General features: G+C 35.3%; 2 protein-coding genes across 2 annotated transcripts; both read left to right on the top strand.

Moving 5' to 3' along the window:
* Positions 1-31,458: 31,458 nt before the first annotated feature.
* On the top strand, positions 31,459-43,248 carry LOC140818685 (transcription factor bHLH35-like). Its single transcript, XM_073178726.1, has 5 exons — positions 31,459-31,621; positions 31,719-31,878; positions 32,489-32,713; positions 33,129-33,299; positions 43,029-43,248. Exons 1-5 carry the CDS (start codon positions 31,548-31,550, stop codon positions 43,116-43,118), a joined length of 720 nt encoding a protein of 239 aa, XP_073034827.1. The 5' UTR covers positions 31,459-31,547; the 3' UTR covers positions 43,119-43,248.
* Positions 43,249-53,377: 10,129 nt separating this feature from the next.
* LOC140817832 (uncharacterized) lies at positions 53,378-53,848 on the top strand. The gene has a single exon (XM_073177624.1). The coding sequence runs from the start codon at positions 53,378-53,380 to the stop codon at positions 53,846-53,848; it is 471 nt and encodes a 156-aa protein (XP_073033725.1).
* Positions 53,849-72,089: the final 18,241 nt, after the last annotated feature.

The following is a 72,089-nucleotide window of genomic DNA, read 5'->3' as shown; positions in this document are numbered from 1 at the left end:
CGGATCGTCCGAACGCTTCGGTGCTACCGAACCATCTTCGGTCCGTCCGATCATGACCACGGTCAAAAATTACACATTAATCCGTTAATTACCCAATTTGGAATTCGGGCTACTACAGTTAGCCAGCCTCCTAGACAGCAGGCCAGAGTATTTGCTTTGACAGGGGAGCAGGCTCAGGACGCACCTGACGATGTTGTTGCAGGTAACTGTTTTATCTCTGGTTATCCTGCATATGTATTGATAGATACTGGTGCATCGCATACATTCATATTTGAGTGATTTGCATTGATGCATTCTTTGTCTGTTGAGTCATTGTCTGCGGTAGTGTCTGTCTCTTCTCCGTTAGGAATAGGTTTGATATCAATGAAGTCTGTTAGATCTTGTATACCGCAGTATGATGGACATGAAATTGAATTAGACTGTATTGTGCTTGGGTTGTCTGATTTTGACTGTATTATCGGCATCGATATGTTAATCAAGTACAGAGTCACTGTTGATTGTTTACACAAGATTGTGAGATTCAGACCTGAAATGGCTGAGGATTGGAAATTTTATGGTAAGGGTTCTCGATCCAGAATTCCTTTGATATCTGCTATGAATATGACCCGGTTATTACAGAAAGGAGCGGATGGATTTCTTGTTTATTCAGTTGATCAACTGAAATCGAGTCCATCTTTGGCGGACTTGCCAGTGGTGTGTGAGTTTGCTGATGTCTTCCCAGATGAGATTCCTGGATTGCCTCCGATTTGAGAGATATACTTCAGTATTGAGTTGATGCCAGGTACAGTTCCGATTTCAAGGGCTCCGTACAGAATGGCACCGATTGAGTTGAAAGAACAGTTGGATGATTTATTGGCCAAGGGGTATATAAGACCGAGTGTGTCTCCTTGGGGTGCTCCAGTACTGTTTGTGAGAAAGAAAGACGGTTCGATGAGACTCTGTATCGACTACCGGCAACTAAACAAAGCAACGGTAAAGAGTAAATATCCCTTGCCTTGCATTGATGATTTGTTTGATCAGTTGCAGGGTTCTTCAGTATATTCCAAGATCGATCTGAGATATGGATATCATCAGCTGAGAGTCGGGGATTCTGATATCTCAAAGACAGCATTCAGAACCAGGTATGGACATTATGAGTTTATTGTCATGCCGTTCGGTTTGACTAATGCTCCAGCTGTGTTTATGGGTTTGATGAACCGCATATTCCAAAGGTATCTTGATGATTTTGTTATTATATTCATTGATGATATCTTGATTTATTCGAAGAATATGATTGATCATGCCGAGCATTTGAGAACTGTATTGAAAATTTTGAGGGCTGAGAAACTGTATGCTAAACTGTCGAAATATGAGTTTTGGTTGAGACAGGTTGCATTTCTGGGGCATATTATATCCGGAGACGGTATATCGGTGGATCCCTGTAAGGTTGAGGCAGTGATTTCTTGGCCGAGACCGACATCAGTGCCCGAGATTCGCAGTTTATGGGTTTGGTAGGATATTATCGTCGATTTATTAAAGATTTCTCGAGTATTGCCAAACCTATTACTCAGTTGACTCAGAAAAATGCTCCGTTTATTTTGTCAGAAGACTGTGAGTCCAGTTTTCTGGAATTGAAGAAGAGATTGACCAGTGCTCCGGTGTTGACTATTCCATCAGGTACTGGTGATTTTGTAGTTTATTGTAGAACACGTAAATTAAACTACGTATAAGCCATGCATAATTCTAGTATTTTAAATTAAAATGATTTTATTGCATGAGTATTTAAATGTTTTTCTTTAAAGTTAATTATTTTATGCAGTAGTTTATTTTTTATCTTTTCAGTTAATTCAGTGAGGCCGGTCTGGAGTTGGAGTTTTGAGATAGAATTTAAGATTTAGAAATCATTCCCAGAGTTTATTTTAACTAGCTAGTAAGTTAATTTAAGTTAAAAAGGAGGTTTAAGGAATTATTTAAGTAACTTGAGGGAGTAGGAAATAAGTTCATTTAGGTTCCATAATTAAGGTGTTAATTCACTAAATTATTTTAGGGATATGTAAGGCTCTAAAGGTTTAAAATTTACTAACTAAACAATATTTCCCCTCCAATTATTTGTTTAATATTCGGCCCCCTTAGATGATTAAACAATTCTTTGCAAACTCACCTTTGACCCTTTCCTTGTTATTCCTTAGTATGATAATCTTTTCACCCTTAGTTAATTAATATTAGATCAATATCCTATCCTTGTTTAGCATGTAGGATTCGGTCACTCTAGTATCTCTCCAACAATCATTTTTTATATCAAACAAATTCAAATTTCAAAAGGGAGCAAGACTTGGTCATGCCATTTGAACCCCTTTATTATTGGAACTCCCCTCACTCTCCTAACCATCATTTCCCCTCCCCCATCACCGAAAAATTGAGAGCATTTCAGAGAAAAACGTGATCCTCATAGCTTGAGTAAGTGAGAAAAATAATTGAGTAGAAGGAAGATCAAGAAGATCACTCCGCCTCCTCCGCGCCGCATCGTCGTTTCGTTCGTTTTCTTTTCAAAACGAACCAAGGCATGTTTATATTTTTGTTGACTCTTCAATCAAGCCATATTAGTATTTTAAAACATCATACTCATGATTTATTTAAGCTCAAAATCCGAAATCCTTCCATACTATTTTCGAAAAAATGATGTGCAGATTTTCGGTCCTTCATTTCAAGCTTCACGGGTTGGTTTGTTTTCGTTGTTTCAGGTATTGGTTCGATACCAGGCTTCCAAGGCTGCTCCTACGCATGTACTAGGACATGTTAGGAACACATTTGTCCATTGGTTCAGTCCCATACACGCTGGAAACTCGCATGTGACAGCAACACCCCAAATGTGTCCCTTTGTGTTCGATTTCTGTCATGTTGCTGTCAAGGGGGGAGTGTCTAATCTTGGCTGCCCCAGGGGACTATAGCCATGATGAGAACACCTCCCTAGCATGTCTAAGACGTGACCAAGTCTCTCTTTTGAGGCTTGGTCCATGGTGAATCGGTTTTCAAATAAAAAAGAAACAAGAACAAATTTTCAGCCCCTTCCCCTTATTTCAAGTGTAGTTCGATTTTGTGTAGTGATGTGGATCTTTGTTGGCCTCTGGCCCTTAGCCATGGTTCACACCCTACCTCATTTACATCACTTGCCATTTTTATGCTCAAACATTTTTATCAGTTGTTGGATTAGTTTACTTGTTATTTTGTGAGCAATAATTTCTTCCGCTGCTATTTTTAAACATTAAACTTGATTTATCAGTTTATTTTGTGGATGAGGTATTTTAATTATTTTAAAAAGAAAATCTTAATTTTTCCCCAAATTTTCAAACACGAATTTTCGGGCCATTATAGTTGGTATCAGAGCAATGGTTCTGTAACGGGTTATACTACTACTGACCACGAGAAGCTCATGAAGTCACGCCTTCGGTCTGTAAGTTTACATTTGTGCATTTTATTTAAAGCATGAATTATTTAATAGCATGTTTTCATGAATTATTTTACGTCCAGATTTTTATTGTTCAGTATTTAAATTTAAATAAATTATGGAATTATGCATGTTGGTTACGTATGGGTTATGTATGGAACAGTATGCCCCCTAGACGCATTCTCGAGCGCACTAGAAATGATGAGCCTCGCCAAGAGGACAAGGAGGAGCAGAGGCAGGAGAGAGATTTACCACCTCCACCTCCACCGGACATGAATGCCCAGATGCTAGCTGGGATGACTCAGTTCTTTGCACAGTTTGTGGGGAACCATGATGTGGCGACCAGGCCGACAGGGCCCGAGGCTGTCTATGAGAAATTCATGAAGATGCATCCTAAGGAGTTTTCAGGGACGACGGACCCCATGATTGCCGAGGGCTGGATCAAGTCCCTCGAGGTTATCTTCGAGTTCATGGAGCTTGGAGATGCAGACAGAGTCCGATGTGCCACCTACTTATTCGGAGGAGATGCCCGCTTATGGTGGGAAGGAGCGTCAGTAGCCCTGAACTTGGCTACCCTGAGCTGGACACGCTTCACGGAGGTATTCTACTCCAAATATTTCACTGAGGAAGTGCGCACCAGGTTGACCACTGAGTTCATCAGCCTGAGATAGGGAGATCTGACTGTTACGGAGTTTATCCGTAAGTGTGAGAGGGGTTGTCATTTTGTGCCCCTGATCGCGAATGATGCTAAAGCCAAGTTGATGCATTTCTTTGTGGGTCTACGGCCGATCTTGCGCCGTGATGTTAGGGTGTCTGACCCTACTACTTATGAGGTCGCTGTCTCCAAAGCTCTAGCTGCAGAGCAGGATCAGCGTGATATCGAGAGAGACCGCCAGGGCAAGCGCCAGTCCAGGTACCACACCGCCCTCCTCCTCAGCAGCATCAGCAGCAGAACAAGAGGCCTTTTCACGGGCCGCCTAGAAACAGAGGTCAGCAGCAGCAGCAACAGCGGGGGCGCCCAGCCCCGAGGACTTTTGAGCACCCATTTTGCCCTAAGTGCTCACGCCGCCATCCTGGAGCATGTATGTTTGGTTCAGAGAAGTGTTATAAGTGTGGTAGTCCAGACCCCTTACTTCTGCAGTGCCCTCAGAGGAATCTGCCTACCCAAGGCAGAGTTTTTGCCCTGCATGCGACAGAGACAAACCCGGAGACCATGCTTATGACAGGTACCTTACAGCTTTCAGTTTATATTTTAATTTTAATGTTTTGGGAATTGGGATTGAGATTTTGAACTTAGAATTTCTATAAGATTGCATGCTCTACTCAGTATTATTTTCGGGAATTTAAGTTAGAAGAACTTTGGCCTTTGCATGTCTATAAGTTAGTTCTTGTGATTATTGGCTTCAGCTTAGTATTCCAACCTCTCAGGGAGAATTTTTTTATCTGGTTCTGCTACAAAAGCCTTGATAGATTCAGGAGCTACTCACTCATTTATTTTGGAGGTCTTTGCTAATTTCCTCAAGGTCAAAACCGTTGGGCTAGATTTAGCCTATTCAGTAGTATTGTCTTCTGGTGAGGAGATGGCAGCTACCAATGTGATCTGATACATAGACCTTGAGCTCCATGGCAACCTCGTTTATGCAGATATGATCGTGTTTCCGATGCCAGAGTTTGACATCATCCTAGGGATGGACTGCCTATTGCGGAAGAGAGTTTTGATTGACTTCCAGCGGAGATCTGTTCTAGTCCGACCGCCTGGAATGACGCAGTTCTTATTCGAGCCGGACAGGTACTTTCCCTTACCGCGCATTATTCCTTATGTCAAGGCAAGGAAGCTCATGCATAGAGGGTGTCGGGTATTTTTAGCAACTTTTATATCTGTCCCCGAGGCACCCAGTCAGTCAGCCGCAGATGTTCCGATTGTTAGAGACTTCTTAGACGTTTTCCCTGAGGACGTTTCTGGTATGCCACCCGAGAGAGAGGTGGAGTTTTCTATCGAGCTTATGCCAGGTACGGTTCCGATCTCAAAAGCACCGTACCGACTAGCACCGACAGAGATGGCAGAGCTTAAGAAGAAGATTCAGGAACTTCTTGACAAGGAGTTCATTCGCCTGAGTTTTTCACCATGGGGCGCGCCAGTCTTATTTGTGAAGAAGAAGAAGAAGAAGAAGGATGTCTCTATGAGGCTTTGTATTGACTACCAGGAGTTGAAAAGGATTACAGTGAAGAACAAGCACCCACTTCCGAGGATCGAGGATTTGTTTGACCAGTTGCAGGGAGCTTCGATATTTTCCAAGATTGATCTGCGTTCCGGTTATCACCAGTTGAGGGTGAGAGATGCTGATGTTTCCAAGACTGCCTTCAGGACTCGTTATGGCCACTATGAGTTCCTTGTGATGCCGTTCGGTCTGACGAATGCGCCAGCGATCTTCATGGATATCATGAATCGCGTATATCAGCCGTATCTTGACCAGTTTTTGATAGTATTCATAGACAAAATTCTCGTCTACTCCAAGAATCAGGAGGATCACAGCAGACATCTGACCACAGTGTTGTAGACCTTGCAGAATCACAAGTTATTCGCAAAGTTCAGTAAGTAGGAATTCTGGTTAGAGAAAGTGGATCTTAGGCCACATCGTTTTTAGCAGTGGTATTGAGGTAGACCCAGCGAAAATTGTAGCAATCAGAGATTGGGTTGTGCCGAAGAATGCATCAGAAATCCGCAGTTTCTTGGGCTAGCAGGATATTATCGGAAGTTCATTAAGGGATTCTCCTCTATTGCCGTTCCACTCACATCATTGACCAAGAAGAATGCTGAATTTGTGTGGAGCGAGGAGTGTCAGAAGAGCTTCGATACTTTGAAGCAAGCTCTTATCTCAGCACCAGTTTTGGCCATGCCGTCAGGACCCAGAGATTTTGTTTTGTATACCGATGCTTCGAAGCTCGGTCTCAGCGCAGTATTGATGCAGCATGGGAAGGTGATAGCGTATGCTTCTAGACAGTTGAAAACTCATGAGAAGAATTACCCTACCCATGATCTAGATTTGGCCGCCGTAGTTTTTGCCTTGAAGATTTGGAGGCAGTATTTGTGTGGAGAGAAGTGCCAGATCTTTACCGACCACAAGAGCCTCAAGTATTTCTTTATGCAGAAGGAGCTGAACATGCGTCAGAGGCGTTGGTTGGAGCTTGTGAAGGATTATTACTGTCACATTAGCTACCAACCGGGTAAAGCTAATGTAGTTGCGGAAGCATTGAGCAGAAATGGCGCAATGATGGGTCATTTGACGATTCAGAGACCTCTTCAGCTTGAGATGCAGATGTTTGATCTAGAGTCATATCCTCGAGGTAGAGTTCCCCGTCTATATACCTTGACTATTCAGTCCTCTCTTCTAGACCGTATTCGCAGTGGTCAGTCAGCAGATGAGCAGTTAGCAAAGTGGAAGCAGAGACATGAGGCCAAGGACAGTGTCTTGTATTCAGTCAGCGACGGTATTGTGAGATACTGAGACAGGATGTGGGTTCCCAACAGTGGTTCTATTCGAGCAGATATTCTATCAGAGGCCCACATGTCGTCGTACTCTATTCATCCAGGGAGTACGAAGATGTACCGAGATCTACAATCATTGTATTGGTGGCCTGGGATGAAGAAAGACATCAGACGATTTATATCCGAGTGTCTGACTTGCCATTTAGTGAAGGCGGAGCATCAGAGACCAGCAGGTTTGCTCAAGCCTCTTCCCATTCCCGAGTGGAAGTGGGAGAATGTTACCATGGACTTCGTGACCGGATTGCCGAAGTCAGTCAGAGGATCAAATTCTATCTGGGTGATTGTAGATCGTCTTACCAAATCAGCGCACTTCTTGCCTATTAAAACGACTTTCACCATGATTCAGTATGCAGAGTTGTATATCCGGGAGATAGTCCGACTTTATGGTATTCCAATTTCTATCGTATCTGACAGAGATCCCATATTCACTTCCTCATTTTGTAAGAGTTTGCATTCGACTATGGGTACGAAGTTGCTGTTTAGCACAGCTTTCCATCCTCAGATAGATGGGCAGTCAGAGCGAGTTATTCAGATCTTGGAGGATCTTCTCTGTGCTTGTGTGATGGATTTCTTTGGGAGTTGGGAGTCGAACTTGCCATTAGTAGAGTTCACCTATAACAACAGTTTCCAGTCATCTATAGGTATGGCACCGTATGAAACACTGTATGCCGCAAGTGTAGATCTCCTGTTCATTGGGATGAAGTAGGAGAGAGAGCAGAGTTGGGTCCGGAGATCATTCAGCAGGCTGCCAATGTAGTAGTCAAGATCCGTGATAGGATGAGGACTACTCAGAGTCGACAGAAGAGTTATGCCGATCAGAGGAGGAGAGATCTAGAGTTCGCCGTTGGCGACCATGTCTTTGTGAAGGTAGCACCTATGAAGGGTGTCATGCGATTTGGGAAGAAAGGGAAGCTCAGTCCGAGATTCATTGGACCATTTGAGATCCTCGACAGAGATGGGACGCTAGCTTATCGTGTGGCTCTTCCGCCGAATCTGGCCGGAGTACACAATGTGTTCCACGTCTCTATGCTGAGGAAGTATATGGCGAATCCTTCGCATTTCTTGAACTTTGAGCCGTTGCAGCTTACTCCGAACCTATCTTATGAGGAGAGACAAGTGCAGATCTTAGACAGGCGGGAGAAGAAGCTTCGGAACAAGCTGGTTAAGCGAGTCAAAGTCAAATGGATCAACCATTCAGAGGAGGAAGCTACGTGGGAGTCTGAGCCAGAGATGAGGAGTCGGTACCCCGAGTTATTCGGTGAGTTTTAATTTCGAGGACGAAGTTTCTTTTAAGGGGAGAGAGTTGTAAAACCCGTAAATTAGACTACGTATAATCCATGCATAATTCTAGTATTTTAAATTAAAATGATTTAATTGCATGAGTATTTAAATGCTTTTCTTTAAAGTTAATTATTTTATGCAGTAGTTTAATTTTTATCTTTTCAGTTAATTCAATGAGGCGGACTGGAGTTGGAGTTTTGAGATAGAATTTAAGATTTAGAAATCATTCCCAGAGTTTATTTTAGCTAGCTAGTAAGTTAATTTAAGTTAAAAAGGAGGTTTCAGGAATTATTTAAGTAACTTGAGGGAGTAGGAAATAAGTTCATTTAGGTTCCATAATTAAGGTGTTAATTCACTAAATTATTTTAGGGATAGGTAAGGCTCTAAAGGTTTAAAATTTGCTAACTAAACAATATTTCCCCTCCAATTATTTGTTTAATTTTCGGCCCCCTTAGATGATTAAACAATTTTTTGCCAACTCACCTTTGACCCTTTCCTTGTCATTCCTTAGCATGATAATCTTTTCACCCTTAATTAATTAATATTAGATTAATATCCTAGTCTTGTTTAGCATGTAGGATTCGGTCACTCTAGTATCTCTCCAACAATCATTTTTGATATCAAACAAATTCAAATTTCAAAAGGGAGCAAGACTTGGTCATGCCATTTGAACCCCTTTATTATTGGAACTCCCCTCACTCTTCCCCCATCACCGAAAAATTGAGAGCATTTCAGAGCAAAACTTGAGCCTCATAGCTTGTGTAAGTGAGAAAAATAATTGAGTAGAAGGAAGATCAAGAAGATCACTCCGCCTCCTCCGCGCCGCGTCGTCGTTTCGTTCGTTTTCTTTTCAAAACGAACCAAGGCATGTTTATTTTTTTACTGACTCTTCAATCAAGCCATATTAGTATTTTAAAACATCATACTCATGATTTATTTAAGTTCAAAACCGAAATCCTTCCATACTATTTTCAAAAAAATGAGGTGCAGATTTTCGGTCCTTCATTTCATGCTTCACGGGTTGGTTTGTTTTCATTGTTTAAGGTATCGGTTCGATTTGAGGCTTCCAAGGCTGCTCCTAGGCATGTACTAGGACATGTTAGGAACACATTTGTCCATTGGTTCAGTCCCATACACGCTGGAAACTAGCATGTGACAGCAACACCCCAAATGTGTCCCTTTGTGTTCGATTTCTGTCATGTTGCTGTCAAGGGGGGAGTGTCTGATCTTGGCTGCCCCAGGGGCCTATAGCCATGGTTATAACACCTCCCTAGCATGTCTAAGACGTGACCAAGTCGCCATTTTGAGGCTTGGTCCATGGTGAATCGGTTTTCAAATCAAAAAGAAACAAGAACAGATTTTCGGCCCCTTCCCCTTATTTCAAGTGTAGTTCGATTTTGTGTTGTGATGTGGATCTTTGTTGGCCTCTGACCCTTAGCCACGGTTCACACCCTACCTCTTGATGTCTAGATCGTGCCATGGTCAACCAAATGACCACTGGAAGGGTCCATGACAGCAAGAACCACCACAACATTCCCACGCGCATATTAGGTGCTCGGTTGGGACGTTTGTTTTGTTTCGGGCGTGGTGCGAATTGTAGCTGGCCTAGGGCCCTTAGCCATGGTTCAAATCATTCCTTAGGGTGTTGGTAACAGGTTCTGGTCGGTGGTTCAAGCCCCAATGGCCATTAGCCTCACAAACGACTCAAGGAAACCAAAGCACATCTGCTGTATTTTGTGGACAGCAACTTGTTGCTTCGGTTCAGTGGCTCGTTCGAGTTCTTGGTTGGCTTCTAGCCTATGGTCTTTGACTGGACAGTGCCTCATCGAGTTGGGAAGGTCATTTTTTTGACCGTTTGTGTTTCGGATCATTTTAAAGGTCGTATGAGGAATTACGGTATGATGTGCCAAATTGACTCTCGAAAGAGCGTTTCATGTTTTGGCCTCCATTCACCAAAATTTCGGCCCTTGTCATTTTAGGAGCATTATTTCATCATTTTAAGTGTATTTTAATCATGACTAAATGATGGTTCGGTGTTGGTTCGGGTTGGCACGGAGTCATGATTAAATACGAAGTCGTTGGGCGTAATTGTCTCGTTTTTTAATTCAATTACAAAGTTTGGTCAATAAAATCATTTGCATATTTTTCATGATAAATTTAGGTCGCAGCAAGCCTGGGAACGATCCAATCCATGTGGTAAAATAATACAGGGTATTTCATTATGATATTTAATTATATTACGTGCATAAAAATATAAAATATTCATTTTTGAATTTATGCGATATTGCTTGTGGCCATTTCACTATCATGGGATCATTGTATTATCCGGTCGCCAGTTACCGGTCAGTTCAGTTCAGTTCAGTTCAGTGCAGGAGCCACTTGCATAGACAATAATCTCAACAAAAAATTTATGACATGTTATTTTATTACTGGGCTCCAAGGAGCAAACATTTTCACTGTGATTTTCAGTTCAGTTATGCACGTATTATAATTGCTCATGATAATTTATTTTCATGTTATGCCTCATACATGATATTTTTACTCCCATGCAATTTTATTATATTATTATTTGTTATTTACGATATATGCATGCTGAGTCTTTAGGCTCACTAGACTTGATTGTTGTAGGTATTGATGATGTCGGGGCCGAGGGCGGGGACCAGTGAGCTAGCTTGGGTCGGCAGTAGTGGAACCCGAGGACCTCATTTACAGCACTTGCCATTTTTATGCTCAAACATTTTTATCAGTTGTTGGATTACTTTAATTGTTATTTTGTGAGCAATAATTTCTTCCCCTGCTATTTTTAAACATTAAACTTGATTTATCAGTTTATTTTGTGGATGAGGCATTTTAATTATATTAAAAAGAAAATTTTAATTTTTCCGCAAATTTTCAAACACGAATTTTTGGGCCATTATATTTATTGTGATGCTTCTCACCGAGGATTGGGTTGTATTCTGATGCAGCGAGGGCATGTTATTGCTTATGCTTCGAGACATTTGAAGCCACACAAGACTCACTACCCAATTCATGATCTTGAATTGGCTGCTATCGTCTTTGCATTGAAGATTTGACAACACTACCTGTACGGTGAGAAGTTTGAGATCTATTCTGATCATAAAAGCTTGAAGTATTTGTTTTCACAGTCCGAGTTGAATATGAGACAACAAAGATGGCTTGATTTGCTTAAAGACTTCGATTGTGAAATCAAATATTATCTGGGGAAATCCAATGCAGCAGCAGATGCACTGAGTCGAAAGGTATGTTCCTTATCCTTATCGACGATTGGTGTTTCGAATTTGATAGAAGATTGATGTTTGTCTGGATTAGCCTTTAAAAAAATTGTCAACCTCTGAGATTGTGTGCTATTCGAGCTGAACCAGAACTGATATTGAAAATAAAATAGGCACAGAAAGTTGATCAGAATATGCAGAATTCGATTGATATGGTCAGAGCTAGACATCAATCGGAATATCAGGTTCGTGACGGAGTTTTGTATATGAATAATCGTATTGTTGTGCCGAATGTTTCAGATTTGAGAAATCGAATACTGACAGAAGCGCACAGCAGTCGTTTTAGCATTCATCTTGGTGGCAGAAAAATGTATAATGATTTGAAGACACAGTATTGGTGGAAACAGATGAAATCCGATGTTACTGAATTTGTAGCCAAGTGTCTGAATTTCCAACAGGTGAAAGCCGAAAGAAAGAAACCGGGAGGATTGTTACAGAGTTTGTCTATTCCTGAATGGAAATGGAATCACATTTCCATGGATTTTGTGACGCAATTACCCCGTTCCTCTTGAGGTTGTGATGCGATTTGGGTTGTGATTGACAGATTGACCAAATCAGCATGCTTTATTCCATACAAGATGACGTACCGACATGACCAGATGGCTGATATTTATGTCAGAGAAGTGGTTAGATTGCATGGAGTGCCGAAGTCGATTGTTTCAGACCGTGATCCTTGGTTTACTTCGCACTTCTGGCAGAGTTTACAGCAGGCTCTAGGTACGAAGTTACATCTGAGTACCACATATCATCCCCAGACCGACGGACAGTCAGAGCAGACTATCCAGACATTGGAAGATATGTTGAGAGCTGTAGTGCTTGATTTTAGCACTAATTGGCAAGATACATTGCCTCTTTGTGAATTTTTCTACAACAACAGCTATCAGACGAGTATTGAGATGGCTTTTTTGGAGGCGTTGTACGGAAAGAAGTGTAGATCCCCTCTGTATTGGGACGATATCTCTGAGGTTCCTGAGATTAGACCTGACATGATCAGAAATATGATGGAGAAAGTGAAGCAGATTTAGAAAATAATGAAGGCATCTCAAGATAGACAGGCCAAGTATGCCAACATCAGACGACGACCATTGGTATTTGAGGCAGGAGACCGATTATTCTTGAAGATTTCACCTTTCTGAGGAGTTGTCAGATTTGGCAAGAAAGAGAAGTTGTCTCCGCGATATATTGGGCCGTATGAGATTCTTGCGAAGATAGGAGATCGTGCCTATCGACTCGTCTTGCCGCCTTCTTTATCTGGGATACATGATGTCTTTCATTTATCGTTATTATGGAAATACCTGCCTGATACTTCACATATCTTGCAACCAGATGAGGCGGAGCTTGACGAGACATTGAGCTACTTCGAAAAGCCGATTCAGATTCTTGATCGGAAGGAAAAGCAGCTCAGAACGAAGACTATTCCGCTTGTGAAAGTTCAGTGGAGTCGTCACGGTGTCGAAGAGGCTACCTGGGAGACTGAGTCAGACATGAGACAGAGATTCCCAGAGTTATTCGACTGATGTAAGTTTTCTATTCAGTGTCTGTTATACACCTTCTTATTGATATGATTGATTGCCTGTGATTTCGAGGACGAAATCGTATCTTAGAGAGGAGAAATGTAATGCCCGAGATTTACGGTGTGGTTAATCTGAAATGATTCATTGATTAATTGATGTGATTATAGATGAAACGGATTAGACCGAGATAGGCGAAAAAGATATTTGAATGATGTGTGAGGATTGAGCCTCGCGCATATGCGCGTTCATGCCGGGAACATATGCGCAGAATGGGCAGAGAATCTCGCGCATATGCGCGACATAGATCCGCGCATGTGCGTGAGGGTACCAGAGAGTTGTGAAGAAATTTGAAGGACCTCGCGCATATGCGCCGAATGAGGGCGCGCATATGCGCGAGCTACCATGTGAAGGACGTGCCGAGACATATTGTCTCGTGCATATGCACGAGACGTGCAGCATGTAGGATGAGCCACCTATCTTTAGCATGCAAATGGATATATAAATATGGTAGGAACTCTTCATTCTCCTCAGAATAGAAGCCAAAAGTTCTTCAGAGGAAAGCTTGAATTCTTGATGCTGTAATTCAACTTGTGAGAAATTCATCTGTCTGATTTTCAATTCAACTTTAGTACCGTGTTCCTATCGACGCAGGCTTCAACTGGACGTAAGTTTCTTATGTTTTTGGTATGATTTGAAATTATGGTATTGCCAGAATCAGTTAGGATTCATATATGATGTTCTTGATATATTAGACATTGTGGAATCGAAGTCAGATTGAGAAACAGAATTGTTATGGTTTTTCAGAATATATCGATTGATATTGGGCAGATTTGAATTATGGATTGATTACAGTTTGTATTGGATATTGGTTATGGATTGTAATTAGTATCTGTTGAGATTGTGTTGACGGGAATATCGAGATTATGCCATTATGCCATAGATTTTGAGTTGAATCCAAATTGATCAGATTGGTATTGATTTGAGCAGTATATTAATATGATATTATTGATATTGTCATTGTCAGATTGAGGGTTGACAGACTTTGAATTCCAGACTGGAACGACATCAGAACTGTAATAAAAGAAAGGTATAAGTCAATGTGGTACTGGGAGAACGACTCGAGTAGGATATACTTGAGTTTCCCTAAATCACATACTTATTGTTATTATTTACACTGATTTGATATGCTTGTTCTATTGATTTATAGAAAGCAGGTATTAGACGAGTATTAGACGATTGATCTTGTGACATAAGTGTCGATAGTGATAGAATCGTCACTGGCACATTGCACATTGTCACAAGATAGTGAGTTGGCGATAGTACCAAAGTCTGTGACGGATAGGTCAAGACACCGGATGTTTGGTTATATCGAAGTGGATAGAATTGAAGTTTCTTCGATTACTGATATTCGATATAGGAATGCTAACGTCTGGAAACCGAGATCCCTAGACTAGGAATGAGTCTAGTCTGAGATATGAAGTCATGAGTTGATTGACGATTTTATATTGGTTATGTTTCAGATTTTGATACATGTTACTGATATCTGTTATATGCTTTTACATTGTTTATATGATTGCATGTTTCATTGATTTACACTGGGATATATTTCTCACCGGAATTATCCGGCTGTTGTCGTGTTTGTATGTGTGCATGACAACAGGTGCGACAGGATCGAGGTCGAGGAGATGAAGAGAGATCGTGATTAGAGTGGAGACTTCGGACCTTGATTAGAGATAGGGTTTGGACACTTGAGATTTAGTTGTTAAACCTTAGTTGAATGATTGTATATAGTACAAGACTTGTACTTTAAATCTGACATGTATATTAAAATGTATTCCATTACGTTCCGCATTTAATGCTGCATTTTAAAAAAAATTAGACCATGTTTTTTGTAATTGATTAAATTGTCTTAATGATGATTAAGAACGTGATTAGCGTCCAGGTCCCCATAACTTGGGCCGATATTAGCTTTGCTAATACTAACAGTTATATGTTTCTATCGAGAAAGAAAAATTCAAAGAGTTGAATTTGGTGAATTTAGTTTGATGGAGATCAAAATGAGATCTTATAAATTTTGTGAGGAGAGTAGAATTGACTATTTTGGTGAAGAAGTTCACGAGACTGGCATCCGCATAAAATGTATAATTGGAAATTTAAGCGAGAAAAAAATATTCCAATATAAATTATTAGAGATTTTTCAACTTCCACATATCAACCCAATAAACTTTTAAACTATTTTGAGCTCAGTATGATCACTTGTATTGTGACTTCAAAACCTAATTATGAAACATGGTTAAAATATACTAACCACTCTGACTAAAGTATTTTGACTTGAAAACCTAATTTGTCGCAATAGCATATAAAATATAATTAGGGAATAAAAAATAGTTAATTGTGTCCATATTGCTTAGATTAATGATCATTGAAATATATATATATAAACATAAAATCTCTCTGATATTGACCATACATCATGATACAGGTAGTCACACATATAATAATTAAATAGATAATTGATTTTATGACAAAAATTATTCATGGTTCATTATTGAACAGTTTTTTGACAAAAAAATATATTCTTAATATATATATATATATATATATATATATATATAAATTTATGGTTTAAGGATATAAAAAAATAATCTAAGTACTGTCTTAAAAATATAGAATATTTTTCTAATTGTCAATAAACTAATGAGAAAGTCTCGTGTGAGTGGAAAAGTGGGAACGTATACGAGTCTTGCACTAAAACGGACAAGTTAAGCTCACATAGACAATTACAGACAACCTCTTTTTTGTTATAGAGTGCAATTAACATGACCACCGGCCAAAAATATCTCCCCCTCTCAGGAATCGTAATGGGTTGGATCCACTAGGATCTCATTAAAAATTCACTAATGGTTTTATTACAAAATCGAATCAATCAAATTGACCAGTCAAACACAGTATAACAAGCTGATATGTTTTTCATACTTGAATAATCAGTGACCTGCAAGAAACATAAACGGTTAGAATCAAGTTAGAGTTTAGAGGATGATTGATAACTCTTTTTAAAATTTTATCTACATATGACTACTAAATAGTGCGACTGGGTTACCTGTACAAGACTTGATTTTATCGACATCTAAGAGACAGTGAGACCAAAGATTGTGCAGAAACGGTCCAATGGTTCTTAGATGATTATATACTCAAATATATCGAGTTAACAATATATGTTATAAATGCAGTAAAAAAATGATAAAATGATTTTATGCATGTTCGGAGACTTAAAACCTTACGTCACCTTTTATTATACTTAGGAATGATTTCAGTAGAAGACTTTTGTTTACAACTCTTTGTAACAAATCACTTCAACTTTAGAACTTATTCACTACCTAAGTCGAAACTACTATTTAAATTCAAACGGCTGAGACACTCAGTCTAATAATCAATACAACACAAATAAAATAAATAGATGAATCCTTGGATTCAAATTGTCGAGCAACTCTTTGATCGTCTTAGATAGAAACAATCGAATGATTTGACAGAAACCTTTGATGATTCTTGAAAAAACTGATGAATGTTTTTGTGTGATGGCTATTGAGTAGTGCAGATTATATGAAAATTAAGAGTGCTCAGAAATTTTCTAAGAGAATGCAAGTTTGAATGCGTGTTCATGTGAATTTTTCGTGTCTTCAATTCTTCTTCGCATCCTCTATTTATAGTACCTATTAAAATTTCTGGTTCAATGATAACTTGCACTATCTCCCAACAATATGGACATGTTACTCTCAGTTGCTGCAACTATCATTTAATGCTAATTAATATTCTTCTTTCTTTTGGGACTTTAAGTTCATAGTTTTTCAAAAATTGTCGTTTTGTAGATTTTATGTCATCCGAGAGTAAGTGATATTTTTTTCCAATTTTTGTATTTTAAGATTTTTGTTTGGACAGTTGACTTTGCAATATCCTTATGGGAAACCTCAAATATGACCATTTGCAGTGCTGTTGGAAATCAAAAGTTTGAACTTTACACACTGCTCTGAATGCTTTTGACCGGTCAACTAGACTAATCAATAAATCCAACGGTTGGATGGCTCTATATGATTAAACTAGATGGATGAGGCCAGTTGAATGAGTATCTTCTAAATCTTAATAGAGACTCAGGCATGTACCTATAATAAATTCAAAAAGATAGCTTGTACTAATACAATGAATTATTGTTTGTTATCACCAAAACTAAAGGTTCTAACAATTTTTTTTTCTTTTGTGATGATTAAAATTTCTACGCCCCAAGATATCAAATGCATGTTAAACAAAATTGAATTTAATTGAGATAATGAATTTCATTGTTACAGAAAATGAAAATGTTATCTTCTTCCTCTCTAATTTTCTTGTGTGTATTATGATGGTTACCAACATAATAACATATGTGTCTGTGTGTGCGCTCGCGCTTTGGAATAGAGGCTTGAAAAGCCCATCATCGTTTTAGATTGAAGTTTACTAAGAGTTTCAGTTAGATAGTGTTAGGTTCTACTAAAGTTGGTGGTTCCAAATTGCTTGTAATTACCAAATTCTTTTAGTGCAATCCTTCTATTAAGAAGAAAAAGTGACATATGAGTATTAAAATATCTGAATATCCAGAAACAACTTTGTGTCCATTTACTTCTCAGTTTACCTAACTTAAATAATATTCAGTAAATCTCAACTGATTTTCTTGATAGTTCATTTGTTTGAACAGTCTTAGTGAGTACTTCCGCACCGTTCATATTGATTGGTTTATTGAGAACACAAATGACAAGAATAAAATTATGTTGTTGCTAAGCCAACATAAATAATTTGTTGAGAAAATTTATTCACTCATCTCTAAATTTATTTCCTATTCTAAAAAGAAGTTTTACTTTTTTTTTTTTAATTTTATGATGATATATGATCTACTAATTAACAAATTAATTTCTTAATTTAGACATCTTCTTTTAACTCTATTTATATTATCTGGTTAAAAAATAATGTTAAAATTAATTTACTTCTATTGTCATTTTGAAGAATTGTAATATATAAATGTATTAATTATGAATTTGATAAATAATATTTTCTTATAATAAAACAAAAATTGGTGGGTATATCCCTTTTAAAAGATATTATGATTAATGAAAAAGTTAATTTTTTAAATAATGAAAAATAAATAATAAGAAGATATGGAATGAAAATTAGAAATGTAAGGTTGAAACATAACTTCTTTTAAAAAAATTAAAATGAAATATAAATATTATGAAAATAAAAGTAATAACTAGTTTATAATAAATTTTATATTTTATATTTAATTAATAACAATATTAAAAATTTAAATATAATTTTTTAAATAATTATTTTATTAAAAAATTATTTTAATAATTGAAAATAATAATGAATTTACCCAAAAAAAATAAACAAACAATAAAGGGTGGTATCATTTTCAATTTTTAGCATAAAATATGAAAATTGGAGTGTAAGTAACAAAAAGTGGAATGTAAATAACACTCTCCGTGAAGAAATCATGAATATAAATATGGCATACTAATTAATAATGAGCTTAACTTTTATTATGTAGAAAACTATTAATTTTTATAATTTCAAAATGTATGTTCTTTAGAACTTTAATTTTATTCATTTAATCTTAAATTTATGTTAATTCTGTCCTTTTATTAATTTTTTAAATTAAAATTATAGTAAAAAAGGAAAAATGTTTCTTTTACGCTTATGCTCTTAGTAATCTTGTGGGGACCCGAACGCTAATCAAGTTCTTAATCATCATTGGGACTAATTAATCAATTATAAAACATGGTCTAAATTTTTTTTTTTTTAAATGCAAAGCGGAAACGTAATGTAATTTACTTCAAATTACATATGAAACATAAACATACAATCTTGTGTTATCTACAAGAATTCAACTAGGTTCAACTACATATCAGTGCTGAATCCTAAGTTGCTTCGAAGCCCGGATCTCCACGCTATCTAGTCCAGCCTCGTTCTCTTCTTGACCCTGATCCTAGCCCACCTGTTGCCATGCACACATACAAACAAGACAACAGCCGGATAACTCCGGTGAGAATATAATCCCAGTATAAATCAACGAAACATGCAATCATATAAACAAATATAAAGTATGTACGGGTAACAACAATATGTATCAAAATCTGTAACATAATCAATCACAGATTGTCGACAATTCTCATAACTCTACAATTCAGACTAGACTCAATCCAATCTAGGGATCCCGGTTTCCAGATGTGGTGTTCTTATATCGAATTCCGTAATAGAAGGAACAGTGATTCTATTTACTCGATATAACCAAATATGGTGTTCCTATATCGAATTCCGTAATAGAAGAAATTCAAATTCTATTTACTCGATATAACCAAACATCCGGTGTCCTGACCTAACCGTCATAGACTGTAGTTTTATCGCTAATATCCTATCTTGAGACATCGTGCAATGTGCCTGTGGCGATCCCGCCACTATCAGGCACTTCCGTCCCAAGATTTCTATACTATCTTGTGACATCGTGCAATGTGTCCGTGGCGATCCCGCCACTATCAGGCACTTCTGTCACAAGATTACTCGTCTGATACCTGCTATCTATAATTCAAGAAGACAAGTTCATCAGTCCAATCAATGCAAATATCAATGCAATAAAGTAAAGTATGTGATTTAGGGAAACTCAAGTCTAAACCGACTCAAGTCGATCTCCCAATACCACATTGACTTATACCTTCCGTTTGTAGTCTCGGTCTGAAGCAATCTCAGTTCTGAACTCAAGACTGTCTCTGTAAATCTGAAACGACATATCGAGAATACTAATATCAATATTCCAATCTCAATTCAACACTGAAACTGATTAATCTGGATTTAATTCAAATTATCGGCATAACGGTACAAACTCAGTATACCCGTCAATACCACATCACCAAATAACAATTCCCTCAATTCGTAATCAATACCAATACAATCTGATATCATATCTCAGTCAATTAACTTCAGAAAATCACAACAATTCCATAATCAGTCTGTTTCTTAATCTGACTTCGATTCTATGATGTCTAATATATCAAGAACAACATATATGAGTCCTATTCAATTCTGACAATATCATAATTCCAAAACATGTCAAAATGTAGTAAAACTTACGTCCAGTTGTAGCCTACGTTGATAGGAACACAGTACTGAAGTCGGATTTAAAATCGGAAGGACGGATTTCTCACAAAAGGCGTAAGGATTTTCAACACTTATACGGCAACTTCTCTCGATTCTTTTCTGATGATTTCTGAAGAATTTTCGTATGTTTGGTATATATATATATATATACCAACGTTGCATACTAAGCCAAATGTCACTTTCCCCGTCTGCATGCCTTAACCTCGCGCATATGCGCGAGACCTACTGTTGCAACATGTGAATTCCTCAGCAACTTGCGCATATGCGCGCCTCACTTTCGCGCATATGCATGAGGTTCTCTGGACTCGGCCTGCACAGCTCGCGTATATGCGCGACATCTTCCGCGCATATGCGCGAGGTCCTCTGCCTGATTGGCGCATGTGCGCGCATCCGATCGCGCATGTGCGCCAATGCTACTGTCCTCGTACATTACTTTCCACATGTTACCTCAAATCATGTCTCGGTTAATCCCCTCGTAATCATATCAAATTATAAATAAATAATTACAGATTACTAGGATTAAATTTCCGGGCATTACATTTCTCCCCCCCTAAGATATGATTTCGTCCCCTAAATCACAGATAATCCAATCATATCATTAAGAGAGAATGTAATTAAAGTCAAAGAAAAATTTACATCAGTGAAACAATGCTGGGAATTCTTGTCTCATATCAGATTCCGTCTCCCAAGTCGCTTCTTCGATACCATGACGAGTCCATTGAACTTTCACCAGAGGAATTGTCTTTGTTCTGAGCTGTTTTTCTTTACGTTCGATAATCCGAATCGGTTTCTCGACATAACTCAATGTCTCATCCAGCTCGGTCTCGTCTGGCTAAATCACGTGAGAATCATCAGGGAGATCCTTCCGCAGCATAGATACATGAAAAACATCATGTATTCCTGATAATGAAGGCGGCAAGGCAAGTCGATAGGCACGATTTCCTATCTTTTCTAGAAATTCATAAGGACCCACATATCTTGGAGACAATTTCCCTTTCTTGCCAAATCTGACAATACCTCTGAAAGGAGAAATCTTCAGGAATACTCAGTCTCCTATCTCAAATACCAACGGTCGTCGTCTGAAGTTGGCATATTTGGCTTGTCGGTCCTGAGCTGCCTTCATTTTCTTTTGAATCAGTTTCACTTTCTCGGTCATATCCCTGATCATATCAGGTCCAGTTTCAGGAATTTCAGAGATATCATCCCAATAAAGAGGGGATCTACATTTTTTTCCGTACAATGCTTCGAATGGAGCCATCTCAATACTCGTTTGATAGCTATTGTTGTACGAAAACTCACAAAGAGGCAATGCATCTTGCCAGTTAGTGCTCAAAACAAGCACTATAACTCTCAACATATCTTCCAATGTCTGAATCGTTTGTTCTGACTGTCCATCAGTCTGAGGATGATATGCGGTACTCAGATGTAGCTTTGTACCTAGAGCTTGCTGCAAACTCTGCCAGAAGTGCGAAGTAAACCGAGGATCACGGTCTGAAACAATGGACTTCGGCACTCCATGTAATCTAACAACCTCTTTGACATAGATATCGGCCATCTGATCATATCTATACGTCATTTTGTATGGAATAAAACATGCATATTTGGTCAATCGATCAATTACGACCCAAATTGCATCATTACCTCGGAAGGATCTTGGTAATTGTGTCACAAAATCGATGGAAATGTGATCTCATTTCCATTCAGGAATCAACAGACTCTGTAATAATCCTCTTGGTTTCTTTCTTTCAGCCTTCACCTGTTGGCAATTTAGACACTTGGAAACAAATTCTGCAACATCAGTCTTCATTTGTTTCCACCAATATTGTGTCTTCAAATCATTGTACATTTTCCTGCCACCAGGATGAATACTAAAACGACTGTTGTGCGCTTCTGTCAGTATTCACTGTCTTAAATCCGAAACATTCGGCACAACCAAACCAGCTAATTATATAAAATAAAGCATTACCTACCTGATATTCTGACTGACACACTGTTCTGACTATCGAAATCAAGTTCTGAACAGTCCGATCAAACTTCTGAACTGCTGTAATCTTCAAAATCAACTCTAAGTCAGCTTGAACTGTATATATCTCAACGGTTCATAACAATCGGTATCAAATACAGATTCAGAATAACAACAATATCGAATCAGATTCAAAATATCAATACGCAATACGGATTTAATAAACTTATAAGACGCAATTTCTGACATTTCTGAAGTTCTGCCATATTCAATGTCGTTTACAGCCACTGATCACGGTCTCAACTATGATATACTCAATCAGTATATTATCTTCAGATATCATAGACTCTGAATACAATCTGTTACAATCGAGATTCATATCCGAACAATTCTGTATACAACAATCTCAGTTCCCAGAATGTTCAATACAAATTTCCACTGTTCGATTCAATTCAATCATACGCTGCGAATATAACAAAATATCATAGATAAAACGAGCATAAAGTCATCAAAGCACTTCTGAAAACAGGATTAATCAACTCCTACACAGAACTGATAAACAGAACTGGAGCATTTCCCATAGATATATATACCAACGTTGCATACTAAGTCAAATGTCACTTTCCCCTTCTGCATGCCTCGCGCATATGCGCGTCTTAAACTCATGCATATGCGCGAGACCTACTGTTGCAACATGTGAATTCCTCGGCAACTTGCGCATATGCGCGCCTCACTTTCGAGCATAAGCGTGAGGTTCTCTGGACTCGGCCTGCATAGCTCGCGCATATGCGCGACATCTTCCGCGCATATGCGCGAGGTCCTCTGCCTGATTGGTGCATGTGCGCGCATCCGATCGCGCATGTGCGCCAATGCTACTGTCCTCGCACATTACTTTCCACATGTTACCTCAAATCGTGTCTCGGTTAATCCCCTCGTAATCATATGAAATTATAAATCAATAATTACAGATTACTAGGATTAAATTTTCGGGCATAAAAAATCTCGTTTAAGCTTGACATTCACATTTCAATGTGTTTTGACAAAAACCTGTGTGAGACCGTCCTCACGGGTCATATTTTGTGAGACGAATCTCTTATTTGGGTTATCTATGAAAAAATATTATTTTTTATGCTAAGAGTATTACTTTTTATTGTGAATATCGGTAGGATTGAATCGTCTCACAGATAAAGATTCGTGAGACTATCTTACAAGAGAACTACTCTAATGCTTTTAAGAACCTTGATCGAACTATTAATAAATGTAAACTTTGTAGAAAATAAATGATTTGAATATTGAAAAGTAATAGTTGAATATTGAATGTTGAAAATAAGAGTTGTAAAATTAGAAATTTGTGTGTGATGATGTAGGTAATGATGTATTTTATTTTTTTGGATTATGTGTAATGAAACTCTATAAATAGATCTCTCATTTGTGAAGAAAATCACAATTGAGTAGAGAGAAAGATATTATAAAGTGTGTAGTTTGGTAAATTTTGAGAGTTTGAGATTTGGCCTTTTTACCATAAATTTTTACTTTTTCACAACACGTTATCAGCACGAAGCTCTAAAAGTCCTCCATCCTTTTCCAAGCTCCAAACAGAAGAAAAAGGTAACAAAAGTAATAATATTTATTTTACTGTTATTTATTTATTGTGTATATATTTAATATATAATATAATATTATTATTAGAAATAATACAAATAAATTTTTCGAAAACTTGTTATAAATCCTAGGAGGATGTTAAGACGACATCCCACACTCCCGGTAAGGGATACGACAAGTATAAAAGTCTATAAGATTTTTAAATAAAATATCTTATGACACATCATTATAATAATATGATATGATATACATAATTATTTAAATATGTCTAATATTATATACACCATATTATTACCATAAAATTATACAAATACATACCTTTATTTTTTATACACCAACGGTCATAATTGGTAACAAAACGGCTAGTTTTTGCCTCATAAATATGATCTCATAAGCACATTCAATCACTCCAACTTTCTCTTCTTCTCTAAAAATTATAATTCATCAAATTTTTCGAAGAAAAAAGAAGATGGATTTCTCAAGGTTATTTTTAATTATTTTGGTTATCATACTCACGAGTCTTTTATTTATCGGAGAATATCCTCCTCGTATGTTTTCTTTATTTTTACAAATTCTTGTACTTGTTGTTTATCCATTACTTTGTATTGCAATATTCATTAACTAATAAAATGCATCGTAATTTTTTTTAGTACCACCATGTCAAATTTGACAAAGCTCGAATTTGTTACGCTCGAGATCACGGGAAAAAATTATATGCCATGGACTCTCAATGTAGACATGCATCTTGAATCATTGGGTCTAAGCAAGACCATTAAAGAAAATGGCATATCGACGTCACTAGAAAAGGCAGAAGCCATTATATTTTTGCATCGACATCTCGACGACGGATTGAAATGTGAATATTTAATTGAAAAAGATCTCATGGCTTTGTGGAAAGGATTGAAAGAAAGATTTGAACATATAAAGGAAGTTATACTTCCGACCGCCCGTGATGAATGGAATATGTTAAGATTCCAAGATTTTAAGAAATTCAGTGATTACAATTCAGTGATGTATCGAATAATCTCGCAGCTAAAATTTTGTGGACATGAGGTCACAGAATCGAAAATGCTTGAAAAAACATTTTCCACGTTTCATGCATCAAATATTACTCTACATCAACAATATAGAGTACGTGGATTTGCGAGATATTCTGAACTCATCGCCTGCCTTCTTGTGGCGGAAAAGAACAACGAGCTATTAATGAGAAATCATCAGTCCCGACCCAGTGGATCAACAGCATTTCCAGAAGTAAATGCTGTAAGTAAAAATGAACTTAAACCTGGAAACCAAAATCAAATTCAAAGACAAGGTTTTGGTCGAGGTCGAGGTCGAGGTTGTGGACGTGGAATTGTCCGTGGTCGTGGTCGTGGTCGAGGCCGTAGTTTTGAAAACAATAGAGATAGTTATTTTTATAACTCATCTCAAAAGAGCGTCCCAAACCATCCACAGAAAAGGCATCATGAGAATACAAGTGTTAATGAGAATCACTCAAAAAGATATGAAAGTTCTTGCTTCAGATGTGGTACTCCAGGACATTGGTCCAAAATTTGTCGAGCCCCTGAACACCTTTGTAAACTTTATAAAGAATCATTAAAGGGGAAAGAAAAGGAGACCAACTTCACTGAACGCAGTGACCGTTTGAGTGATTCAACTCATTTTGATGCTGGTGATTTTATGAATGATTTCTTTGGAAATGATCAATATGTTGGTGGGATAGAAATGAACAATATTGATGCTGCAGATTTTCTCAATGATTTCTCTGAAAATGAACAATATAGTGGTAGAATATAAATGTACAATAATTAATTTTTCATGTATCCATATAATGTTTTATTGTATAATTATGATACATGTTATATTTAAATATATATTGCCAGTAATTTTATTTCATTGCATATTTTTTGAAGTTCAAAAATGGAAAATGCTATGAGCAAAGCTGAAGTTTGCATACCCGATAGTGGTACAACGCACACTATCCTCCGAGATAAAAGATATTTCTTGGAACTAAAACCAACAAAAACAACGGTGAATACAATATCAGGTCATGTAGACTTGATTAAAGGATGTGGTAAAGCACAATTTTTGTTACCTAATGGTACAAAATTTTTGATCAATGATGCTTTATATTCACCACAATCGAAAAGAAATTTGTTGAGCTTTAATGATATATATTCCCATGGGTATGATACTCAAACAATGAATGAAGGGAATAAGAAATATATGTGTCTTATCACATATAAATCAGGAAAGAAATATGTGATTGAAAAACTACCAATGCTCCCTACTGGATTGCATTATACACATATAAGTCCGATTGAATCAAACATGGTAGTTGATAATTCTTCAATATTAACCAATTGGCATGATCGATTGGGACATCCTGGTTCAACAATGATGCGAAGAATTATAGAAAATACACATGGTCATCCGCTAAAAGACCAGAAGATCTTTCAGAATAATAAGTTTCAATGTAAAGCATGTTCTCTTGGAAAACTTATTATAAGACCATAACCAGCCAAAATCCAAACTGAATCACCAATGTTTCTTGAACGTATTCAGGGTGATATTTGTGGACAAATCCATCCACCATGTGAACCATTCAGATACTTTATGGTATTGATAGATGCCTCCAGCAGATGGTCACATGTATGTTTATTGTCAACTCGAAATGTTGCATTTGCAAGATTACTTGCTCAAATAATAAAACCGAGGAATCAATTTCTCGATTATACAATCAAGAAAATTAGACTTGATAATGCTGGTGAATTTACTTCCCACACTTTCAATGATTATTGTATGTCTATGGGAATCATTGTTGAGCATCCTGTTGCTCATGTACATACACAGAATGGATTGGCTGAATCATTGATTAAACGTCTGCAAATGATTGCTAGACCAATAATTATGAAAACAAAGCTCCTTATTTCTATATGGAGACATGCAATTTTACACGCTGCTTCATTAATTCGCATCAGACCAAGTGCATATCATAAATACTCCCCATTGCAGCTTGCATTTGGTAAAGAACCAGACATTTCTCATCTGAGAATTTTTGGATGTATGGTGTATGTGCCTATTGCACCACCACAACGAAAGAAAATGGGACCTCAAAGAAAGGTTGGAATTTATATCGGTTATGATAGTCCATCAATCATTCGATATCTTGAACCTCAATCAGGCGACGTGTTCACATCACGTTTTGCTGATTGTCATTTTAATGAGGAAATCTTCCCAATGTTAGGGAGAGAACAGAAACATACCGAAAAAGAAATTACATGGTATGTATCATCATTGTTACATCTGGATCCAAGAACAAAACAATGTGAAAAAGATGTACAACAAATTGTACACTTGCAAAGAATAGCAAATCAAATACCAGATGTATTTGCAGACACAAAATGGGTAACTAAATCATATATACATGCTGCAAATGTCCCTGCTCGAATTGAAATTCCAAAGAAACAAATGGAAGATACTCATGATGTCATTAAACGCCTGAAGCGTGGAAGGCCAGTCGGTTCCAAGGATAAAAATCCTCGAAAAAGAAAATTCATAGAGAAACACGATGATCACAAAATAAAGAATGATGTTTCTGAAGAAACACATGATGATCACAAAATAGAGTGGTGTTCCTGAAGAAACACATGATGATGAAAATGTTCTGTCAGAACCACAAACTGACGAGAATCATGAAATCTCTATCAATTGCATTAATACTGAAAAAATATGGAACCGAAAAGATATAGATGAAATTGATGATATATTTTCTTATAATGTGTCAATCGACATCATAAATGATAAAGAAGATCATGAACCAAAATCTTTTGGTGAATGTAAAAATCGGCAGGATTGGATAAAATGGAAAGATGCCATCCAAGTTGAATTAGATTCGCTAAATAAACGTAATGCTTTTGGACCTATAGTCCTTACACCTGAAGGTGTATAACCTGTTGGATACAAATGGGTTTTTATTCAAAAGCGAAATGAGAAAAATGAAATAGTAAGATAAAAAGCTCGACTTGTTGCACAAGGTTTTTCTCAAAGGCCTGTAATTGATTATGAAGAAACGTATTCTCCTGTGATGGATGTAATTACGTTTCGGTATTTGATTAGCTTGGCGGTATCTGAAAATTTAGAAATGCGTCTTATGGATGTTGTTACAGCTTACTTATATGAATCACTTGATAGTAATATATATATATATGAAAATCCCTGAAGGATTTAAGATGTCTGAAACACAAAGTTCAAAACCCAGGGAATGTTATTCTGTGAAATTACAAAGATCAATATATGGGTTAAAGCAATCAGGTCGAATGTGGTATAATCGACTAAGTGATCACTTGATGAAAAAGGGATATATAAATAATTCAATATGCCCTTGTGGTTTCATTAAGAAAACAACATCCGGATGTGTAAGTATATGTTGATGATTTAAACATCATTGGAACGAATAAGGAAATACAAGAAGTTGTGTCATACTTGAAGGAAGAATTTGAAATGAAGGATCTTGGAAAAACCAAGTATTGTCTAGGTTTACAAATTGAACAAAAAGAATGTGGAATGTTTGTTCACCAGACAAATTATACAGAAAAGATCCTTAAACGTTTTAATATGGATAAAGCAAATCCTTTAAGTACTCCAATGGTTGTTAGATCATTAAACATAGAAAAGGATCCATTCCGTCCATGTGAAGATGATGAAGATATTTTTGGTCCACAAGTACCATATCTAAGTGTCATCGGTGCTCTTGTGTATCTTACAAATTGTACAAGGCCTGATATATCTTTTGCCGTGAATCTGTTGGCAAGATTTAGCATATATCCAACAAAGAGACACTGGAACGGAATTAAACGTATATTCCGTTATCTACGAGGAACGACAGACTTGGGACTTTTGTATTCAAAAGATGCTAATCCAAGTATAATTGGTTATGCTGATACTGGATACTTATCTGATCCACACAAGGCACGTTCCCAAACTGGATATGTATTTACTCGTGGAGGCACTGCAATATCTTGGCGTTCACAGAAACAAACGCTCGTAACAACTTCATCAAATCATCCCGAGATTATTGCACTACATGAAGCAAGTCGTGAATGTGTGTGGTTAAAATCAATGACCCAACATATCCAAATTTCATGTGGATTATCATTCGATGAGAAGCATGTGATACTATATGAAGATAATGCTGCATGTGTTGCTCAAATGAAAGAAGGATACATAAAAAGCGGCAGAACTAAACATATTCCTCCTAAGTTCTTCGCATTCACCAAGGAGCTTGAGAAGAATAAATGTATTGATGTTCGTCACATTCAATCAAGTGAAAACTCATCAGATCTCTTCACAAAAGCACTTCCTACGTCAATATTCAGAAAACACATATATAATATTGGGATGTACAATCTACGAAATTTGTGAAGAATTGTTCATGTCAACATCAGGGGGAGTTTACGTGACTGCACTCTTTTTCCCTTACTATGGTTTTTATCCCAATGGGTTTTTCCATGTAAGGTTTTTAACGAGGCAGTACAAAACACGTAATGAAGACATCATCGTATCATGATCATCATCACAAGGGGGAGTGTTGAAAATAAATGATTTGAATATTGAAAAGTAATAATTGAATATTGAATGTTGAAAATAAGAGTTGTAAAATTAGAAATTTGTGTGTGATGATGTAGGTAATGATGTATTGTATTTTTTTGGATTATGTGTAATGAAACTCTATAAATAGATCTCTCATTTGTGAAGAAAATCACAATTGAGTAGAGAGAAAAATATTATAAAGTGTGTAGTTTGGTAAATTTTGAGAGTTTGAGATTTTGCCTTTTTACCATAAATTTTTACTTTTTCACAACAAACTTAAATAAGTAATTTTTGTAAATTAAAAATTCGTACATCCAAATTAATGAAACTGAACTTTTTAAATTAAAATTCGATTTGGTCAACAGAAAATTTTTCCCAGAGATATTTTTATACCATGTTGGCGTGTTTCCAAGGTCAAATGTCATGTGTGTGGACGAGTTGACTGCAAGTGGAGACGCATAGCTCAGAATATTCGAAACATTTTACATGAAAAGGTTACGAAATGGAATTTAGTTTTCGGGATTATAAAATTTTTAGGACTAATTTTTATCATATATATTGAATTCTTTTTTAATGATGATGAAAACCGCAGTCGCTATCATTCAGTGTGAACTAGGTAAATCTCCGAATAATGCAGTAGCTTACATACATGCTAGTGAAGTAACCGTACTAGAATAACTTTGCACGAGATGCTCATTCGAAAAAGTGTTGATAAATAGAATCAAACTTCTGATCAGCAATCAAACGTTCATGTACTTCACAAATTCTGACATCGTCTCTGAGATATATATATTCAAGTTTTTTTTAATAGCTTAGGCCATGATGTAACAATACATGTACCAGAATCTAACGGAACGTTATGAGTTTGTAAAACATAATAGTATGAAAAAAGTCCTAGATTTGAGCATACCATATATATAGTACCACATTTCACATTTGTTCAGGGATGAATGCATTCCAATATCATGAATAAAACATCTAATTTAAAATTATTTTGAAATCTCTTATTTAAAAAAACGTCCCAAAAATTTAAACCATGAATTTTGAAGGGTCAGAAACCCAAGCAACAGATCCATGCCACCATTTTATGCTAGGTCCGGCACAGAACCTTGTTTTAATTTAACAAGAACTGCCCGGCCCCCACGAGATCCTGTTAGTTATCAGATTTTTCAGAGATCTATAATTTTCTTTGCTAGGATAATGATCGAAACGTGGTGATTTGATTGTTTTATTGTTCAAAAATTTTGAGTTGCACATTGATTACCATCGACTGTTGTTTTTTGTAAAATGACAAACGATCTATCCTACAAGATTACTGCATGTTTAGAGTATGTGTGTGCTATATATTAGCTTTTGGATTACCCATGGAACCATGAATACTATAACCACATATGTAGATAATATTTGGGGATTGGCAAAAACTTGTGTGAGACGGTCTCACATGTCGTATTTTGTGATACGATATCTTATTTAGATCATCCATGAAAAAGTATTACTTTTTTATGTTAAGAGTATTACTTTTTATTGTGAATATCAGTTATTTGGATCATCAATGAAAAATTATTACTTTTTTATGCTAAGAGTATTACTTTTTATTTTGAATATCGGTAGAGTTGACTCGTCTCACAAATAAAGACTCGTGAGACCATCTCACTAGAGACCTATTCTCAGAGATTTTATGTATAATAGTCACAAATAATTTTTTTTGTAAAGATGAAATCCATATCTATACGTGTAAACCTCCGAAGTAGCATGCGAATCATTCTAGCTAGATAAACCAATATGAAGTCCCAAATAATGGACTTGTCTGGCTATGCTGATTAATGACGAGTACTTAGCCGTGTATTATTGCTCTCAATAAATAAGAGACAAAAAATTGATATTAATAGTGTTTCCACACGAATATATATATATATATATATATATATATATATATATATATATATATATATATATATATATATATATATATATATAAACACACACGTGTTTAGTTTCATTTAAAAATTGGAAAACAAAATACCCCTATAAATAACCCCACTTATATTCAAAGATTGCCACAAAATATATTCCCAACACTCCTCCAATCATCCAAGAAAGAAGCCTCACAAACTCTGCACTTTTCTCTCTTCAACTCCAAACACACACACAAATCAAAATGGAAAACTTTGATGATGAGCAATATAAACATTATTGGGAAAATATGTATCTTCAAAACGAAGAATTCGAAAGGTACGAGTATGATTTCGAACATACATGTCTTGTTTTAGTTACATCAGACGTTATTTTCCCCGAAATATTGCTGATAAAACGATCCCACTGAATGCAGTTACTTCGATGAAGTGCTTTCTATGTACTATGACTCGAGCTCGCCGGACGGAATCCACTCCTCCTTGGCTTCAAAAAACATAGCTTCGGAAAGGAATAGGAGGAAGAAGCTCAACGAAAGGCTCTACGCGCTAAGATCAGTGGTCCCTAATATAACTAAGGTAATGTTAACTTTTCATTGAAATATTATTAATGTGTAATTACTGCTCCAACTTGCAATTAATTAAACTAATTAATACATCCACTATTAATTAATTATAATTTCGAGTGAAGCATGTATAGCTGTCCAAATCTTTTATCACCAATGGTATTTTATATGTTATATTCACAGTTGAAAATACATAAATAAATAAAGAGTATATTTCTTGTGAGACGGTCTCACCAATCTTTATCTGTGAGACGGGTCAACTCTACCGATATTCACAAAAAAAAGTAATACTCTTAGCATAAAAAAAATATTTTTTTTATTGGATGACCCAAACTCACAAAATACGACCCGTGAGACCATCTCACACAAGTTTTTGTGATAAATAAATAAAGTAATTATCGGATCATAACACACTTATTACTCATTTACATACATGAAACATAAAATAAAATAGATAAAATTCACCAATAACATAAAAATTCGAAATATTTTAAACATTATATAATTGGGTATCAATGTTTATTTACATTCACATTAAATATGAAATATCACAACAATATCTTAATTTAATTACTCCCCTATAATTTAATTCAATCTTTGTGATATGTGGGGATTTGTTGTAGATGGACAAAGCATCAATTATCAAAGATGCAATTGAGTATATCCAAACACTACATGAAGAAGAAAGAATACTCCAAGCTGAGATTTCAGAGCTAGAAAATGGGAAATCATCAAATAGCCCAAGTTGTGATTTTGATCAAGAATTTTGTTCAAAGGCAAAGAGATCAAAGATAGACCAATATGACCATCGGTCAAGATTCAAATCATTTCCTCTTGAAGTTCTTGAGGTAGGTTTTATGATTTCATCTTTAGTTCTTATATATGATATCAGAGTTAATGTTACCCCTATTTTTATTGCCACAATTAAGTTGTAAGACACAATTATTGGAATCATCAAGGAGATTGATCACAATGTGATCAGGTGGAACGGTCGGGTTTTTATAAAATTTAAAATATTTGAGTTGTATCGTTATTATCATCTATAACTTTCGGTACAACAATCTATTTTTAGATTATGATTATAAATTATCAAGTTAAGAATCCACGTATTTGTGTAGTTTTCTTCATACTATATATATTTTTATTTGTGATGTGTAATTGGAGTGTGAATAAAGGTAATTTGTCCGAATTTTTGCATTTAGTGCAATATTTATTTATTTTAAACTTTGATTTAATTTTTACCAAAAAAATTGAGTGTTGCAGTTGAGGGTATCGAGCATGGGAGAAAAGACAGTTGTAGTAAGCTTGACATGCAATAAAAGAACAGACACCATTGTAAAGCTTTGTGAGATGTTCGAATCACTGAAACTCAAAATTATTACAGCCAATATCACAGCTTTTTCAGGAAGGCTATTGGAGACTGTATTCATTGAGGTACTTATACTTTTTTCCACTTTATAAGAAAAGTATATATATTTTAACTATATTCAATATTGTCTATATATTCCATAAATTAAAATTGATATTTTTTTTGTTACATTGAATGCATATTCTTTGCACATTTCATAAGGAAAAAAGTTTGATTTAACGAGGTGGATGTTTAAAAATATATCACATTTGAGTGATTGATATCTGAACGACGTACATATGTATACACATCTAAATATCAATTTCAAACCCGTATTTTCAATTTTCAAAGCTTACGCTCGACGATGAGTTAAAAAATGAGTAAATTTCAAATAAATTCTCAAATTCTAGTTTCACTAAGAGTTTATTCACTTGTTCCCTTAATATATTTAAAAATTATCAAAATCATCGTTGAATCATTTTTTCGTTACGTGGCGTTGTTATATTTATTGAGTCTGCCCAAAGGCATAGGGCTGTGCAAGGATTCCAGTGTATCACCATTTATTTGAAAGAAAATAAAGAGGTTGAATGATGTTTTCATCTTTTTCCTGCCTAAGTACTTATAGAAGCCTTGCTGGATTTAAAATCGAGAATTCAAATCTCGTGAATTATTCTACCAGTCGTGACCAACATCATCTCGTGAGTGGTGGTCCTTTCAACTACTAGTTAGTGACTTGTCTTTAAGGGTGCTTGAGTGGTCCATCTTCCACTAGTTAGTGAAATCGTTTTTTATTGGTACTCTATCCTCTAGTAATAGAGTGCTTGGATCACGTGTCTGCTTTATCTTGTCAGAAAATCTTCTGCTTTTGTATGGTCCCCAAGGAAATCGTGATTTGTGTGGTCCTTCACCACTTGTATTTGTCTCTGTATTACGCTTTCGATTAGATGTTGGCCGGAAACATTTTCTGAATTCAGGCTCCTTCTAGTTTGAGCATTCTAGGTAGATGCATTCTGACCATCTTCCAACATGGGCCATATTGGAGAATTTCTGACAAGTTTCTCTATTTTCTGGTAGCTTGTTGTTATACAGAAGATTTCTTTTCTTTTCAAATATTTATTATGTAAAACTTATAGTTTTTCTTGTCATTGTATTTAATAAAAAAGATCCATTATAGAATTCTAATAAAACTTAAATGAAAACTTGACTTTGTCCATCTTTGTGAGACAGACTCATAAAAACCCATGATTTTCTGGTGGAGATTTCCTCTTCAGTTAATGAAGCAACAGTGGTTGTTTATTCTGTTGGAAGATCTTTGATAAATTTTTCAATATTTGGATCTAGCCCCTTACCTTGATAAAATAAAAGGCTTCGCGTGAGTCTTTTCCGGCTGGTTCTAGTGCTGCACTAAAAAAATTGATGTGGTATAAACTAAGCAAGATCCCCGAATTCATACGATGCCTTGACCTTTTTTGGATATGAATTTGGTTTAATCCATACCTTGTGATATTTTTTTCTTCTATATCAACCCAGATTGTGGCTGAGTTAATGATTATTCTTTTTTGCAATTTCTCTCAGTTCTGCTGATATACCTGAAATAGAGAAACCGTATATTCATTAATTTCAACCTTAGATTTACCCTTTTCCATATGATGTCTAAGGTTGATATCTCCTTCTTCAGTCTTCGAAGTGGAGGGTTGACTTGAACACTCGATATAAGGATCTGGAGTTTCAATTTTTTGTTTTGGCTGACTCATCTGGAAATGATCTCGGCTTAACGTTTGTGCTAGAGGTACTCGAATCCCTTACTACATGTATAGAGTCATGTAATCGAAAAATCTCAATTTGAGAAACCAGTGGCTTCTCAATGCCTTGGAGGATAGACCTTCACATTACAGACAATAGTTGGGTATAAGCCTATAAATATCTTGTAATTTGATCATAGATAATTCTCTTATCGGCTTGATGTATCCTACTCGCAACTTCTGCATTTATGTCAATCTTGTTAAACTATCTTTGAAGCATTTCAAGGTGTTCTTTCAAATGTTTCTGTATTTTTATGATGTCATCGATATCACTGTTATCCATCTCTTGTTAAAAAATCTGCAAGAATATTTTCATAAGATTTAATGATAATAATATCAAAAGTATAATTTTGATATAAATCTTGATATCTTAAGAGTCTAGCCTTGTCAGGTTTAGATTCAATTCTATTCTTTAATAAAGCTTTTACCTGTGTTTTATCAACTTTAAAGTAAATTTCTTTGCGAGTAAAAATAATGATCAATTTTCAAAAGTTATTTTACTACATAAAATTATTTTTCGTTGATATGACATCTTATGATTTCTGCATCAGATAATAGACCAATACAATACCTGTATAATTGTTCTCCATCTGGTGTGAGCTTCGTAAGAACTGTTGTCCACCAATGATCACTGGCATCTACAGATAATATCATATCATCATAATCATGTAGAATAACCATTTTGGTAGCTTTTTACGAATCTCCTTTAGTTGGATAAATCCTTTTGTGTATTCTTTTGTCCATATAAATTTTGTCTCTTTTTTAAATAATTGACTAAACACTTTCTGTGTTTTGCTAGGTTTTTAATAAACATCATAAAAAAATTAACAAATCCGAAAAAACTTTGTAGATGTCTTTTCTCTCAGTTTATCTAGAAAATTATGTACTTTTTCCACTATTTGTTCTTGCAGAATTATTACGAACTCATCGATTTCTATTTCGAGGAATTCAATTTTTCTTATAGCAATGAATGTTTTCTTTCCAGATAAAATCAGTCATTCTTTCTTACAAACTTTAGAGAAAATCTCTCACTGTTTGTTATATTTTTCCATATTTTTATATGCTACAAAAACATCATAAATATCGACAAACCTGAATTTGAAATAATTCTTAAATATATTATCCATCTTTCTTTGAAATATTCAGGGTGAATTAGTCAATCATATTGGTAAGACTTCCCACAAATAATATCTTTGTGGTGCGGAGAAAGTTGTGAATTTCTTGATTTCTTCCTGCATCCGGATCTAATAGAAACAATACTTACCAAAAAATTTAAAGAATATTTTGGTGTTGTGTCTACAACTGATTAAATGTTCTCTACTAAAGATAAAATAACCATCAAATTCCATAATCTTATTAATTTATAGGTAATTAATAACTAATATGAGTTTATTTCTTTTTATATAAGCATGATTTCCTACAAGAAACATAGACTGTTATATGGTGAAATTCGCTTTGATTAAACCAATGTCCAGATATTCCTTGATTATAATTTGCATACATATTTGATCAACTATGTTTATCGAGATAAGTTTGTATCTAACAAACACATACTCTTTTTATTCCTTGATTTTAAATTTGGCTATGAGTTGATTTTTATTCCAGCATTCTAAAGGATTTTCATTTTAATTTTCTTTGATTATTTTTTTGACATCTTCTAGGGATAAATTTGAATCAAACTCTACATCCTTTTGACGTGAAACTATCTTCAGAAATTCAATTTCTTCTAGTCGGATATTTTGATCTGCTCTTAATTTGAACATTGTTTCTCCAAACTTTATGGAATCCTTTATTTTTGTGTTAAGAAGTTTTCTTTCATCAACACACTTGCTACAAAACTGGATGGAAATTTTTTCTATAAAATGCATCTCTGAGTCTCTGGACTATGAGTTTATGATCACATGATGTTGTGAACACTAATTGTTTAGCCTCATTTTCTTGTGTATAAGATTTAAATATTTGTAATAAATTATTTCCAAACAAAATGTCTGCTCCTATATCATGAAAATAAATCAGTTGTGAGGCCTGGGGCCGAAGAGGGCGGCAGGTGATCGCCGGTGCCATGAGGTTACACGTACAATGAGCGGTTCTTGGTAGGCTTCTAGGTGGAGGGAACATGAGTGAACCGATCCCACACCGTAATGAGAGGGATTCCGAGACTGTTCAATGTAATGGACTGTAGAGTTGAAGATGGCTTAAAAAGATTTGATATGGTACTACTCATATCAAGAAAGTGCATTTTCTTTTCGGTAGCTCATCACATAAGAACTCCATAGTTAAGTGTGCTTGACTTGGGACAATTTTGGGATGGGTGACCCACTGAGAAGTTTCTTAGGATGCGTGTGAGTGAGGACATAAGCACGCTAGAAAGACTCGTCTTGGTACAATGAGGACAGTCGTCGAATCTGGGGCGTTACAGTTGGTATCAGAGCCGACCTCTCTTAGTACGGTGTGGTTCGGGGACGAACCAAGCAGAAGCTGGTGGGCATGTGAGGCCCGGGGCCGAAGAGGGAGGGGGGTGATCTCCAGTGCCATGAGGTTGCACGGACAATGAGCAGCTCCTGGCAGGCTTCTAGGCGGAGGGAACATGAATGAACCGATCCCACACCGGAATGAGAGGGATTCCGAGACTGTTCAATGTAATGGAATTGAAGAGGGCTTAAAAAGATTTATTATGTACTACTCATATTAAGAAGGAACATCTTCTTTTCGGTAGCTCATCACATAAGAACTCCATAGTTAAGCGTGCTTGACTTGGGGCAATTTTTGGATGGGTGACCCCCTGGGAAGTTTCTTAGGGTACATGTGAGTGAGGATATAAGCACGCTGGAAAGACTCGTCTTGGTACAATGAGGACAGTCGTCGAATCTGGGGTGTTACATCAGTAGTGTCTTTATCTTGTACCAAGGTATTTGTCCAGCACCGCCAATTAATATCTATGTCATCTTAATCCTTTTACATAAGATTAAGATTCGATTAGAGAAATATCTTCCAATGATCTGAGGTAATTTTTCTTCTTATTATTTTGGAAAATCTCTTTTCTTTTTGTGTTGAACAGAATTCACTCTCCTAAATGAATATAAGCAGCAAAATATTCTATTTTATATTGTTCATATAACATCCCTACTAAGATGTATATCGAGAATGAGCTCGTGGTCATTAGATTTTTCACATTCTATCATCTGCCATAAATTCCATTCATTCTCTAGTCATTTCCAAGATTTGTGTTCCTAAAAACTCTAGCCCAAGAACAAATTGATCTGGTTCTTTTCTTGGTAATTCTTTGATGTGAACTTCCAATTATCTGATATTGATCTTTCCTTTGTAAGCTCTTACCATAGGTTGCTCTAAATTATATATGGTATTAAAAGGAAACTGATTTCTTTGTTTTGTAATATATCATATACTATTTCGACTTCTCTCCACTCTTTTGGACATCTAAATTTTCCTATCATTGAAAAGCTTTTTATTATCTATTGAACTTCCTGGACATGTGTTTTTCTCCACCATGACTTGTTATCCTATCAGAGAATCTTCGATATCTATGTATACTAGAATTTTTCCTTAGATCTTTTTGACCATGTTATGAGATACTGTTGTCCAGCTAAAGAAACCATATACGTCTTCATGTGTTTCGTGTCAAAACACCTCGTCTTTGATCAGATTCCGATTTTGTTGCATCATAATCTTCCTGACTTAAGACTTCTTCTTCTTCTTCTTCTTCTTCTTCTTCTTCTTATATACTCTCGTTTGAAGGAATATTTTAAAAATGGTATATTTGAATAAGATCTTGGTGATAAGCCGCTTATTCAATATATGGAGTTGGTTCGAAGTGTTTTATTCCCTTTATGTCATTTTCCGCACAGTTGGTCGAAATATGACGTCTACTTCACATGTTCAACAATTACAATCTTTAAAACTTTCATTAACTCGCGTTTGAGCTCTACTAAATATTTTCTTTGTTGATGTTCATTCTGTGCTTCGAGATGAGTTCGGCGCTTGGGATGACATTCTACTTTTTGATGATCGACTTCTCTGCCCATATTTGTAAGATCGGACTTTTTGTCTGTACCATACTATTCTTGGTTTCCAAGAACTAATTCCACTTCTAGCATAAGGATGAGATCTAAAGCTCTTCCTTTTTCTGTCTTTGTGGTTTACTTCCAATTATTGTTGGAAGGTCATTTTCTTTACAACATAAAAGAGTATGCTTATTAATACCCTTTAGTCGTTTCTAATTCTTTTGTAATATTGATCTATGACATCATTATGCCAATTTTATTTGGAGAAAAGAAATCATTCGTGCCAAAGTATCTGGATTGCCATAGACATATTTCTGAGTTAGCATTTCTCTCCAAAGACTTGACATTTTAGCGAAGAAAAGTTTCATTGCTATATTTTTTTCGACCCCTGAATTTCATCTATATTTAGTGAATAACATAATATATTCATTCAATATACATATGTCATGTAATTCAAGACCAGAGACGGATCCAGGAATAAGAGTTGGGGGGGCTTGAACTCAATATGATAAGTTATATATTATTAAAAAAAATTTACATTAGATGAATTAACATCATTCAGGAAAAGAAAACAATAGAAACAATATTTTTCCTTTCTTTGCAGCAGATTGATGTTCCATTTTGAAATAGTTCAAGTTATAATCCTAAACAAGAATAAAATAATTATTAAACAAATAAACAAGTAATAGTCAATCAACAACTCAACAACAAACAATCAAGAAACCACAAATCACGCACAGAGAAGCTATAAAAAACAAAATAAAAAATGTATAGCCGATTCTTACATGGATTGTTGTCTTGCCGATGAGCAATTCAATTTCTTCGGGAGTCCACAATTCTATTCTGTCGCTAAACGGCTTGGGACTTGGGAGAGAAATTTTGTAGAATTGAGGTGGGGCGGATCAGAGGATATGTGATGAATTTGGTCTCATCCTTGTAAATGGACGGGACTTGATTGGACTAAGACATTGATGTACGACGGTTTTTGAAACAACCGTCGCTATTAGCAACGGTTTTTCAAAAAACAGTCGCTAATAGCGACTGTTTGAATTAAAACCGTCGCCTATCCACATCGGCGACGGTTGTACTAAAACCGTCGCAAATATTAGCGACGGTTACTGAAAAACCGTCGCTAAAAAAAAGTGGGCTGGGCTACAGCCCAGTACAGCCCTAGAATAAATCCGTCTCTGTTCAAGACTATCAAGAGCTTAAATGTATTTATTTTTCTTATTTGTGTCTTGAGTGTTAAAAAAGTCTATCCCTATAAATTAAGCTTTAAATAGGGTATCCATTATTCCGCCTACACTGAGAGATTCTCTAGCTAGGACTAACTTTTTGGTTTCTATCGAATTCATGTTCCATATAATTTTAATTGATTTGATAAGACTCATTTTTAATAGTTTAATGAATCATTCTCTGTTGAGATCAATTGTTTTTGCTACGATTCTCATAGCCAATGTCCGATCACCTATGAGATCTTCTCTGTGTTTGAAGTCCAGTACATCAAGGTTAAATATAACCCCATAAGGATGTATATGTTCCAGAACAAATTTCACGCATGGTGTTTGATGCAAGGGAATTTGACTTCTCCTTGACCTGATTCTCGCTGGGTGTACTTCTTTACAAACATGGAAATAATTTCGGGTTCCTCCCATGTTTATGTCATAGGATCCCACACTTTCCCTTAGTGATTCTTATATTCTGCTGAATAATGGTTGTTCACTATCTCCACTTGTATTCATTTTTAGATTTACAACTTTGAGATTTGCAAAGGACTCTGTAAGATCTTGTAGACTAATCCTTTTTATAATTTTCATAATCTTAAATTCTTTTATGAGACAATTTTAATTAGATTGATAAATTTTTCTTCATCGATTAAAGGTTTTGATATTACTCTGGCTTTCCGTTTTGGGTGCAATGAGGGTTCAAAACCAAAGGACAATAGTAATCTTTATTCTGAGATTCTTTTACTAGAAATTGGTTATTTTTCTAGAGTTTAAATTATTGTTTGAATATCCTTTAAATTTTCAAGAATTTCTTCTTGTTTTTCAAAAATTCTTCAATTTTATGAGGTACATAGTATATCTTATTGCAATAATTATGGACCATCTCTTAAATATCTTTAAGATCTTCGGAGAGTTTAGAGAAATCTAGGACTATTTCTAGTAACATATCACTTTGAATAAGCAATTTACTTTAAGATCCCGATGAGTTCCTTTTTGTTATTAATATATAACATTGGTTAGATCTTCTTGTAAATATTCTAGATTATTGGAATAATGTTTGTAATTACTTAATCTCGAACCTAGGTTCAGATCCATATTTTTATGAAATCTCTTCATCAAACATTTAATTACAAGTTAATAATATAATTTTATGTTTAAAATAATATTACCACGGTTCTCGGGGCGTGACAAATGTTGCTTCGACTCTGATAATATTTCGGGTCTAATTATAAAATCAATGATATTTTTTATCACTTTGTCAAATTTGAAGAGTTCATACTAAGATTTTAGGTCATAGAGAATAAATCTTAAGTTGAAACTTGAAATGAATAGTTTTCATAATTTAGCATTAAAAAATAATACAAAACTATTTTTTGTATCTTATGTTAAAATTAACCATATAAAATTGGAAGTTTGAGCTGAAAAATCAACATTCAATATAAAAAAATAATAGCATTTTGAATGAATTTCTTATTACACGTGTGGACTTTATATATGCTTCGTTTATATTGCCGAAGCATATAACAACATATATTTTGTGTTGAATGAAAATCCACGACTAAATATTTTTTTCTATTTCGAGGAAGACGAAATAACCCACTATACATGGACAATCATTGATCTATGGATTTTATTAAAGATACGGGGAAATCGTTTTTTACATCAAATAAAATGGAGGGGTCCAATTAAAATATACTTTAATAAAGTCCAATTATTATTATATATATTTTAATTGGACCATATATATATATAATATCGTGGCTAAAAATATTCCACGATGTTGCAGATTTCAAATTATTAAATCTTTTATCATAATCGCTAACTTTTTATATTATGATATAATATATTATATAAATACGTGTGTGTGTGAAATCTTTTTTTTTTTTTTTTTTTTTTTTTATGTTTGTGTGAAATCTTAATCTTTGAAAAAGTGTGATATTTTGTTCTTTTATGTTCGTTCTCATGAAGAACAAAATTTATAACAGGTCTTTCGTAAGTCGGTCTTATAGATTTTTATATGTGAAACGGATCAATCATATCCATATTTATAATAAAAATAATATATTTAACATAAAATGTAATATTTTTTCGTGGGTGACCCATATAGAATATATGTTTCACAAAATTGGCTCGTGAGACCATCTCACAGGAGTTTTTGTTATTATTTTATTATTATTATTTATATATATATATATATTATTTATACCATCTAAAAATTATATATTTTTGTGAGTAAATTAATATGAATCAACTCCACGATCTAGTTTGATCTCCATTTGAGTATTTTTTTTAAAAAAATGAAAAATTCCTCCAAAAAATGGGAGAATAGGGAATTTGCAGTACAATGTACGACCAATCATATATTTATTTTTAATCTTAGAACTTCTCTATCTCATCTTGTCGTAAGTTGAGTGTAACCAAATATTAAAAAGATAAATAATAAATAATAAACAAATAAATATATAATTTATGGGAAAACCTCCTTTTCAGTGGATCCGACTCTTAATTGACGAGAAAAAAAAATTGTTTTGAATTAATGTGTAATTCAATTTTGTTTATGTTTTGCACTTTTTTGCACTTGCTCAGTTAATATTTATTGCTAGATTTTTTAGTATACATCTGACATTGATATGTTTGATTGAGTTTAATCCATCAATCGTAATGAAGTTGTTATATTAAATTTATGGTATTTTTATTATAAAATTTCTTTATTTAATATGTTTATGGAAAAAAATTAAATTTTTTATTTTATATTTATTTTTTAGGCTGATGAGGATGAAAAGGAGCTATTGAGAGCAAAGATAGAAAGTGCCATTGCCACAATGAATGATCCAGACAGCCCTATGAGCAACTAATTATACAATAAATATTGTTGATTTTAATTTTTTTAAATAGATGCTTGTTTTACTTGCGTTTTCATCTTTTTACAATTTATATCTTGACCTCCTTTTATTTTTTTAAAAATTAAATTATCTTTCGATTTTCTATGTTTTCTTTGTAATTTTCTTATGATAAACTGAAGTTATCTACAACTCCACAATTTGTTGTTATGTGATGTGTTGTGAATTTTCGTCGTGTCACAAAACATTAACCACGAAGTTTTCGAGTCTACGTTTTCATACAGAGTTAATGTTATTTCCAAATAAATTTCAAATTTCGTTGTCATCACAGTTATAATTGGAAATTCGAAAATCAGTCTTACAAAAGAAGAGTCATGTCAAAATTTCTCGACAAAATAGAAAATGTTATGAATATTAGTATTCCTCGAGTTCTAACTCCTAACAACATGAAGTCCCAACTATATCAAACATCAATCATGTTCGGAAAAAAGTAATATCATTGCCCGAGATGGTAGTTGAGTTGATAGAGCAGATGTATACTTTTTCTGGATGTTTGTGTTCGAATCATCATGCATCTTCTCAGTGGAGCATGCATAGAGCTTTCCAGCGCAGTTTATATTATATATCAGCATGGTTTGCAGGTTATTGCGTTGACATGTGGTTATCAAGAGTGCACCAAAGATGTCGGTGGTAGGTTTTCTGGTTAAGAAAAAAAAGCAATATTATTTGCATCATTTATTCGTTGCATAAAAATAGTCCAAATATAGAGTATGTGCAATATAAATTGGAATTCAATAACATTCGTTGTTGGAAAATTAGAATTATAAAGTTGCTTGGTAACATAGGAGCAAACGACATAAGATTTGCAGCACTAAATGCATCAGATCCCATTCGACAGCAGTTGCTTGGAGTCAGTTTCCACCCCTAATGGCGAAAGAGCAAATTCTTGGCTGGGGTAAAGCCTTTCTCACATAGCATGAACTCCGTAAATATTTGACTTTACACTCATATATATAAGGCTCGGAAAACCTTTGCACACCACCCGAATCGTCGGAAATATGTGAATTGAACGACTAACACAATAATGGAAGTTTCATACGAGGACTAAACAGGAAAATCAAAACCCTTAACATGACAAAATTCAATATCGAAATAATTTCAAAGGTGCTCAACGATATTAGCATCGTCAACAAACAATTTGAAATACCTCGGCTGTAGAAGTAGTCTGAGTCAAAGAGTAATAAGTCGACCCATCCTACATAGTTTAACCCAAGAGTGAGTCTCGTGTGAGACCGTGTCACGGATCCTAATCAGTGAGACGGGTCAACCCTACTAATATTCACAATAAAAAGTAATACTCTTAGGATAAAAAGTAATATTTTTTCATGGATGACCCAAATAAAAGATCCGTCTCACAAATACAACTCGTGAGACCGTCTCACACAAGTTTTTGCCTTAACCCAATTAAGAGCTGGTTTAGAGCTGTTATCATTTATTCAATTCTGCAAGTAGGTTGTCTAGATTCTCTGATACCCAAAGTTATACTGACATTTGCAATATGTAATAACAAGTCTAGAGTGAAGCAACAACAAATTATGTTCATCTTGTAAGGATACCAGTCAACATTAGGTTGAGATAATCAATGGGAAAACAAAGTTTACTAACAAATTTTTTATTTAATATTTATTTAATTCATTAAAAAAAATAGTTTAATGTTTTTCAAGAATTACTTAACAGGGGTATATTAGCTAAAACAAAAAATAATGCCATAAAATGTAGAAACTGAGTTATATATTCGAGACACTCAAAAAAGAAAAGAAAATTATATAATTGGGACAAAGATGTTATATTGCAAAGGTGAACCTGCTTTGAAAGTATTTTGTTTAATATGACTGGTAATAATTGTGTATATCAGATACAAGTTGTCTCGGATGTTGTAATATCTTGTGAAACATGCAGCGGAATAATATAACACACAAATAAATAAAATAAAGAGATATTTATGCACAAGTGAACATACTTGTGCGATGCCTCGAGGCAAAATAATCAATAGAAAAGAAATCGAGTTTACAAAAATAATACTAGTGAAGGAACAGAAAAATATATTCATTAACAAGTTAAAGAAATAAATTGCATCCTAAATCCTTAAATAAAAAAATAACAAAAACACAAAGATGCATATTTCTGTGGCCAAAATTCAGAGCTACAAAACAATTTTCTAATCAATACTTTGTATGAGTGTTGTCTTCAGATGTTTCCAACATGTCATGACAACACAGTGAAATTACTATGCTTCGTCTTTTTGAGTTCTTTTTAAAATTCTTTCATGTATTGCTTCTCTCGCTCCCGCATCTGACTCTTGTGCATCGGTTATTCTTCAATATATATATAGACTTGATCATAACCATGATAGGCTTGAATAGATTTCTACAAAATAAGAAAAATAGTATTTAATTAGTAAAAAATTCTTCCAACTAATAAATATTAAATATAAAGTTTAATAAAATCAATATTCTAGAAAGACAAAATCTTATGCAAAATATTATCAAAGAGAAAAATAATTTAGGAGATAAATTTGTGTCTTGCAAGGCAAGGCAAGTTATGTTTTCTTTCGATCTCCTTTTTTTGTCTTTCTAAACAAAATAAGCACAAAAAAGTCCACGAAAGTTGATGCAACTCAATTTAGCGACACATGAATTTGGAAACATATCTCTTCCTGAATTTGATCGCATTAGTTTGGGTGTTGTTAGCAGTGTTGACAATATGAGGGAAAAAACATTAATCACTTATATTTAATCAGAGTAGGAACAACAAAAGAGTTATGCTGACAAGAGACGAAGGACTTAGATTTTGCAGTGGGAGATCATGTATTTGTGAAAATAGCACCTATGAAAAGTGTTATGCGTTTTGGCAAGAAGGGCAAGCTTAGTCCAAGATTTATTGCTTCGTTTGAGATTTTGGGAGGATTGGGACACTAGCTTATAGAGTAACATTGTCGTCAATGCTTTCTGGAGCTCACAATGTGTTCCATATTTCGATGCTGCGAAAGTACATGTCAAATCCATCAAATGTGATAAATTATGAACCTCTACAATTTACCCCAAATATGACATATGAAGAAAGACCTGTCCAAATATTGGCAAGGCAGGAAAAAAGACTCCGAAATAAAGTCATTCGAATAGTCAAGGTCAAGCGGCTGAATCACTCGGAAGAAGAAGCTACTTGGCAAACCGAGAGGAACCTGGGGAGTCGCTATCCAGAGCTATTCGGTAAGTTCTGATTTCGAGGAAGAAATTTTACTTATGGGAGGGGGGAGGAATTGTAAGGTCCAAAATTAAGACGACGTAATTCAACTACATGTAAACCTAGGAAATATGAAAAATGGCAAATTAATTGTTTAATTGATTATGTGACATGCATGAATATATGTTAAATAGGATTTTATTTTCATTCTGCATAAAACTGTATTTTTAAAGATTATTCAAGTTGAGATCGAGGAACAGAGACCGAAGGCTGAAAAACGTAAAATATTTTTATTAAATAATTGTTTTTAATTATTTAAAATATGAATGATGCATTTTTCATAATTTTGAAAATAAGGAATGTTGAGTTGATTTTATACGTCAGGACGTAATTTTTATCGGGGTTAATTTTTCAATAAAATTACGAACTTGTGGGCAACCCGGCTAATAAATTCACAAATTTATTTAAGCAGAATAATTTTTAATATTTTAATTAAAAACTAATGGGCCTAATTACCCTCCTTAGTGGGCCTAAGCCTTGTTAGTTATTTAATTAGTATATAATATATTAAATCCCACCCCAAACCCTCATTGTTACACGCCCACACACAACCATCAGATTTCAAAACTTTTCCCTCAAAGCTCACGGCACACGCACCCAACAATTTGAAGAAAAGATCGAAAGCTTCAAGGGTTTCAAGCCAATGTTCCGTCGTCATCGTTCTTCGCAATCTTCAATGAGAATTCTGCGTTAAATACGCAAAAGCACACATATTTCTTTCCTTGAAACATCATCACACCATAATAATTGTTTAAGAATATTTTTAAAGGCAAACATGGCACACAAGTTGAATTTTCGTAACTACATGCATATGTATTCTAAACTTGTGTTTTTGATTTCCAAATTCAAGTTGTTGTATGTTTAAGAAGTCTGCCATGATTAGTACTCAATCAAGCATGATTTTACATGAGATTAGAGTCCTAGAACATCATCAAATGCTGCACATAAACAGAACTCACAAGCTGGAGCCAATTCTGGTGTAGGTTGATCATAGGGCACGTTTTTCTTGACATGGTGGCTTGGCTTGGTTCGGTTGGACCAAGACTTGGCTATTGTCTTGTGAGGGGTCTGAGAAGGGGTCTTAGCCACGCTAGGGCCCGAGTATAGAGGGCTGGGAGGATTCCTAGCAAGCTAGGACTCCCACCTTAGAACTTCAAGGAGAGCCGCGCATGAGTGCAGAAGCGCGCAGGGCAAGGGGCTTGGCCTGGGGGTTCTTGGTTGTGTTAGGTCAAGTCACTAGAGTCATAGGAGAGTGCACACGGGTCTGGTTCAGGTGCTGGTCCAATGGCTAGGTCCTAGGGGAAAATTCGTAGAGTCCATGCTACGAAGGTCTCTCGGCCGAGTTCATGAGCTGCTGTTATGCTTTTGGTTTCGAGCAAGTGGTCCTGTCCGTGGGTTCCAGGGGTCCAAGATGGTTTCCAAGGGGTTTGGTCAGGGTTTGGTGCAGCATGGTTCGAGGGTGGCTCGTGAAAATCGAACCATGGCTCGGGGCTAACTTTTATGGGTCAAGTTAGGGTTTTTCTTTGCTAAATAAATCGAAACACGGCTCACGGGGGTCGAATCATGTTTCACGAGGGTAAATTAATATAAAAAGTCTAAGTTTTGAATTTAAGAATTTTATATTAAAGTTCGGGATTTTCCAGAATTAAAACGCCTTCAAACGACTAATTATGAATGAATTTAAAAACCTATTTTAGCTAAATAAAATTTTGAGAAATTTAATTTAGGCTTAAATAATTATTTTGGACATGTTAGAGCCAATGAAATTAAGAAATTGTCAAAAATGTGAAATTTTACGTCTAGGGGTAAAATGATAATTTTACACCCGAAAATTAGTAAATGTCATTGCAGTGCTGTAATTGTTGTTCTATATGCTAATATGATTATTTTAAATTTTATGAATTTTTATGCATTAAATTATGATTTTTAAATGTTCATGGATTTTAACGATTTAATCTTGACATTTAAAAGACATGTTGCATGCTTGGTTTAAAAGAAAAACGATATTATATGCATGATTTTATTAAGTGATGGAAATACGAAATGTTGAAGGACATCAAGGGATTGTGACTAATACGATGATATGTTGGAGATATCGTGAGGGTTATGGTCCCTGTGGGAGCCCGATGATCGTGTTTCGTTGGATACAGATACAAATATGTTAATATGTTAATACGTCGGCCAATACCCAGTTGATCGGTGAGAGTGTTTCTGGTGTCCCTTCCGCCCAGTACTGTGGTTTTATGTAAATAGATCCATCACCCAATACGAATACGAATACGAGTCACAATCACGATCTGAATTCAACAAACACAAATACGAATATGAATATGTCACTACAACAAAAATGACTTTCCGCAGCGCGCATATGGGCTCTCCGCAACGCGCATTGCAGGCTGAAAAGTTGCAAGCTGTTGAAAGTTCAAGATTATCCGCGACGTACATGTGCACGCTGTTAATACTATTATTCTCGGCGTGCATATGTACGCCGTTAATACAACTATCCGCAGTGTGCAATGTACGCCGTTAATATTCATAGAACATCTAAAATTTGTTGTAGTTTGTTGATATGAATATGAATATGTTAATATGAAAATGTTTATGTTTAAAGTTTATGCACTATTATGAAAATGTTATTTTAAGTACAAGTATTTTTCACTGTTTTATGTGATCTGTATATGTATTACTTGTTTATCAAGAATATGATGTGTTGAGTCTTTAGACTCACTAAGTGTGTTGGTGCAGGTGTTATTAATAATTATGATATTGGAGGACTTGATGGGTGAATTTTCTGGACTGTCGGTGCACATAACCCGAGGACCAGCTCTTCTACTTTCCGCATTTAAGTTTATGTTTTACGTTAATGATTTTACGACTATTTTTTTATGTGTTTTGAGAGATTTGGAGAGGTTATAGTATGTGTTATACTTTTCAATTAATGTTTTTAGGGTTTGGTAAAACGTTTGACGATTTTGTGTTTGAGATATTTCTTTTAGATTTTCAAATACTAGTTGATTGTTTTATTTTAAAAAGGATGCAAAATATTTTATGTAAATGCATTAGGATCGGCCGAAATTGTGTGAGGAAAATTTTTTTATTACTTTTTAAGCGAAATGAATATCACACGTTTCAAAAATACGACAGGTATCTGTGTCATATGATATATGTTTGATTGAGTTAAATGAATATATGTGTCTATATGCCTTATTTGTTGAGTTGATGTGGCATACATGACATACACATTGAGCTATGATCCTTGGATACCTTTATATCGTTGGATTTGATTCTTGGGTTTGTGAGCACGATGCTATGTTTGGCATTATATGGCCCCTAGAACATAGTCATTTGTGGTCCTTATGATTGATTGATTGAGATTTGGGATTTGATGGTGCTTTGCCGACGCTATCATATGATCATCCCTTATACTTGATTGAGGCCGGTGTGCCAGCTCGAACATTGATTTGATAGCGATTCGATTGATTCTGATATACACTCAGTGGATGGATATTTGACCTGATATATCCACGATATATATGCATTGCATATCATATATCATTATGTAGATACATGTTGTATATATTATGGTTGTTCCATACAGAGCTTTTTCTCACAACAAAGGAGGATGTTGTTGTCTTTGTGTGTGGACAATGACAGGTACTCCAGGTTATCAGGAGACCAGAGAAGGCACTTCTGGAGGGAATCATAGTTGAGTTGAGGTTTAATAGTCTATCCCAGTGTATATATGTCCCTATATATCGGGGCATTTTCCGAGGATATGAGTTTGCTTATATGTAGTTGATTTTGATTATGCGTGGGCATATTTTCTGAGGAGACTATATTATATACTATTTTCAGTATTATAATTATAGTTGACACATTTGAGCTCATTGTAAAGAAAATTTTTAAGCGGTTTCCGCTGTAATTATTGAATTATCTTCAAATTGCATTGTAATAACGATTAGGAGTTAAGAGCCTCACATAGTATCATATTAGAGCATAACTGGGAATGCTTGATTGAGTCTTGTGTACACTTAAATCGGCACAAATGAAGCGTGCTTTTGTGTTTGATTTATTTGTATTACTTGCTCTTGCTTGATCTAGTTTGAGTAAGTTGCTAATGAGATTAATGATATGAGTTGATGATGATGTGTCATTGATATTTATTTGTGATATTCATACTACATTTTGTTGATGGATCCCACAAATGAAACTGTTATGAGTAGTAGTAATGAGAGGATGGTTGGACATTTCGAAGGAATATCCATGGATTTGGTTATGGCTCGATTCCAGTATCTGAAACCATCGAGGTTCTTTGGCATCGAGAGTGCAGAAAGAGTAGATTCCTGGTTGAAAGATATCGAGCACTTGTTTAATATTGTTGAATATTCCAAACCTCGGAGAATGAAACTTTCCCTCTATCAACTAAAGGACCAAGCAAAATATTGGTGGGAAGCCGTTGAGACTGGACTGAAAGAGGCCAGTGTTGAAGTCACATGAGATGTCTTCAAGGCCCAGTTTTTGGAGCAGTATTGTCCTCCTTCTTATTATACTGCCCAAGAAAATCAATTCAATAGCCTGTAGGAGGGAACAATGACTGTTGCTGAATATGCTTCAAAATTTTCTACTTTGTGAAATATGCACCTCATGTAACTGCCAACGCAAAAGCGAAATATAACAGGTTTGTGAATGGTTTACATCCTGCTATATATACTTTTGTCATTTCTGATTTGCCTACGAGCTATGCTGAGGCAGTTGTACGAGCCATGGCAGTCAAAGATGGATTAAGGGGAGGAGGTCCTCAGTACGTTACTCCACCTCAAGTGTCAGCTCAGCAGCCTACCTTGCGCCCAAAAGGCAAAAAGTTTAAAAAGACTGGTTCTACTGATTCCTCATCTTCTTCTAGTTCTAATGGATCTCAGCGATGGAGTCTCGTGATTGCTCCTTATTGTAGCAATTGTGATGGCAAACATACTATCGAGCAATGTCGGGTTATGTTTGGTACTTGTTATCATGGTGGGTAGGAAGGTCATTTTTCTCGTCTATATTCGAATAGGGGTATGCCTTTGTCCCAACCCCAGCCAGGATTTCAAGGTGGCTCCAGTATGATGAGACCTGTTGTTCCTATTCCCTCTTTCCAGCCGTCGAATGTTCCATGATATCAAGTACCTGGTAGTCAGACTGTCCAAGGCCCTCCTCAAGCTATAGTGTATGACATGACTGAGGATCAGGTAGCTCCTGAGTGTTATTGCAGGTATCTACATGCTTTGAAATTATCATGCACGTGTTTTATTTGATACATGAGCATCTCACTCATTCATATCTCATGCATTTGTTGCATGTCATGATATTATGTATGCTTCATTGTTTGATATGTTATCGATAGCCAAGCCAGCAGGAAATATTATTCTGTCTGAACAAGTTGTGCATAATTGTGTATTGATAAATGAGGATAATGTGATATTTTTTAATCTGATTGTCCTTCCAATGCATGAACTTGATTGTATTGTTGGCATGGATATCTTGACAACCAATCGAGCTACTGTTGATTGTTTTCATGGGGTGGTTCGATTTCGACCTGTTGATGGACTCAAGTGGAATTTTATGGCAAGGGTTCGCAAGCTAAAATTCATATGGTATCCTTTCTAGAAATGTCCCTGCTTTTGTTTAGCGGGGATGAGGGTTATTTTATCTATGTTGTTGATGTCTCTAAGAAGGAGCCCTCTTTATCTGACATTCCTGTTGCAAAAGATTTCTCGGATGTATTTCCCGATGAGATTCCTGATTTTCCTCCTCATTCAGAAGTCGAATTTAGTATTGATCTTGTGCCGGGGACTGCGCCTATATCTAAAGCTCCTTATCGCATGACACCTTTGAAATTTAAAGAATTGAAAGAACAATTGCAAGAACTTCTCGATAAGGGATATATTCGACCGAGTGTATCACCTTGGGGAGCTCCAGTTTTATTTGTGCAAAAGAAATATGGTACTATGCGAATGTGTATTGATTATAGGCAACTGAATCGGGCTACTGTGTAAAATAAGTATCAACTTCCTCATGTTGATGACTTATTTGATCAGCTTCAGGGTACTTCTGTATACTCTAAGATTGATCTTCGTTCTGGTTATCATCAAATACGAGTTCTAGAAGAAGATATGCTTAAAACTGCTTTCCATACCAGGTATGGCCACTATGAGTTTTTGGTTATGCTTTTCGGCCTCACTAATGCTCCTGTTGTCTTTATGGATCTAATGAATCGTGTCTTTCGAGATTTTCTTGATCGATTCGTTATCGTCTTTATTGATGATATTCTTGTATATTCGAAATCGAAAAAAAACATGCTGAACATTTGAGACTAGTACTTCAAACTCTTCGAAATGGTCATTTATATGCTAAATTGTCCAAATGTGAATTATGTATGGATACAGTAGTATTTTTAGGTCAAGTCATTTCGAGACTTGACATAACTGTTGATCCTGCTAAGGTTGAAGCTGTATTGAATTGGGCGAGACCTACGAATGTCCCTTAGATCCGTAGCTTCATGGGTCTAGCTGGTTATTATCATCATTTTATTGAAGGGTTTTCAAAAATAATTAAACTTATTACTCAATTGAAACAAAAGAATCAGAGATTCATTTGGTCAGATGAATGTGAAGCAAGTTTTCTTGAATTGAAAATGAGATTGACCACAAAACATGTGCTTACTATTCACTCAGGTACCAGAGGATTTGTAGTGTGTACAGATGCATCTGGTAAAGGTTTGGGCCGTGTTCTGATGCAACATGGTAAGATGATTGCTTATGCGTCTTATCAATTAAAATATCATGAAACTCGTTATCATGTTCATGATCTTGAATTGATCGTCATTGTGTTTGCTTTGAAGATTTGGCGCTATTATTTGTATGGAGAAAAGTTTTTTTATCTATTCAGATCATAAGAGTCTGAAATATCTTTTTTCTCAATCTGATTTAAATATGAGGCAATGCTGGTGGATGGATCTCCTGAAGGACTTTGATTGTGATATTCAGTATCACCTTGGATCAGTGAACATTACTGCAGATGCCCTTAGTCGTAAAGTTCAGGAATCTGTTTTAGCCTCTGTTAATGTCGCCAAAGTACACGAGGATTTATGTACTTTTGGTTGTCCTTTTCACTTAAATTGGAATTTTGTCACGGTCTCCGCAGTTCAAATTGAGCCTAATTTGATATCTAAAATACGAAAGACCCAACGAAGTGATGTTCAGATTCAAAAATCTAAAGAACTTGTATCTGCAGAACATCCTTCTGGATTTCACATTTCTTCTGATGGTTTTTTACGACTTAATGGTCGGCTGGTAGTCCCTGATAATTCTGATTTGAAATCTACCCTTATTCGCGATGCACATTGTAGCAAATACAACATTCACCCTGGAGGCCAAAAAATGTATTTGTCATTGAGACCTTAATTCTAGTGGAGACGTATGAAGAAGGATATTGTTGGATTTATTTCGAAATGGCTTGTCTGCCAACAAGTGAAAATCAAGAGAATAAAATCGGGAGGATTACTCCATAGTTTTGAAATTCTAAAATGGAATTGGGAACATATTGCTATGGACTTCGTGACTCATTTACATCGTTCGCCCACGGGCTGTAATGTTATTTGGGTCATTATCGACCGACTTTCAAAATCTGCACCTTAAATTCCGTGTGAGCGGACTTATCCTTGTAAGAAAATGGCCCGTTTATACGTCGAGAATATTGTGAGACTGCACGGTGTGCCAGTCTCGATTGTATCAGATCGTAATCCCATATTTACTTTTAAATTCTGGGGTAGTTTCCAAGAAGCCATGGGTACGCGTTTGGCTATAAATATTCCTTATCATCCTCAGACTGATGGCCAGACTAAGCGTACAATTCAAACATTAGAAGACATGTTACGTGCTATAGTGATGAATTTCAAAATTGGATGACAAGATGCCTTACCATTGGTAGAATTTATTTATAATAATAGCTTCCAAACGAGTATTGTCATGGCACCGTTTGAAGCCTTATATGAGAGACGATGTAGGCCACCATTATTATGAGATGAAATTGGTGAAAGACAATTTACAGGACCTGAAATGATACACAAAATGAATGATAATGTTCAGTTGATTCTACAACGAATGAAAGCTGCTCATGAATGTCAAACGAGTTATGCTAACAAACGAAGAAGACCCTTAGAATTCCAGGAAGGTGATAAAGTGTTTTTGCAAATATCTCCTTTCGGAGGCATTGTTCGATTTGGCATGCGAGGAAAATTATCTCCTCGATATGTTGGTCCATACGAGATCTTTGATCGAGTTGGGGATCTTGCTTATTGGCTGACATTGCCACCATCCTTATTTGCCATTAACGATGTGTTTCATGTTTCTATGTTGAGAAAGTATGAACTAGATCCATCACATGTGCTTCAACCTGATGAGGTTGAAATCGATCCTTCTCTTTCCTTTGTTGAACAACCTGTTTGCATTATGGATCGGAAGGAGAAAATATTGCGTAACAAATCAATTCTATTAGTTCGAGTACAATGGACACGATATGATGTGGAGGAGTCAACTTGGAAATTGAAAAGCAATATGCGAGAATCATATCCGCACTTATTTGATTCTATTCCACATGTTCCATTGTATTCAATGTATGATGATCAATTTATTGATTTTAGTTTTGATATATACTATAACTGGTGAAGTATTATATGTTTGCCGATGTTATGTATACATATATACTTAAGATTTCGAGGACGAAATCTTTTAAGTGGGGGAGAAATGTAAGGAGCTCGCATCGTATTATCGTAAATCATATTTTGATTATCGATAATTCATGAAATTATCATGCTATTACGTGTATGAAGTATATAATTAACAATGAAATTGAGAAAATAGTTATAGTAATTAAAGATTGTATTATTAATTGATTTGTGTTTGAAAAGTATGCTAAACCGCAATAGAGAAGTGACACATGTTACGGTTTTCAGTATAATTATCTGAATATTAGTCCAAATGAAATGAAATTAATTTAATTAGAAATTTAATACATAGTACTAAAACTTTCGTTTTTGATTTTTTTCCAGATTCATTTGAAATTAGGGGCAAGTTCATCCCGAAGGGTATCATGTGCATTGAAGTTCATGCACTGACACATTTTGAGAGAATGAATATAAATTTTTCGTTTTATATCCAAATTGAGTGAAGTCAGTAGAAAATGAAAGCAAATACAACTTTCATCTTGACCACTTGTGCTAACTCGAAACCTAGCAATTCTGAAAGAACATGGCGCTCTAGGGCGCCATTTTTTTCGCCCCAGCGCGGCATTGAAAAACATTTCGGACAGAATGCAGTGCGCTAGGGTGCTACTTCTTTGCCACTCCAGCAAACTATCTGTGGACAGAACTCGGCACGCTACTTCTTATGTATTGAATTGGTGAAATAGCATGATTTGAATTCGATTTCAATATATACGATAGAACAACTGTGTGTGTGTGTGTGTGAGAGAGAGAGAGAGAGAGAGAGAGAGAGAGAGAGAGAGAGCATTCGAATCTATCTCAGAACGTCGTCGAAACTCAAAACACATTATATATTCGAAATCTTCGTGTTGAGAGCATTCTTTTGAGGTAAATTTCCTTTGGTTTCAGGACTCTTATGTATTGAATTGGTGAAATAGCATGTATTTGAATTCGATTTCAATATATACGATAGAACAACTAACAAAACACTAAGTTTTAAAGTCAGAATCAAATTATGTCCTTTGGTTTCAGGATTCTTATGTATTGAATTGGTGAAACAGCATGTATTTGAATTCGATTTCAATATATACGATAAAACAATTGACAAAACACTAAGTTTTAAAGTCAGAATCGAATTATGTTTTGTTTTCAATTTGATATGAATTTTCAAAGTTTCAAAAGATACTTGAAACGTGAAACGTTCGTGTTGAGAGCATTCTTTTGTGGTAAATTTCCTTTGGTTTCAGGACTCTTATGTATTGAATTGGTGAAATAGCATGTATTTGAATTCGATTTCAATATATACGATAGAACAACTGACAAAACACTAAGTTTTAAAGTCGGAATCTAATTATGTTTTGTTTTCAATTTGATATTAATTTTAAAAGTTTCAAAAGATACTTGAAACGTGAAACGTTGATTTTTAGATGAATTTAATGATTCAAATGAATATGTTATGATGTAGATTAATTACCTGTATTAACATCCTAATGATGAATCTTGCTACATTGATTGGAGACGAAGAATTGAGGTATGTTGCGACCGAGTAACATAAGACAAGTATCTATGTCATATGATATATGTTTGATTGATTTGAATGAATATTTGTGTCTATATGCCTTATTTTTTGAGTTGATGTGACATACATGACATGCACGTTGAGCTATGATCTTTTGATACCTTTATATGATTGGATTTGATTCTGGATTTATGAGCACGATGCTATGTTTGGAATTATGTGGCCCTTAAAACATAGTCATTCGTGCCCATTATGATTGATTGATTGAGATTTGGGATTTGATTATTCTTTGCCGATGCTATCATACGTTCATCCCTTATACTTGATTGAGTCTGGTGTGCCAGCTCGAGCATTGATTTGATACGATTCGATTGATTCTGATATATGCTCAGTGGATGGAAATTTGACCTGATATCCCCACGACATACATGCATTGAATATCATATATCATTATGTAGATAAATGTTGTATATATTATGGTTGTTCCATACACTTTTGCTCACTCCCAAAGGAGGGTATTGTTGTCTTTGTGTATGGACAATGGCAGGTACTCCGGGTTATCAGGAGACCGGAGAGGATACTTCTGGAGGGAGTCACAGTTGAGTTGAGGTTTAGTAGTCTATCCCAGTGTATATATGTCTCTATATACCGGGGCATGTCCCGATGATATGAGTTTTCATGTTTATAGTTGATTTTGATTATGTAAGGGCATATTTTCTGATGTGCTATGTTTAGATGAGACTATATTATATGCTATTTCAGTATTATAATTATATTTGACACATTTTGGGCTCATTGTAAAGAATATTTTTAACCGTTTTCCGCTGTGATTATTGAATTTTAATCAAATTGCATTGTAATAATGATTTAAGAGTTAAGAACCCCACAATTTAACTCCACATCGACTTAACTCCACTAAACCATCAGAGATCATAAATATTTGATGTTTAGCAAATATATTTTTTCACCATATGTGGCATGTTGAATGCTTATAACTCCTGAGTAGAAATTATTCACTGACCTATGTATATGTATGACCCAATTATGCATAAAAACGCAATGTAATATAATAAAAAATTGATAAATGCATGTGATATGATCACTAATGAGGTTTTTTCATTGATGTTGGCAACATCTCCAGACAACACTTTAAATTTGAAAAAGAAGTTTGATCTTCCTGCACACACAGAGTTGATTCATGATTTAGTTTTATCCATAAGTGGTAGCTCTCACACTAGAAGAACAGTTTTCATTGGACTCTTTTAGGTAGCTTTTTTTTTTATTTTCTTTTGTTATGAATTCTGTTTTTAATTCAGAAGAGGTAACTCTCATACACAAAGAATGGTCTTCTTTTGGACTCTCTTAGATATTTTTTCTACTATTTTTCTTCAGATATAGAACTAAATCCTTTTTTTGCTGTTTTCAAAAAAAATTCTCAATATTCTCAAGTCACCTTTTACATGGAACAAGATCATGTAGTACATGAACATCCCTCAAATACTTTGTGACTTAGGCAGAGAAATCACAATGCCAAGTGTGTTAATTGAAATAGAACTAAGAAATTGGAAGCACAACAGAAATTAGCCATCATAGTAAAAACATAAAAAATTCATAATGCCTAATGTCTTAAAAATGTACACGGATATTAGGTGTTCTTCTAGATTTTGCAACATCCAAGAAAACATCCATGAGTGATTCAGAATGCACACATGCTGAGAGATTTCCTAATATGGGAAAATCTTTCGAAATCTAGTGCTTTGTGAATATTTCCATCAATTGGTTATTAATCCCAAAAAATTCCATATGGATAAAACTTTCTCGGCTAAATCTCGAATAAAATAATGTCTAATGTCAAATTTTTTTGTTCAAGAGTGTTGTTCTTGATTTTCTGAAATGCAGTTGTGCTTAAATTATCGCTGCACACAATAAAAGTCTACCTCTGAAGGTTGTAGTCTTCTACCATTTGATTCATCCATAAAATTTGAGAGCTACAACTCCCAACTGTCACATATTTAGATTCAGCAGCCGAGAATGAAACATAGTTTTGTTTACTACTATACCATTAAAATAAGTTATTTCAAATGTAGAAACAACCTCCCGTAATGCTCTTTCTGTCATTTAAATCCCCATCCAAATCGTCATCACTAATTCCCACTAGATTGGTGTTGGTTTCCCTAGTATAGTACAACTCTAGATCCAGCGTTTTTTCTATGTATCGTAAGATACATTTCATGGCTTTTAAATGCGCGATCTTATCATTTGATTGGTACCTAGCACACAAACATACACTAAACATGATATCGGGACTACTTGCAGTCAGATATAAAAGGCTACTATTGACGTTGTGGTAGAGGGTGTTGTCAACACCTTCAGCAACATCGTCATAGCACAATTTTTCACTCGATCCTATGCGAGTTTTCATGTGTTCAGTGATATCATGACATAATTTCTTCACCAAATTCATTGCATATTTGTTTTGACATAGAAAAATTCCATCATGAAATTGCTTTATTTGAAGGACAAGGAAAAAATGTAACTCACGTACCATGCTCATTTCAAATGTAGAAGAAATACATTCAACAAAATTTATCCACACGCTTTTGTAAGGACAAACCAAACACATAAACTTGACATATACCATGCTCAACTTTGAATGAAAAGAGTCTTATCAACCTCACCTCTTTTGAAGTCATTCTCATGTAGATAATCAGTCAATCTACCGTAACATCTCGTGGAGTCCTATTCAGTCCAACAATACATTCTTCAGCTTATAAACATGCTCCAAGTGATGTAGATCTCCAAATCTTTTTAGTTGACTCACTTAAGCTTTCTCAGTCAAAATGAAAATAAAAAAACACTTTTTACATTTATTTGATAAAGTTTAATCCCAATGTGACATGGAATGGAAAGAAAAAATCAGGCAAACTCAATGCGGGCTACAAAGGGTGAAGGTTTCATCAAAATCCACCCTCTCAACCTGTGTATACCCTTGAGCAACCAACAAGATTCTAACAACATTCCCTGATTCATAAGTTTTTTTTCTTAAAAATCCATTTTATTACAATAACATTAAATTTTCAGGCCTTGGAACTAAATCTCACACATCATCGCAGAAAAATTGTTCAAATTCATCATGCATAACATTAATCCAAAATTCGTATTTTAATGTTTCATTAATGTTCTTTGGCTCAATATGTTACACAAAGCAAGAGTGTCTTATCTGATAGTATATGAAACTTATGCATACTAGTCCAATCATCTTTCAATAGTCAATTTTTCTATCTTTGAGTTTGCATGTCCCCATGTACATCTCTCATGATTTGTGACGAGGGATGATTCTTATGTATTTCACTAGGAAAATTTGTTCCTTCATTGTTTATACCATCATCACTTTGTGGTTCCTACTCGGATTTTGTCGATCTCTAAAGTCGTGTTGTGCTAGGTGTTACAACATATAGCACAACACCTACATTATCCAGTGGCATTGACACTTCCATAATATCATCTACTTCATCATCGATCATCTTTTCTTTGATATCTGCAAAATCGTCAAATACAAATGTCGGAACATTTCATGTTCGCAATCTTGATTTTGATGTTAACAAAACCTGTTATTTTTTTTCTAATGATTTACCTAAGTGCGCATAAAATCTGAAACTGATCAGGATTCGAACTGATTAGTTACCAAGCCAAAACTAAAGCTATCAAGATGCAAACTGAAAGTGACAACTGATTGCCCAAATTGAATCGGTCCAACTGAAATACCAAAGACCAGTTTGACTGGTTTTGCAGTTGATAGGTAGTTCAGCGGAAGACCTTCAAAAGTCCGAAAAGATGATGAAGAGTTCAACTGATGAAGAACCCAACTGACCAATTCAACTGAAGCAGTGAAATCAGTTCAGCTGACGAGCCAATTGATTTCACAAAACTAGTTCAAAACCAGTTCAACTAACCGGTTCAGTACATCAGTTAGGAATCAATAAGTTTGCATAACAGGACAAGCTTATCAAAGGTGTAATCCAGCTGCGCACATAAGGAAAGCTTTTGTCCAGTCAAAGGACAATAATGGACGTTGCAACAGAGCTTAAAGACAATGCGTTCAAGAATAACTATCAGAAAGGACAAAGCAAATATCGAGGAATGAATTCAACTGCAACAGATATATTTGATGAGTCTTGGTGTACGATCTTCTTGCTACAATAAATACATACCAAGATCATCAACAAAATATGTGTGAAAAAGAAAGAAGAAAGGGCACGCTCAAATGATATCAGCTTAAAAGAAGCAATCTGCCCAGAGGGAAGACTTCAACGTGTTATCATCTTATATTAGAAGCACATCTCCCTCAGTGTGTGAGAACAATTTCGTGTTATATTCAGTGATCTATTCTCTCTCTCACACACACACAGCATCACTCACATATACAGAGAAAAAAGCTTATTGAATAATTGAGTGAGTCTTGCACAAAGACGTAAAAGTTGTGTATGTAGTCTTAACACATAGACGTTAAACAAGTGTTGGCTGAAAGGTGCTGCCTTCAGTCTAGGCTAGGAGTTCAGTTGAGGCAGTATAGTAAGTCCTAAGCTAAGCATGAGTGTATAAAATGTTATAGAAATCAAAGATTTTTAGTGGATCCTACCCGAGGAGGTAGAAGGGTGATGTAAGAGCAGTTAATGTGAGGCTCGGGGCCGAAGAGGGCGGGGGGTGATCGCCTGTGCCATGAGGTTGCACGGACAATGAGCGGCTCCTGGCAGGCTTCTAGGTGGAGGGAACATTAATGAACCGTTCTTACCCCGAAAGGAGAGGGATTCCGAGACTGTTCAATTTTAATGGACTGTACAGTTGAAGAGGGTTTAAAAGATTTGATTGGTACTACTCATATCACGAAGGTGCATCTTCTTTTCGGTAGCTCATCACATAAGAACTTCAAAGTTAAGCGTGCTTGACTTGAGGAAATTTTGGGATGGGTGACCTCCTGGGAAGTTTCCTAGGGTGCGTGTGAGTGAGGACATAAGCACGCTGGAAAGACCTGCCTTGATACAGTGAGGACAGTCGTCGAATCTGGGACGTTACAGTGAAAGACTACGACTGTGAGATTAGCTACCATCCGGAGAAAGCTAATGTTGTGGCAGATACATTGAGTAGAAAAACAGCAGTTATCACTCAATTATCACTCCAAGGACCGTTGCAGTCCGAGATACAACGATTCGAGCTTACAGTCTATGCTAGGGGAGAGGCCCCTAATCTTGCCACACTATCAGTACAGCCGAAGTTGAGAGACAGAATTCGTGATGGGCAGTCCACTGATGAGCAGTTGCAAAAGTGGAGAGCTAGAGATGAAGCCAAGGGTCGGAAATTATATTCAGAGGTGGATGGTATAGTTCGTTATCGAGATCGGTTATGGGTTCCTAGTGACGATGCTTTGAGAGATCTTATTATGAAGCAAGCCCATGACACACCTTACTCTATCTATTCGGGAAGTACCAAGATGTACAGAGATTTGCAACTATTATATTGCTGGCCAGGCATGAAGAGGGACATCCTGAGATTTGTATCTGAATGCTTGACTTGTCAACAAGTCAAGGCAGAGCATCAAAGACCAGCGGGGAAATTAAAACCACTCCCTATTCCCGAGTGAAAATGGGAAAATATCACTATGGAATTTGTTGTGGGATTGCCAAAGACTGTTAAGGGATTCAAATATGGGTGATAGTTGATCGTCTTACTAAATCAGTGCATTTTCTACCTATTAAGACGAATTTCACCATGATATATTACGCCGACTTGTACATCCGAGAGATAGTTCGTCTGCATGAGATTCCCGTATCTATTGTTTCTGACAGGGATCCGAGATTCACGTCTTTTTTTTGGAAAAGTCTGCATGCAGCATGTGGACCAAGTTATTATTCAGTACAACATTCCATCCTCAAACCGATGGTCAGTCCGAAAGAGTGATACAGATTTTGGAAGATCTACTGCGAGCATGTCTTATTGATTTCCAAGGCAGTTGGGAGCCAAAACTACCTATAGTGGAGTTCACCTACAATAATAGTTTCCAATCATCAATTGGGATGGCTCCTTTTGAGGCACTTTATGGAAGGAAATGTAGATCTCCTATTCATTGGGATGAGTTTGGGGAAAGAAGAGATATTGGTCCAGATGTGATTGAAGAGACAGCTGAGCTTGTAGTCAAAATTCGTGATAGAATGAAGACTGCACAAAGCCGACAAAAGAGTTATGCGGACAAAAGGCGAAGAGACTTAGAGTTTGCAGTTGGAGACCATGTATTTGTGAAAATAGTACCTATGAAGGGTGTTATGCGCTTTGGCAAGAAAGGCAAGCTTAGTCCAAGATTTATTGGTCCGTTCGAGATTTTGGAGAGGATTGGGACACTGGCTTATAGAGTGGCATTGCCACCAGTACTTGCAGGAGTTCACAATGTGTTCCACATTTCAATGCTCCGTAAGTACATGTCGAATCCGTCACATGTGCTTAATTATGAACCTCTCCAATTAACTCCAAATATGACATATGATGAAAGACCTGTCCAGATCTTGGCAAGGCAAGAAAGACGATTACGAAACAAAGTCATTCCAATTGTCAAGGTCAAGTGGCTGAATCACTCGGAAGTGGAAGCTACTTGGGAAACCGAGAGGGACTTGAAGAGTCGCTATCCAGATCTATTCGGTAAGTTTAAATTTCGAGGACGAAATTTTATTTAAGGGATGGAGGAATTGTAAGGTCCAAATTTAAGACGACGTAATCCAACTGCATGCAAATCTAGGAAATATGGAAATAAGTAATTAATTGATTTAATTACTAAATTATTTGTGTGACATGCATGATTTTATATTAAATATGATTTAATTGTCATTTTGCATAAAACTATATTTTTAAGGAATATTCAAGTTGTGATCGAGGAACAGAGACCGAGGACTGAAAAACGTAAAATGATTTTTATTAAATAATTATTTTTAATTATTTAAAATATGCGTAAGGGTTTTTTTTATTTTTGAAAATAAGGGGTTTTGAGGTGATATTATACGCCGGGACGTAAATTTTATCGGTGTTGATTTTCCAACAAAAATATGAACTTTTTAGTAACCCGGCTATTTAATTTACAAACTTATTTTACCAAAACTATTTTAACATTTTATTTAAAATCTTAATTAAGACTAATGTGCCTAATTGTTGGCTTAATAGGCCTAAAGCCTTATTAAGGGATTTAATTAGTATATAATATGTAAACCCTTCCCAAACCCCACACAAAATAACAAGCCACACACGCCTCATTTTTCTGAATACTCACCAAACTCACGGCACACACATACCCCTCAATTTGGGAAGGAATTTTCGTGAGGATCAAGGAGAATCAAGCCAAAGGTCTTGCCCCGTTCTTCGTCGTCAACGTTAATTCGTGTGTATAAAACGCAAAGGCACGCCTATTCTTTTCTTCAAACCATCATCACATCATAGCATTGTTTTCATGAAAGAAAAGTTTACAAGACAAGGATCACTTTCTGTATTTTCGTTTGTGCGTGCATCATGAACTTTTCAAGCATGAATTTCAATCCAAATTGTGTTGTTATTTGTGTTAAAGGGGCTGCCATGATCAGGACATGTTTAGACATTGTTTTACATTAGGTTAGGGTCCTAATATAAGCCACAAACATGCACAAACCAAATCTAAACACAAGCTGCAAGCAACCTGCTGTCGTGGGAAGCAAGGGATTCGGTTTTGGGTTCCAAGGGCTTGGCTGGGTCGTGGCTTCTGTCCAGGGCTTAGCCAGGGTCTGTGAGGGGTCAAGGAGTAGTCCTAGCCATGCTAGGACTCGAGCCAAGTGGGCTGGGAGGAGTCCTTGTTGACAAGTACTCCTACCCGAGAGTGCAATGAGGGTGCGCAGGGTTCAGCTGTGGCGCAAGGGGTGTGGGGCTCTGCCTGGGTTCGAAGGCTGGGTTTGAGTGCATCCTTAGGGTCTTAAGTCAGGGCACGATAGGTTGGTTCGGTGGTTGGGCTAACGGATAGAGTCCTAGAAGCTAGAACAAGAGTCCTTGTCCTTAAGCAATTCTCGGCCACTTTAGATACTTGCTGAGGTGGTTTGATTTTTGTGTTAGGGCTGGTTTCCGTGGGATCCTTGGGTCCAGTAGGTTACTTTAGGATGTTGGTCAAGTTTTGAATCGACATGGTTCGGGGGTAACTCGTGAAAATCGAAAGTTGGCTCAAGGTCGAAGATTTTGTGTCAATTTAGGGTTTGGAACTCATTAAAATTGAAAAATGGTTCACGGGGGTCGAGTCGTGGTTCATAAGGGCTAAAATAATATAAAAAGACTAAATTTAGAATTTAGGAATTTTATATTAAAGTTTGGGATTTTTCGGAACTAAAACGCCTTCAAAAGCGTCCAATTACGAATTAATTAAAAAGCCTAGTTTTTAAGCTAAATAAAATTATGGGAATTTTAATTTAGGCTTTAATAATTATTTGGGACATGTTAGAGACAAGAAAATAAAGAAAACGTCAAAAACAAAAATGACACGTCTAGGGGTAAAACGGTCTTTTTACACCGGAAAATTAGTAAAGGTCATGGCAGTGGCTTATTTGCTCTTTTACGTGCTAATATGATTATGTAACATGTTTATGAATTTTATATGTTGAAATATGATTTTTAAATGTTCATGGATTATTAAGGGTTAAATTGGTCATTTAAAAGATATGTTGCATGCTTGGTTTCAAAATAAAAATGATATTATATGCATATTTTTATAAGTGATGGAAATACGACATGTTGAAGGATATGAAAGGATTGTGACTACTGAATATGTTGGAAATATCGTGAGGGTTATGGTCCCAATGGGAGCCCGACGATCGTGTTTCCTAGGATACGGATACGAATACGAATATGTTAATATGTTGGCCAGGGCCCATTTGACCGGTGAGTGTTGCTGGTATCCCCCGCCGCCCAGTACTGTGGTTTCTTTTTTGATGGATCCATCGCCCAATACAATCAAGAATACGAGTCACAATCACGATCTGAATTCAACAAACACGAACATGAATATGAATATGCATATGAATACGAATATGGACATGAATATGAATATGGATATGATTTGAATAGGTGTATGTGATATGTTTATGTTTTTTTTGAAAATGTTTAAGTTTAAGGTCTATGCATTATTAAGAAAAATGATATTTTAAGTATAAGTATTTTTCACTGTTATATGTTAACTGTATTACGTATTACTTGTTATCAAAGATAGGACGTGTTGAGTCTTTAGACTCACTAGGTGTGTTGATGCAGGTTATATAAATAGCAATGATATTGGAGGTCTTGACGAGTGACTTGCTGGACTATCGGTGCACATAACCCGAGGACTAGCGTTTCTATTTCCGCATTTAAGTTTATGACTTTAAGTTAAAGATTTTTACGACATTTTACTTTATGCTTTTGAGAGATTTTTGAGAGGTAGTATGTGTTACACTTTTCAAATATTTATTGCTTTTTAGGTTTGGTAAAACGCTTTGCGATTTATTTTCTTGACTATTACTCGTTGCATTGTCAAATAGTAGTTGGGTGTTTATTATAAAAAGGGTGCAAAAGTATTTTATGAATGTGTAGGTGTATAACCAAAAGTGTGAGGAATTAAAAAAAAATTCTAGTATTTTTTAAGAAAACGAATAAGCAGACGTTTCAATATATTTCGTCTCCACTGATCTCCTCTTTATATTGGCCGAAAATTGATCGTACAGTGAGACTCAGTTATTGTATCCATTGCATCTTGAATTCGTTTCTTGGACTCTGTGTCTCGACTTTTTGACTGCCTTTTTGAAACGTTTTGTCTTTAATGCTTTGATGCAATGTCCATTATTGTCCTTTGACTGGACAATTACTTTGTACTTTTGTGTATAGCTGGAATCCATTGAATGAGTTTGTCTTCATCTATAACTGGAAGATTCTTTAACGGACGCTCCGAATTAGTCAGTTGAACTGATCTTCAGTTGGGCTAGTGAAATCAGTTGACTCGTCAGTGGAACTGATTTCACTCTCGTTCAGTTGAACTGATCAACTAGGTTTCTTCATCAGTTGAACACTCCTGCGGCTGGCCAGGCTTCTGAGGTTCTCCTGCTGATCCACCTATCAACTGGACGATCAGCTGAGCTGCTCATTTGACATATCAGTTCGCGTGATTCAGTTTGTGCGAATAGTTGGGTCTTCAGTTTGTGATTTAGAATCCTGAATACTGATCCTAGCTTCTGCACACTAAGGTAAATCATTAGTAACACATATAACAAGTTTTGTTAACATCAAAATTAAGATTGCGAACCTGAAAAGTTCCAACAAGGTGTTTTATAATTATAGATATAGATACTATATGATGACTATAAATCGAAATTGGGTTTGGCAATATGAATATATTTTGGGAATTCAATTATACGATCAGGATTACTTAAGGTAAAGTCAACAATTAATTAATCTTTGGGTAGATAAAATAACTTAAGATAGTTTAGGATTTATAACGGATAGATAATGTAGAGTTAATTAAAACTTTGATTTCCTTGAGATCAAGAAATTTTGTATAAATTGATAAAAAAAATGGAAGATTTCACATCAGAGTACGCAGCGAAAGCGTGATATAATGCAAAATTTAAGTCAATCAGATTAAGTATGAAGTGAATGAGAGAGCCTAAGCTTTTCAATAATCAAGACTAGACAAATTTCGAAGACGAAATTTTATTTCATGGGAGGAGAATTTGTAATGTCTGAAAATTAGTCTACGTAGACCGCATATGTGAAAATTATTAAATTGCTAAGATATTTTAATTAAATAATTTTGGACACATGAATTATATATTTTGAGTGATTAAATGATTAATTATGTAATTTTTTTCGATTGCATATTTAAAGATTTTAAGACAAATATCGGTGGTTGGTCGGGGACGAAGGACCGGAGACGATTAAGGTATTAAAGATTTAAAAGCTAAATTTTTATTTTAGTTAATAAAATATTTATTTTAAATATTTTAAGAATTATTATTTTTTTAAGGTCAAATTTAAATTAATTATAGGGAGCAAGGAATTTTATGTATTTTATAAGGAGATTTTTTGGTCACTTCACTAGGATGATGAGGTCATTTGTAAGGAAAATAGGGCGTTACACACCTCATCTCAATTTGCCTATAAATATGACTCACATGAAGCACTTCATCACAAAACACCTCTGAAATTCATGGGTTTTTAGAAGAAAAAAAATAGTGTTTTTGAAAAAGGATAAAAAATAGTGAAAAATAAAAGAAAATATGAAAAAATAGTAAATCATCACTAAAAATTCCGAAAACTTTACATAACAATCCTCTTCCACCCAGAAACATACGTGTATAGTTGGTGTAACAAAATCATCAATCCATTTTGTCCATACAAATCAAGATTTTCTTATAATGATTTATGTCCATACTTCTTGAATGATTTTCATTTCAGTTTTAAAATAAAATTTGTTTAAAATGTTTATGAAAGTTGTAGATCTTCTAAGAATACATCAACGTGAAAAAATTAAGCCGTGTGTGGCCACCAAAGCGGCCACATGCGCCAACTCACCGGTGCGTGAATTTCATGCGTCGCCTCGAATCAGCGGTTTTCAATTTCCAACCATTTATGCACTATTTTTAGGAATTCCTTGAAATTTTCGTAATTGTTGGAAATTTATTTTAATTAATATGAATTTTAAAGTTTTATTCAAAACTACCCCGTACAAGTTTGTACAAAAATGATTTAAAAGGTTCGAACTCATACTAACGATCTTAAGCAATGTAAAACAACCCAAATTACATTTATAAGAAATTATTTTGGCTTGGGATAGAAACCAAGATGTAAAAAGTAAGATACTAAGTAAGGTTTCTCAACCGTTAGTTTTTTATGTCGTGAATTTACTACCGATCTCTTCAATTATACCTCTTTTATAATTCGACTTTGAATTTACTGTAAAGTTTCATAAAACACCGATTTATTCACATATATTGCATCATATTGTGTATTTCTCATTTTATTGGTCATAATGTACCTCGTATTGAATTTCTGGATTTATTGATTCCTAACTTGTTATCAATCGACTATTACTGATAGACAACAGTCTATGTACGGGATTGCTAGTCCACTGGATAATCTTTGACCTGGATAGTGAGTCTAATGAACAACAGGTTTAAACTCTGATGTATGTTTCAACTAAACAACGTGACTTCGGTCCGAGTATTGATTTTACAATGGCTTGTAAAAGTGATTGATTGAAAGGATCCTACCTGAGTGTGTGGAGAAAGTGATTCACCAAATATTGGTGGGAGTCATCTCTTTAGCTCACGATATTCACTTCAGATTCCTGAATAGTTACTGTATTTCATTTGACAAGATATTTTAGTGAAGATATTTTACTATGGATATATGTCATTTTATATTGAAATATTACACTGATATATCATCGTTTGATTTTTTAACTAGATATATGCCACTTATGAACACACACAATCAAAAACTTAGGAACACGCCTTTAATTAGGAACACACCTTTAAGACTTTTACAATCAACAACTACCTTAATAAGGAATTAAAATAAAAATTGATCTTCAAATCTTCTTTCGCTTTAAGCAGCGAGTTGTGAACCTTGCTTCTCGCATGCCTTTGAGGTTATCTTGGATCTTTCCAAATGTGGATAAACAAACCACTGTTTATAAACAGGATTTATCTCTGGATCTTTTAATCGATTTTCAAGATCTTCAATTTGAGTTTTGATTAATTTAATTTTCTTTTTTAAAATTAAAAGATAATTTGCAGATGGCATAATATAATCGAAAGGTGGATCATAAATATAATCATAAGACATATACTAACATAATTGTTGAAGCTGGAAAATTGCAGAGAAAACTTCGAAACTTTTATTGCTAGAAAGATGTAGTAGTGTTTCCAGTGTGTGGTTCACAGAGGGCAACCACTCCTCTTATAGATTCTAAAAACAAAAAGTACACCCATTTCTATATTACTTAAACCAATAGAATAAAGACACGTACACAATAAAAGATAAGATTACAGACTCAATAATTGATCACAATAATACACTCTTTTTACAAAAAGCTTTTAGTCGGTTATGGCGTCCAGCTCACATATCCACTGAATTATGCATTAAGTAATACGAAAATGTCATCCCCATCATAAGGATCTTGTGCATCTTGATCTTGATCAACACTTTCTGTCATAGAAGTGTCGTCTTCCATTTTATCTTTCCCTTTTGAGGAGGTAGATGCTTGGGTGGATATATTTGATTTTTCACCGAATACTTCTGAAAACATAGAACTAACAGTGTCTTTATCCAAATGTTGGAAAAGATCTTTAAGTAAGGTGGTCTGAGTCGGGGTGTCATGATTCATGTTTCTCATAGTCTCTTTAGCTGGTCCGAGAGATATAATTATTCCATGTCGATCATAAGTTTTACCTTCTGCAAAGAAATCTTCTTTGCCCCACCATTTTATTAAAATTTTTCTAATTAAAATAGTAGGGGCGAATTTATTTCAAATTTTTCTTTCGCCATTTCCTGAAGTCCATATTCTCATCTTATTATCCAGGGAACATTATAATTTATAGCGAATTGAATCATTGCGGTCATTCCGTCAAACTGTGGATTGGCTTGTTGGAACTTAATCCATATTTTTTTAGCATTTTTTGGAAGAATAGAGGGCATTACCCCCCAAGAAAAGAAAAAAGTTTTAAACCATGTAGGTATAAACTGGTGAATATCATCTAATTGGAATTTTATCCACCAAGAATGTTTTCTTTGAGAATTCTCATAAATAAGGGTTGTATCCCAAGCCTTGATATAATCATGATAATTAAACATATTTGGCATTGCCTGAAAAGTGTTTAATTTCCTGGCTTGACCAATAGGTAAACCCCAATTATTAGCTGGGATGATTTTCTTAATAATCATTTTAGAGAATGCAAAATCACGATTTCGGTCCATATGTTTTATTTCAACAGAATAAGATTGTTTCAAAATAATCTCTAGTTTTTCTACCCAATATGGGTTGTAAATCTTTAATTAAATAGCTTTGAGCTATATGGATTGGTGATAGACCTTTTAGATCTTTATCAACAGGACAACAATTAAGACATCCTGATATTAAATAAAGATATTTTAATTCTTCTTTTGACCCTTTTAGGGCAAATATTGCATTATTATAATAATGAATTTCATAAGCAGTATCATCATCTGCAAATTCTTTAATTGGGTCAAATTTTTCTTCTTCTGCAGTATCCATATTAGACTGGGGAACATTTGCACCTCTTTTAAAAGGTGGCTTATTCATAGGATTTTTCCCCGTTGCTGGCCTTTTGAGGACTGTCTTCCAAGGTGGATCCCTGCAAAACTTCTCTAGTTAGGAAATCTGGCAAGGAATTAGATTTTCCAGAGATATGTTCAATATCGAAATCAAAACATGCTAATATAGCTTGCCATCTAGCAAATATTTGTTTTGATGTTATTACTTTAACATCTTTTAAAAGAATATCTTTGGCAGATTTACAATCGACTCTTAATAAAAACTTCTTGTTTAAAAGATCACTTTCAAATTTTGTAATACATTTAACAATAGAAAGAATTTCTTTCTTTATTGTAGAATAATTCTTTTGAGTATTATTCCAAGTTCCAGAAGTATATCTCACAAGAATTTCTTTAGATGTATTATCTAATTTTTGTTTAAGTATTCCTCTATATCCAATATCAGAGACGTCTGTTTCAACTATTTTGAATGCTTCAGGATTAGCAATAGATAAACAAGGGAGTTCTTTAACTCTTTCTTTTATTTTTTGTATTGCCAAAGTATGACTATTAGTCCATGGTTGAGGATTTTTCTTCAACCTTTGAAATAATAATTTACAATCTTGTGCAAGATCTTTATAAAAATCTCCGATATAATTAAGACTTCCAAGAAATCTCTGTAATTGATTTATATCAGTGATTTTATCTGTAAATTTATCAGCAAATACAATTGCTCTTTCTACAGGAATCATTATTCCATTTTCAATATAATGTCCTAAAAATTTTATCTTAGTCTGAAAAAGTTTTATATTTTGATGATTTACTGTTAATCCAGCTTTTTTAGTGGCTTGGATAAATATATTAAGATGTTTAAAATGCTGATCTATAGTATCAGAATAATTACATCATCAATGTAAACTATGATATAATCAATATATTAATTATAAATTTCATTCATTTTATTTTGGAATTCCATTGGAGCATTTTTTTAGTCCAAATGGCATTACATTCTATTCATAATGGCCAAATGGTACAGTAAAAGCTGTTTTATATTTATCTTCTTCTTTTAAAAGACTATGGTAAAATCCTGATTTTAAATCAAAAGTAGAGAATATTTTCTCTTTAAATA

Source organism: Primulina eburnea, chromosome 17, assembly GCF_022965805.1.
Source record: "Primulina eburnea isolate SZY01 chromosome 17, ASM2296580v1, whole genome shotgun sequence".
NCBI lineage: Eukaryota > Viridiplantae > Streptophyta > Magnoliopsida > Lamiales > Gesneriaceae > Primulina > Primulina eburnea.
Note: the sequence above shows the minus strand (reverse complement) of the source record. Positions and strands in the feature narration are given on the sequence as shown.

Coding starts and splice junctions, on each gene's coding strand:
- LOC140818685 (XM_073178726.1), top strand. CDS start 31,548: ATGGAAAACTTTGATGATGAGCAATATAAACATTATTGGGAAAATATG. Junction 31,622..31,718: donor CAAAACGAAGAATTCGAAAG/GTACGAGTATGA, acceptor CACTGAATGCAG/TTACTTCGATGAAGTGCTTT. Junction 33,300..43,028: donor TGGAGACTGTATTCATTGAG/GTACTTATACTT, acceptor TTTATTTTTTAG/GCTGATGAGGATGAAAAGGA.
- LOC140817832 (XM_073177624.1), top strand. CDS start 53,378: ATGAGGCAATGCTGGTGGATGGATCTCCTGAAGGACTTTGATTGTGAT.